This window comes from Notothenia rossii (genome assembly GCF_949606895.1).
Source record: "Notothenia rossii genome assembly, chromosome: 11".
In the NCBI taxonomy this organism is placed as follows: domain Eukaryota; kingdom Metazoa; phylum Chordata; class Actinopteri; order Perciformes; family Nototheniidae; genus Notothenia; species Notothenia rossii.
In genome coordinates, this window is record NC_136910.1 from 3,919,096 (window position 1) to 3,989,978 (window position 70,883).

The window sequence follows — 70,883 nt, forward strand, 5'->3', positions numbered from 1 at the left end:
GTACTTATGTAGAAACAGAGTACAACCAATGAGTGACTTGATTAATACAAATGCAATGGGGCACCGTTGACATCTCTTGAGCATGTAATGGAGGAACCCATGAGAGAAATTTAAAATAAACGAAGTGAAACGGTGTCCTCAGAGAGCAAATCAAGTTACGGCATGTTATTTAAGAAAATGGCAAATATTCAAGGTAATGGGTATTTCTTTCAAACCCAGACTAGTTTAGAGCTATATTTGTTAGCTACATAGTTTTATTCCACCTTTATTTACTGTCTTTCGAGATGACAAACCTGATAAATGCATTAGTTAGCGGTTAGCTTGTTAGCTGCTATTAACTGTATAGAAAGCATTACTCTTCTGTAGAGCAGTCGATAGGCTACTTCAAGGAGGGGCAAAACGGCAAGTAAACAACGCTAACTATCTTCATTTTGGATTCTCTGGCTCTCTGTTGGCTTAAAGATCAACACAATGAAGACAGCTTGCTATTTTGAATCCAATTATTGCAGAAGTGGAATCAATGATGAAGACTAAGGCTCATGAAGAGACATTTTGGAGCTGGTTTGCAATCCTTAGCAGCCCAAAAACGGTCCGAAAGCCAACGACGGAAGCATTGTCCGACACATCCCGATGTTTTCATGAAGCAAATTAAACTACACTTGAGATATTCTGTTGAACCCCTATAGTTTACTCGTTAGCTCGTCAGTCACAAATGTACGCTGGGTATGTGTGGGCAGGCCTCAAGGGTTAAGGTACTATGTATTCCTATATTCGCTGATACAAATAAAACAGCTAACTATCTTCATTTTGGATTCTCGGGCTCTCTGTTCGCTTAAAGATCAACACAACGAATCCAATTATTGCAGCAGTGGAATCAATGATGAAGACTAAGGCTCATTAAGAGACATTTTGGAGCTCTGGGTGCAATTCTTGGCGGCCCAAAAACATCGGTGTCCTTCTCCAGATTTCAACGGGAATTAATAGATTTTGCCGCTAATTTCCACTGGGTATAATGCTAGTGTGTGAGCAGGCCTCAAGGGTTAAGATCAGGCCTGGAATTTCGTCATTTTAGGGGCAAGGCCACTTGGCCTTTTGAGTTGTCAATTTTTTAAGGGCACAAAGGCCAAAAGCCAGGGCACCAAGGCCATAAATTAAAACAATGATTTAACATACGATATGAAGTGACTACGATTGTATATGCATTTACAATACTTTTATATATATCTATTAAGCATTCAATGGACACCAAATTGCAATTAAACAAATTCTTTATTAAAACTACAAAGGATTCTTATAGCACAGACATGTTTTGGCTCACTGTGAGACTGTGGTAGTGGGCCTACGTCAAGGTGCGTCCTTATTCTGAGTCACTTGAAGATGATGACGAGTCAGGGAGATTTGGACTTTTGGGGTTCCTTTGACCATAGGGATGAATATTGGGTCTCCTTTTGTTGATGCCAGCTGCCCACCATCTTGCCACAGCTTCATCACTTTGATATTCAGCAGGAGCACAACCCTGGCCAGTGGGGGTAACGTAATTTTTTTGTGGACAGTTCAGGCATGCCACAAGACATGTGAATGGGTATTTTGATCGCGTTTTGAAAATTGGGCGATATAAACGAGCAGCAAACTTTGAACTTCCGTCTGCGATCGCCGGTGGTCAAATAAGTCTGCACAGAGTTCTTTGACAGCTAACAACACAGCGCTAACTGCCTAGCACTAGATAATAATAAAAAAAGAACAACTGCAACATAACTTATCCAAGTAGTAACAAAAACACTTCAAAATATTATAATTATGCATTACCATACGAGCAAGAAATAGTCATGTTATCCATAAAATTACACTTAAAGCTGGACAAATGAAAAACTTAACGGCAAACAGGATCATCACAAAACCTTACCTCACCTCAGCCTTTTCTTGAGCGGAGAATCAGCTAGCTAGGTCCTAGACCGTCCTACGCACACGGACGCGTGAGGGGGTGGGCGGAGATAGGTCCTAGACTGATGTCAACTGTCATCATAGACCGTCCGAGCGGTGCATTCCAGGCTCAAATCAAGCGCACCGCTGATTTTTTTTTCCTCCTTCAAAATATGCTGGTGTTGAAGCCGTGTCAGAAAAGAGGCGGACTGCTAAACCACAAAACTTAGTCAGAGAGGGCATCAGGGCCACTGTGGCCTTATGGCAGATATCATTTTTAAGGGCACAAGGCCAAAGTGGCCCTCGTGAAATTCCTGCCCTGGTTAAGATAATTGTGTGTATTCCAATAAAAACAGAACAAATGCTCGGCTAACTTCACTTTAAACAAACAATAATAATTATAACAAAGAGAAGCAAAATAAAAAAACGTTCAAGGTATATAAAGAATACATTCTCAAATAGTTTCTGTCATGTTCAAAAGGGGCAAGAAGAAGCTTAAAAACGTTTCTGGTCCAACCCAGTCTAGCGTTGTTTATGAAAATAAAACTTTAGGTCATCGGCCTTTTTATGCAGGTTGTTCTTTTTTACGAAAGCACAATGAAATGGAAAGGGTGTGCGAAGCTCAGAGGGGAGTATAAAACATCTTACTTCACAACGAAAGATCAATCGGCTATACGTAAAAAAATTGGTGTTTAAAAAACCAAAAAGAAAGTGGTATTAAAGCAAGCCAACTGTACCTGACGGAGACAGATGTGAGTTCTGTCTGCTCTCCGGAAACAGAAGACAGATCTGTAATAACAGCAGATGGACCCGGCTTTCCGTTTCCCTGTCATTTCTTTGCAATATAATTAAAATATGTCTTTTTTTCACACTAGAGTAGAAAATATGATGTGTGCCGGTGACAAGAAAAGTGCTTCCTTTAGCGTAGAATTCACTCATAAAAACGTGCGTGATCATTCAGGTTTAAGACAGTTATTGAAAGAAACAGTCATATGCAATGGTGATTATGGTGTTTACGAGAAGGCCTCCATTCAGTTGTGGAAAAATATTTCGGTTTTCTTTTAACATAAATCAGAAGGGAATGTGTCTGTGTTTATTCTCCTTTTAAATGTGTGTACTTGTTCTCCCCTCCCAGCAGAATACATGGTTATTTTGTTGTCAACGCTTTCGCTTTAACTTTAACAGGAAGCTGACGGTTAAAAGAAATAGCATACCAACTTTTTTTTGTGTACACCATGGCTTAGTAGTTAACTCTTAATACCTTAACTTGTCCAAAAGCTTTGAAATTGCATCGCATATTCTAGTTTTTCCTATATGACCAAAATGATTTTTTTTGGTGTTTAATTAGTTTGAAATACATTTTGAATACATTTGTAGGTGGTAAGAATAACAATAATTAAGTTCATAAATAGTTGATTGGCCTATAGGGAGGGGCTTAACAAATATAAACCTCTGACCACAAGTGATTTTGGGGATACTCTGATGGTGGCTGCAGAGCAGGGAGGTACCAGTTTACATTTCTTAGAGCTATATATTAATGTTTGTCTATTTTGGACTGGTCGTCCTTTTTGGCTGTAAATAAAAGCACTTATATTTTGTGTGACTCTAACCATCTTATTAATTCCTTAATTATTGCATTGACACTTTTTGTAACAGGGACACCTTACGATAAAATACAATCCAGTGTATGGGCACACAACACAACTTCCAACAGAGCTGGTCCTAACAAAATAAGTGGCCCATTAGTTGAAAGGCCATGACGAAGGATTGCATAATGTCATGGTTTCCATTCACTGCATGTTCTCGTATACATCTGAGTGGCCATCTGCAGCACGAGGCAGTGATCAGGCCATGATGCCCTGTAATTGAACTGTCCGGGGAGTGTTGTGGATGGTGTGTGTGTGTGTGTGTGTGTGTGTGTGTGTGTATGTGTGTGTGTGTGTGTGTGTGTGTGTGTGTGTGTGTGTGTGTGTGTGTTTGTGTGTGTGTTTGTGTCATGCTGTAATTGAGGTATCTATAGCAGACTGCAGGGATGTTCAGTGATTACTGTGTCAGACAAAGCTGCTCGCACATGGTATGGTCCGGCATTTATTAACTTCTCCAACACAAACGTAACACACACACACACACACACACACACACACACACACACACACACACACACACACACACACACACACACACACACACACACACACACACACACACACACACACACACAGTGATGCGACAGAGACAGATTGAGATAAAGAACCAGATTAGAGATCCCATTTTCTCTTCAGTCGGTCATCACTGATTGGTCTGAAGGGTAACAAATGCTCTCTTCTCGCTCCTGACTCACGCTATGGATACAAGAGAAGATTAACCTGCACCAAAACACCAGAGAGCAGGCAGGAAATCCTCGAGATCACCAAGATATCAGACAGTGATAGACACAGAGATGAAAGACACACAGCCGGGCTGTCCGTCACCACTTCCTTCCTTTCTCATTTCTCCTGAGGGATAGTAACTTGTTTCTACAAGTTGATCATCAAGCAAGAAAAACAAACTTAAATGTACGCCTCGCCTTTCAGTTAAGATCAATGTCTGTGTAGATTTGTATGAATCCCATGAATAATTTGTTGTGTAAAACGAACTCTATTCACTCAGAGACTATTTTGAATGAGTACTGATAGAGTGCTTTGTCACATGCGACGACCATCAGCTGAAGCACAGTATCTGCAAAACATTATTTGTATGGTTTCATGTGGAGGGCTACATGAGGTACAGGAAGCCAGTAAGAAATTAAGTATGTGGACTCATATAAGGTCCAAATGTATTCAAACGTTTGTCCATAAACCTGATTCTTATAAGCTGAAGCCAAGAGAGTCGTGGTATTTTATAATGTATAACCTATTTATTGTTAAATCATGCCCTAACACAAGTGTTCTTAATGCACAAGAGAAACAAGGTGTTCAGATCAACAAACTCAAATATAGTATAAAACAGAATAACATACTCATGATACCTAGAATTCAGTTTACTCTAAATACAGTAAAAGCACTTAGTTATAATGAAGTACACAAATGACATCACCCATCTCTTCAGAGAGCTAAAGGTGAGCTGTGCAGCAACACATTTCAATATGTGTCAATACTAAGAGCTGCTATTGAGCTGCTGTGATGGAATATGCAAGGAGAATAAAAACATAGCATGTGGTCCAGCTGGAGTCTCCTCTGCCTCCTGATCCCTGCCTCTGTCCCTCTTTCTGACACTTCCTCTTTATTCCTCACATACATTTCTTCTTCTTCACTAATGTCTTCCTCCTGCTCTGACCCTCCTGGTGTCTTCATCTCTCTTTTCCTTTTCCTCTATCTGTTCGTCCTGATCACTTCTCAGATATGTCTTTTTGTTGTTGTTGACTCACTCCAGCTACTCTGGCCTGCAAGAGTCTACTTGTGAAAAGCACTGGTACAAATGCTTGTATAACTTTACACGTTAGGGCCATGTAGCTAATAAGCAGGGCCGTCCCTCCCTACAGGCCGATCATGCAGACCGCGTGGGGCCTCATCTTGAGGGGGGGGGGGGGGGGGGGGGGGGGGGGCGTCAACTGAGCCGAAAATGCGGCGCGATTATGCGGTGCAATTAGTGTGGCGCGGCTCCACTAGCATGAGGGAGGGGACAGGCTGAGGGATGATGAACACTGTGCTTTGTTTCAGGAGGGAACTCAGTTATTCAATCAGGAGAGACGGTGTTGATGTAAGAATACATATTTATTGCCAGGAATACACAAATGAATGTAATAGAGTTTTGGCGATTAGGCCCCGTTGTGCAGGAGTATCATTCGGGAGGGGAGAACCGATCCGATGAAACCCCCCGGGGTCTAGACACTGGTGTTGGTGAATGGATAGTTGGGTCGGTCTAAAGGGGAGTGGCTTAGCTTGACCCTGGTGGTGGTGAATGGATAGTTGGGGTCGGTCTGAAGGGGAGGGGCTTAGCTTGACCCTGGTGGTGCTGAATGGATAGTTGGGGTCGGTCTGAAGGGGAGGGGCTTAGCTTGACCCTGGTGGTGCTGAATGGATGGTTGGGGTCGGTCTGAAGGGGTGGGGCTTAGCTTGACCCTGGTGGTGGTGAATGGATAGTTGGGTCGGTCTGAAGGGGAGGGGCTTAGCTTGACCCTGGTGGTGGTGAATGGATAGTTGGGTTCGGTCTGAAGGGGAGGGGCTTAGCTTGACCCTGGATTCAGAGGGACAGGAGGTGAAAAAGGGGTGGAGGAGGGTTGCGTCGAGTCACCTGAAATGACAGCTGACAGAGGGGGGAGAGCAGACTTAAAAGGTTTAGCGGAGCGCTGTGATAGGTTCTTGGGTATAGAGCGAAGTGATTGGTTAAGCTGGGGAGTAACGCCCCGATCACTTATAGAGAGGAGAGAGAGTAGTAACATGGAAATAGTAAATGAATGAATAAAGACGGTCTTCCTGGTTGAACTTGCGCTGAGCTCCATTTAGTCTCAGATCACTTCCACATGTTCTCCATCAGCTTCGTATGGCACCTTGGACATAACACAAGAACAACATCCTGTTTTGTTTTTGAAAGACAAACCTTTATTAGTGATCCAAACATTTCATTTAATCACACATCCCATCAGTAAAGTCTGTTCAATGATTTCATGACCAGTTTCACTTTCACAACACCATGAATGTGTTTCATCTCAGCTATTTCAAACAGAACCAGACATGATCTCCTTATTGATTATTATCATGATAAGTTATAGTACCCACTTTATATTTGGATAACAACAACAACAACAACAATTAGTCTGCAAAACAATAACATTTTATTTCCCAAGCAAAGACTCTAAGCTATTTACAGGAGAATAATAAATGATGTTCTTATTGATTATGATCATGACAGGAAGTAATATCATTTTAAATAAACATGTGATGATGAAATAAGTGTGATAACCATCTGGGAACTCATTTGTTAGTTAACATTGAATCTGTCAAAAATAATACATGTGATTATAAATGTCTCTATTGTTTTAGAAAGTGGAATACAATGTGTAGAATAAAAGAAGCTCTGCTGCTTTCTCTCTGAATTATATTATTACAAGAGAAACAACAACAAGAATCAAAAGAAATATCCAACACAGATTTAGAGCAAAGTTTACAAATCAGTTCAGGTGAACAAGGATCCTCCTGAGCAGCCTCCATGGCTAACCAGACACAGGAAGTCCAACATCTACAGAATAACTCATGAGGAGATGTTGAAGCCCCGCCCATAATGTTTGATTGACAGCTGATCTCTGCACAGTGAAGACATGGACAATCAGCTCTGATGGACACACGGTGAGTTTAAGAAGTAGAAGAGTTCCTCCAAGGACTTCAGGCTATTTGAGTTTACAAAACTCAGCAGTGTCTCCATTATAATAAAGATAAACTCCAGCATGCAGCGGCTGAGTGAACGTGGTCTGGACTCTGTGGAGGAGAGTCATGGTTTCAGAGACGCTGTAGAAGGACAGAACACCTGCTCTGTGATCCAGGTACACTCCTACTCTGGAGGACTGAGGACCTGAGACGGGAGTGCTGATACTGTTGTAAAAAAATGAATAACTGTTTTGGTCACAAACTAAGGACCAAGATTTGTCATTGTGTCCAAATAAACTTTCCCCCCCTGCTCTGCTGATATTCTTGTATGAGACTGCTACACGAACTGCTCCCCCTCTCCACTCCACCTCCCAGTAACAACGTCCAGTCAGACTCTCTCTACTCAGGACCTGAGACCAATTAGTGAATCTGTCTGGGTGACGAGAATAAGACTGTTGTTGTTTCATGCGTGTTGCTTTTCTGCTCCCCTCAGATAATACCACCCGTGTCTCTGCTGTGTTTGGATCCAGAGTGATCTCCTGTGAATATGTTAAGAACCCAGCTCTGGTGGTGGGCTCTGCTGCTGACAGTAAAACATCCACTTCAGTCGATGAGACGTTTGTCCATTCCTCTCTCAGGACGTCCTGTAGTTTGTCTCTGACTGCTGACAGGGCCGCCGTCACGTCCTCAAAGTATCTCAGAGGACGGATGTTGATGCTGGAGGAGTGTGTAGCTTCACTGAGGGCTGGCAGTGAGGAGGGGTAGCTGAGCAGAAAGTGGTTGTGGTCCTCTGTGAGAGACAGCAGCTTCAGCTCAGCGTCTCTCCTCTTCAGCTCAGAGATCTCCTGCTCCAGCTTCTCCTGGAGCTCTCTGACTCCACTCACTTCTCTCTCCTGCTGGGATCTGAGCTGCTGCTTCACATCAGAGCTTCTTCTCTCCATGAGACGGATCAGCTCAGTGAACATCTTCTCACTGTCCTCCACTGCTTTCTCAGCAGAGCCATTGACGGCCTCCACCTCCTGCTGAAGCAGCTTCACCTCCTTCTCTCCGTCCTGGATTCTCTGCTGGATGTTTAGTCGACTCCCCTCCAGCTCTCTCTGCCTCTCAGTCCTCTCTGCTGCAGCAGACACCGTGTCGTGGCCTTTGTGTTCGTCCACAGAGCAGAGATAACAGATACTCAGCTGATCAGTGCGGCAGAACATCTTCATCACCTCGTCGTGACGAGAGCAGATGTTCTCCTGGAGCTTCTTGGAGGGCTCCACCAGCTTGTGTTTCTTAAAGGCAGGTGATTCATAATGAGGCTGGAGGTGTTGGTCACAGTAAGAGGCCAGACACACGAGGCAGGACTTACAGGCTCTCAGCTTCCTCCCAGTACAGAAATCACAGGCCACATCTCCAGCTCCAGCATAGCAGAGATCAGCAGGAGCAGCTTGGAGTCCAGTCTTCTTCAGCTCCTCCACTAAAGATGCTAACATGGTGCTTTTCAGCAGGACAGGCCTCGGTGTGAAGCTCTGCCTGCACTGAGGGCAGCTGTGGATTAGCTCTCCATCCCAGTGGTGTTTAATACAGTCCATGCAGTAGCTGTGTCCACAGGGAATAGTCACCGGATCCTTCAGTAGATCCAGACAGATGGAACAAGAGAAGGTTTCCCGGTCCAGCTGAACTCCTTTCTGCGCCATTTCACCTCTCAGTAGCAGCGAGTGTGTGAGTTTCACTTCCTGAGAACTGAGACTATGTGAGAGGTTATCTGAACAGCATGTGTGTGTGGGCGGTGAATGTGGCCTATCAGCTCTCGTACTTTACCCACATGTTGGTTACACCCCTCCTGCTCAGTGTAGATCTGAAGGGGAGGGGCCAGGAAGTACAGAGTGGAGCTGGCTGTGTCTCAGAGCAGGAAGAAGAGGGAGGGCTCATCAAACTCTGACTCATTCCAGGAGAAGGAGCGGCGCTCAGACTCTGACCTACACAGAGCCTCGGTTACAACCTGCTCCTCATTTGAAAAGAGCTTTTAGTTGTAAAATAAGTTGGTAAACTTACAAAATCTGAAGGGGGTTAAATACTTGTTTCCTCCAGTGTAAATGTGCAGCCTCAATGTCCTGAGATAGCTGATTGATTTAATAGTTGGATGTACAGTAAGTCGTTTTTTACTGTGAGTACTAGTAGTGGTATTGTGTGTGTGTGTGTGTGTGTGTGTGTGTGTGTGTGTGTGTGTGTGTGTGTGTGTGTGTGTGTGTGTGTGTGTGTGTGTGTGTGTGTGGGGGGGGGCTTTTATATCGAAAAAATCCTTATCCTGTGATGATTTGTGGTTGACACCTTCTTTTAAATATGTTCAGACAGATGTGTCTCAATGGAGAAGAAGAAACCACAGATTCCTTAGAGTCCATCGTGAGGTGAGTTCCTCAGAGGAGTCCCCCCCCCGATGTGTCCCCTTCCCAGGACGCCCCCCCCCCCTCCCCCACAGGACCCCATCACAGAGACGCCCCTACCTAACGTGAACCAGGAGACTGAACCTCCTTCTTCACTCCCTTCCTCACCTCCTCCCCTCCACATCTCCTTCCCTCCTTTCCTATCATACCTCATTCACACCAACGGTGTTTCAGGGCCGGTTCGGAGCTGGAGCTTGAAAAGCGGTCTGGTTATTTTGTACTTTATAATTCTATCATCTTTATTCTCCATTTCATTGTCTTTTTGAATGACTTTTTTTATTGTTTTTAATCTATTTTATTTTCACATCTTTATCAATTGCTTGTCAAACCCTTTGAAGTGTATCAGAGGAGCTCTAAAAGGAGCTATATCATGGTTTTGAATGTGATAATTGGTCTATCGTTATTTTTACTTTACTTCCTTTATTCTACCTATCTCTATTATTAAGATTTAATCATTTATTTAATCATAATTTTTAATTCTCTGTATTTTCACTTAAATGTTGTTTATTATGACTTTTATTAGTTTTATTTTCCACATTTTACCACTTGTTATCATCCTCGTGTTTGTCAATTGGTCATCAAACACAGATTAATAAAGTTTTTTTGTCATATCATCAGTTTTATTTTCTATTTCCCTATAATGTTCGTTGATCATTATCCAATCCAATCCACTTTATTTCTATAGCACATTTAAAAAAACAGAGTTGAACAGTGCTGTACATCAACAACTGTATAAAAACATAGCACAAATACATACAAAACAGACAGGACATGAAACAAATGTAAAACACGAGACAATGAAAGCCGATCAGAAGCCACAGACTGAGAAACTCTCCTACATGACGTAAAAACAATACAAGACACTAGTAAGATAAAAACCCACATTTAACAGCACAAGTGTCTCCTGGTCTGAACATGAGAGGGAAAAGAAGTGGGTTTTTAAACGACACTTAAAAACAGGCAGAGTTGGAGCAAGTCTAACCTGGAGGGGCAATTCGTTCCATAACTTTGGAGCTGCAACAGCAAAGGCTCTGTCTCCTCGCTGCTTCAACCTCGATTTACTGTAGGGATGACCAGAAGGAGTCTGTCCAACCCAGTCTCATAAAAAAACGTGTAATAACTACGTTGGTCCACAACTTGGGACGTAGTATTTCTACAAAAACGCCTCTGAAATGGTAAGATCCCTACTTTTTTTTTCACCATTCATTCCAATGGCTGGCGTCTAAGTCACGTGATCTTCAAATTTCTCCTTGCAGAAAAAAATAAATATGGCCGACATTCGTTTTATTCTCGGTTGAAAATGCCTATTTTAAAGTTAGTTTGGCCATTAAAATGCGTTTTGATGTCATTTGATGCGAGAAATATGAGTTGTTATTTCAAATTATGTGTGCAGTGGATGTACATGATCTTTAGTTTGCTAGTTATTAAGAAGATTACTTCAGGAAATTGTGTCGAAACAACGTTTTCATTGTTACCAAGGTGGTTGCTAGGGAAGCTGCTATCGATATTATTTCTGTTATGTTGTGTAACTGTTTAATGGTGTTATCTTTATTGCTACCCCCTTCCCCGTCAATGTATAGTGTTGGTCCACAGCGCAAACGTATTAGTCTAACAAAATCTGCATCTAAAATTGTGGCATAGATACGTTATTTATGTCAAAAAAAGTGAAACAAAGATTATCCAACGATTTACAGACCACTCTTTTCCCCATGTAAGTCAATGGGAAAAAGTGTTTCCGGGCCTGGCAACCAAACGGAAGTGTAGTACCGCCGTTTGGCCACTACGAATATTTTCATCTGAGTCCGGCGCACTTCCTGGGGGCTTGGTCCACCCCCACTCAAAATACCTTCCCGCGGCTCTGCATGCCTACAGCTGAATGCGGCGATTACCATCTTGTTCAGCAAAACGCCACACAAACTTATTTGTGGGGCTTAGATTGACCCTGGTGGTGGTGAATGGATAGTTGTGTTCGGTCTTAAGGGGAGGGGCTTAGCTTGACCCTGGTGGTGGTGAATGGATAGTTGGGTTCGGTCTTAAGGGGAGGGGCTTAGCTTGACCCTGGTGGTGGTGAATGGATAGTTGGGTTCGGTCTTAAGGGGAGGGGCTTAGCTTGATCCTGGATTCAGAGGGACCGGAGGTGAAAAAGGGGTTGCGTCGAGTCACCTGAAATGACAGCTGACAGAGGGGGGAGAGCAGACTTAAAAGGTTTAGCGGAGCGCTGTGATAGGCTCTTGGGTATAGAGCGAAGTGATTGGTTAAGCTGGGGAGTGACGCCCCGATCACTTATTGAGAGGAGAGAGAGTAGTAACATGGAAATAGTAAATGAATGAATAAAGCCGGTCTTCCTGGTTGAACTTGCGCTGAGCTTCATTTAGTCTCAGATCACTTCCGCATGTTCTCCATCAGCTTCGTATGGCACCTTGGACATAACACAAGAACAACATCCTGGTTTGTTTTTGAAAGACAAACCTTTATTAATGATCCAAACATTTCATTTAATCACACATCCCATCAGTAAAGTCTGTTCAATGATTTCATGATCAGTTTCACTTTCTCCACACCATGAATGTGTTTCATCTCAGCTATTTCAAACAGAACCAGACATGATCTCCTTATTGATTATTATCATGATAAGTTATAGTACCCACTTTATATTTGGATAACAACAACAACAACAATTAGTCTGCAAAACAATAACATTTTATTTCCCAAGCAAAGACTCTAAGCTATTTACAGGAGAATAATAAATGATGTACTTATTGATTATGATCATGACAGTAAGTAATATCATTTTAAATAAACATGTGATGATGAAATAAGTGTGATAACCATCTGGGAACTCATTTGTTAGTTAACATTGAATCTGTCAAAATAATACATGTGATTATAAATGTCTCTATTGTTTTAGAAAGTGGAATACAATGTGTAGAATAAAAGAAGCTCTGCTGCTTTCTCTCTGAATTATATTATTACAAGAGAAACAACAACAAGAATCAAAAGAAATATCCAACACAGATTTAGAGCAAAGTTTACAAATCAGTTCAGGTGAACAAGGATCCTCCTGAGCAGCCTCCATGGCTAACCAGACTCAGGAAGTCCAACATCTACAGAATAACTCATGAGGAGATGTTGAAGCCCCGCCCATAATGTTTGATTGACAGCTGATCTCTGTGCAGTGAAGACATGGACAATCAGCTCTGATGGACACACGGTGAGTTTAAGAAGTAGAAGAGTTCCTCCAAGGACTTCAGGCTATTTGAGTTTACAAACCTCAGCAGTGTCTCCATTATTATAATAAAGAAAAACTCCAGCATGTAGCGGCTGAGTGAACGTGGTCTGGACTCTGTGGAGGAGAGTCATGGTTTCAGAGACGCTGTAGAAGGACAGAACACCTGCTCTGTGATCCAGGTACACTCCTACTCTGGAGGACTGAGGACCTGAGACGGGAGTGCTGATTCTGTTGTAAAGAAATGAATAACTGTTTTGGTCACAAACTAAGGACCAAGATTTGTCATTGTTTCCAAATAAACTTCCCCCCCCTGCTGTCCTGCTGATATTCTTGTATGAGACTGCTACACGAACTCCTCCCCCTCTCCACTCCACCTCCCAGTAACAACGTCCAGTCAGACTCTCTCTACTCAGGACCTGAGGATAACATGCAGTGAATCTGTCTGGATGACTAGAATAAGACTGTGGTTGTTTCATGTATGTTGCTTTTCTGCTCCCCTCAGATAATACCAGCTGTGTGTTTGCTGTGTTTGGATCCAGAGTGATCTCCTGTGAATATGTTAAGAAGCCAGCTCTGGTGGTGGGCTCTGCTGCTGACAGTAAAACATCCACTTCAGTCGATGAGACGTTTGTCCATTCCTCTCTCAGGACGTCCTGTAGTTTGTCTCTGACTGCTGACAGGGCCGCCGTCACGTCCTCAAAGTATCTCAGAGGACGGATGTTGATGCTGGAGGAGTGTGTAGCTTCACTGAGGGCTGACAGTGAGGAGGGGTAGCTGAGCAGAAAGTGGTTGTGGTCCTCTGTGTGAGACAGCAGCTTCAGCTCAGCGTCTCTCCTCTTCAGCTCAGAGATCTCCTGCTCCAGCTTCTCCTGGAGCTCTCTGACTCCACTCACTTCTCTCTTCTGCTGGGATCTGAGCTGCTGCTTCACATCAGAGCTTCTTTTCTCCATGAGACGGATCAGCTCAGTGAACATCTTCTCACTGCCCTCCACTGCTTTCTCAGCAGAGCCATTGACGGCCTCCACCTCCTGCTGAAGCAGCTTCACCTCCTTCTCTCCGTCCTGGATTCTCTGCTGGATGTTTAGTCGACTCCCCTCCAGCTCTCTCTGCCTCTCAGTCCTCTCTGCTGCAGCAGACACCGTGTCGTGGCCTTTGTGTTCGTCCACAGAGCAGAGATAACAGATACTCTGCTGATCAGTGCGGCAGAACATCTTCATCACCTCGTCGTGACGAGAGCAGATGTTCTCCTGGAGCTTCTTGGAGGGCTCCACCAGCTTGTGTTTCTTAAAGGCAGGTGATTCATAATGAGGCTGGAGGTGTTGGTCACAGTAAGAGGCCACACACTGCAGACAGGACTTACAGGCTCTCAGTTTCCTCCCAGTACAGACATCACAGGTCACATCTCCAGCTCCAGCATAGCAGAGATCAGCAGGAGCAGCTTGGAGTCCAGTCTTCTTCAGCTCCTCCACTAAAGATGCTAACATGGTGCTCTTCAGCAGGACAGGCCTCGGTGTGAAGCTCTGCCTGCACTGAGGGCAGCTGTGGATTAGCTCTCCATCCCAGTGCTGTGTAATACAGTCCATGCAGTAGCTGTGTCCACAGGGAATAGTCACCGGATCCTTCAGTAGATCCAGACAGATGGAACAAGAGAAGGTTTCCCGGTCCAGCTGAACTCCTTTCTGCGCCATTTCACCTCTCAGTAGCAGTGAGTGTGTGAGTTTCACTTCCTGAGAACTGAAACTAGTGAGACTGGTTATCTGAACAGCATGTGTGTGTGGGCGGTGAATGTGGCCTATCAGCTCTCGTTCTTTACCCACATGTTGGTTACACCCCTCCTCCTCAGATCTGAAGGGGAGGAACCAGGAAGTACAGAGTGGAGCTGGCTGTGTCTCAGAGCAGGAAGAAGAGGGAGGGCTCATCAAAGTCTGACTCATTCCAGGAGAAGGAGCAGCACTCAGACTCTGACCTACACAGAGCCTCGGTTACAACCTGCTCTTCATTTGAAAAGAGCTTTTAGTTGTAAAATAAGTTGGTAAACTTACAAAATCTGAAGGGGGTTAAATACGTGTTTCCTCCACTGTAAATGTACAGCCTCAATGTCCTGAAATAGCTGATTGATTTAATAGTTGGATTTACATTAAGTCGTTTTTTACTGTAAGTACTAGTAGTGGTATTGTGTGTGTGTGTGTGTGTGTGTGTGTGTGTGTGTGTGTGTGTGTGTGTGTGTGTGTGTGTGTGTGTGTGTGTGTGTTTGTGTGTGTGTGTGTGGGGGGGCTTTTATATAGAAAAAATCCTTATCCTGTGATGATTTGTGGTTGACACCTTCTTTTAAATATGTTCAGACAGATGTGTCTCAATGGAGAAGAAGAAACCACAGATTCCTTAGAGTCCATCGTGAGGTGAGTTCCTCAGAGGAGTCCCCCCCCCCCCCGATGTGTCCCCTTCCCAGGACGCCCCCCCCCCCCCCCCCCCCCCCCACAGGACCCCATCACAGAGACGCCCCTACCTAACGTGATCCAGGAGACTGAACCTCCTTCCTCACCTCCTCCCCTCCACATCTCCTTCCCTCCTTTCCTATCATACCTCATTCACACCAACGGTGTTTCAGGGCCGGTTCGGAGCTGGAGCTTGAAAAGCGGTCTGGTTATTTTGTACTTTATAATTCTATCATCTTTATTCTCCATTTCATTGTCTTTTTGAATGACTTTTTTTATTGTTTTTAATCTATTTTATTTTCACATTTTTATCAAGTGCTTGTCAAACCCTTTGAAGTGTATCAGAGGAGCTCTAAAAGGTGCTATATCATTGTTTTAAATGTGATAATTGGTCTTAATTGTATCGTTATTTTTACTTTACTTCCTTTATTCTACCTATTTCTATTATTAAGATTTAATCATTTATTTAATCATAATTTTTAATTCTCTGTATTTTCACTTAAATGTTGTTTATTATGACTTTTATTAGTTTTATTTTCCACATTTTACCACTTGTTAACATCCTCGTGTTTGTCAATTGGGCCCAGGAGTTCAAAACTTTTAATCTCAATCAGATCCGATCAGATTTTGAAATCCCATTTTTTGTGATCCAGGATCAGACAAGTCGGCCAAATTTTGTCCCTGGAGTTCAAAGCAATTCAGGATAGGATCACCCTGATCCAGATTACGATTTTTCAAAATGACTAGATCCTGAATATCAGTGCTTTAATCCTACCGATCGCCATCTAGTGGACATGAAAAATAATAATAGGAAGACAAGAGACCACATTGCAGAGACATCTATAATGTCCAATTATATTTTTTTATTTGAAAGGTGATGACAGATGATGGACTTTTTTTTTGTTGAAGATATTTTTACTTTAATCTAAATTACATTTTTGATTGACAATCTTTGCTGTTACACTTTTATGAGCATCAACATTTATGTCATCAACATTTGGTTGAAAAACAAATAGGCCACCACAAACGTTAGCAAAAATGGGAAAAATAAAATTGATTTCCCATGAAGGTTAAAAGTGTGTATTATTTCAGTTAACAAACGTTGCCATCTTATTTAAATTGAAACATATTTTAAAATAAATTGTACAGTACATTTTGCTCTGGTAATCCACTGGAAATCCACCCCTCTGGTGGGATCAGGGTAATCCAGTTTTTTGGGATCAAACTGATCCCAATCCTGTGTTGTCGGTTTGAACTACCCATTTTGAAGATTTGATCCAGATTAAAGCTTGGATTCGATTTCCTGATCTGATCGGATATCAAAGTGATCCTAATCCTGTTTTTTGGTTTTGAACTCCCCAAAATCCAAATCTGATCTGATAGGGATTAAACATTTTGAACTCCTGGGCCCTGGTCATCAAACACAGATTAATAAAGTTTTTTTGTCATATCATCAGTTTTATTTTCTATTTCCCTATAATTTTCGTTGATCATTATCCAATCCAATCCACTTTATTTCTATAGCACATTTAAAAACAACAGTGTTGAACAAAGTGATGTACATCAACAACTGTATAAAAACATAGCATAAATACATAAAAAACAGACAGGACATGAAACAAATGTAAAACACGAGACAATGAAAGCCGATCAGAAGCCACAGACTGAGAAACTCTCCTACATGACGTAAAAACAATACAAGACACTAGTAAGATAAAAACCCACATTTAACAGCACAAGTGTCTCCTGGTCTGAACATGAGAGGGAAAAGAAGTGGGTTTTTAAACGACACTTAAAAACAGGCAGAGTTGGAGCAAGTCTAACCTGGAGGGGCAATTCGTTCCGTAACTTTGGAGCTGCAACAGCAAAGGCTCTGTCTCCTCGCTGCTTCAACCTCGATTTACTGTAGGGATGACCAGAAGGAGTCTGTCCAACCCGGTCTCATAAAAAAACGTGTAATAACTACGTTGGTCCACAACTTGGGACGTAGTATTTCTACAAAAACGCCTCTGAAATGGTAAGATCCCTACGGTTTTTTTTCACCATTCATTCCAATGGCTGGCGTCTAAGTCACGTGATCTTCAAATTTGTCCTTGCAGAAAAAAAAAACATGGCCGACATTCGTTTTAGTCTCTGTGGAAAAGGCCTATTTTAAAGTTAGTTTGGCCATTAAAATGCGTTTTGATGTCATTTGATGCGAGAAATATGAGTTGTTATTTCAGATTATGTGTGCAGTGGATGCACATGATCTTTAGTTTGCTAGTTATTACGAAGATTACTTCAGGAAATTGTGTCTATACAACATTTTCATTGTTACCAAGGTGGTTGCTAGGGACGCTGCTATCGATATTATTTCTGTTATGTTGTGTAACTGTTTAATGGTGTTATCTTTATTGCTACCCTCTTCCCCGTCAATGTATAGTGTTGGTCCACAGCGCAAACGTATTAGTCTAACAAAATCTGCATCTAAAATTGTGGCATAGATACGTTATTTATGTCAAAAAAAAGTGAAAAAAAAAATTATCCAACGATTTACAGACCACTCTTTCCCCATGTAAGTCAATGGGAAAAAGTGTTTCCGGGCCTGGCAACCAAACGGAAGTGTAGTACCGCCGTTTGGCCACTACGAATATTTTCATCTGAGTCCGGCGCACTTCCTGGGGGCTTGGTCCACCCCCACTCAAAAAATACCTTCCCGCGGCTCTGCATGCCTACAGCTGAATGCGGCGATTACCATCTTGTTCAGCAAAACGCCACACAAACTTATTTGTGGGGCTTAGCTTGACCCTGGTGGTGGTGAATGGATAGTTGGGTTCGGTCTTAAGGGGAGGGGCTTAGCTTGACCCTGGTGGTGGTGAATGGATAGTTGGGTTCGGTCTTAAGGGGAGGGGCTTAGCTTGATCCTGGATTCAGAGGGACAGGAGGTGAAAAAGGGGTTGCGTCGAGTCACCTGAAATGACAGCTGACAGAGGGGGGAGAGCAGACTTAAAAGGTTTAGCGGAACGCTGTGATAGGCTCTTGGGTATAGAGCGAAGTGATTGGTTAAGCTGGGGAGTGACGCCCCGATCACTTATTGAGAGGAGAGAGAGTAGTAACATGGAAATAGTAAATGAATGAATAAAGCCGGTCTTCCTGGTTGAACTTGCGCTGAGCTCCATTTAGTCTCAGATCACTTCCACATGTTCTCCATCAGCTTCGTATGGCACCTTGGACATAACACAAGAACAACATCCTGTTTTTTTTTTTAAAGACAAACCTTTATTAATGATCCAAACATTTCATTTAATCACACATCCCATCAGTAAAGTCTGTTCAATGATTTCATGATCAGTTTCACTTTCTCCACACCATGAATGTGTTTCATCTCAGCTATTTCAAACAGAACCAGACATGATCTCCTTATTGATTATTATCATGATAAGTTATAGCACCCACTTTCTATTTGGATAACAACAACAACAACAACAACAATTAGTCTGCAAAACAATAACATTTTATTTCCCAAGCAAAGACTCTAAGCTATTTACAGGAGAATAATAAATGATGTTCTTATTGATTATGATCATGACAGTAAGTAATACCATTTTAAATAAACATGTGATGATGAAATAAGTGTGATAACCATCTGGGAACTCATTTGTTAGTTAACATTGAATCTGTCAAAAATAATACATGTGATTATAAATGTCTCTATTGTTTTAGAAAGTGGAATACAATGTGTAGAATAAAAAAAGCTCTGCTGCTTTCTCTCTGAATTATATTATTACAAGAGAAACAACAACAAGAATCAAAAGAAATATCCAACACAGATTTAGAGCAAAGTTTACAAATCAGTTCAGGTGAACAAGGATCCTCCTGAGCAGCCTCCATGGCTAACCAGACACAGGAAGTCCAACATCTACAGAATAACTCATGAGGAGATGTTGAAGCCCCGCCCATAATGTTTGATTGACAGCTGATCCCTGCTTAGTGAAGACATGGACAATCAGCTCTGATGGACACACGGTGAGTTTAAGAAGTAGAAGAGTTCCTCCAAGGACTTCAGGCTATTTGAGTTTACAAAACTCAGCAGTGACTCCATTATAATAAAGATAAACTCCAGCATGTAGCGGCTGAGTGAATTTGGTCTGGACTCTGTGGAGGAGGGTCAGGGTTTCAGAGACGCTGTAGAAGGACAGAACACCTGCTCTGTGATCCAGGTACACTCCTACTCTGGAGGACAGAGGACCTGAGACGGGAGTGCTGATACCGATGTGACGAAATGAATAACCTTTTTGGTCACACTCTAAGGACCAAGATTTGTCATTGTGTCCAAATAAACTTTCCCTCCCTGCTCTGCTGATATTCTTGTATGCGACTGCTACACGAACTCCTCCCCCTCTCCACTCCACCTCCCAGTAACAACGTCCAGTCAGACTCTCTCTACTCAGGACCTGAAACCATCCAGTGAATCTGTCTGGGTGACTAGAATAAGACTGTTCTTGTCCCATGAATGTTACTTTTCTGCTCCCCTCAGATAATAACAGATGTGTGTGTGCTGTGTTTGGATCCAGAGTGATCTCCTGTGAATATGTTAAGAACCCAGCTCTGGTGGTGGGCTCTGCTGCTGAGAGTAAAACATCCACTTCAGTCGATGAGACGTTTGTCCATTCCTCTCTCAGGACGTCCTGTAGTTTGTCTCTGACTGCTGACAGGGCCGCCGTCACGTCCTCAAAGTATCTCAGAGGACGGATGTTGATGCTGGAGGAGTGTGTAGCTTCACTGGGGGCTGGCAGTGAGGAGGGGTAGCTGAGCAGAAAGTGGTTGTGGTCCTCTGTGAGAGACAGCAGCTTCAGCTCAGCGTCTCTCCTCTTCAGCTCAGAGATCTCCTGCTCCAGCTTCTCCTGGAGCTCTCTGACTCCACTCACTTCTCTCTCCTGCTGGGATCTGAGCTGCTGCTTCACATCAGAGCTTCTTTTCTCCATGAGACGGATCAGCTCAGTGAACATCTTCTCACTGTCCTCCACTGCTTTCTCAGCAGAGCCATTGACGGCCTCCACCTCCTGCTGAAGCAGCTTCATCTCCTTCTCTCCGTCCTGGATTCTCTGCTGGATGTTTAGTCGACTCCCCTCCAGCTCTCTCTGCCTCTCAGTCCTCTCTGCTGCAGCAGACACCGTGTCGTGTCCTTTGTGTTCGTCCACAGAGCAGATATAACAGATACTCAGCTGATCAGTGCGGCAGAACAGCTTCATCACCTCGTCGTGACGAGAGCAGATGTTCTCCTGGAGCTTCTTGGAGGGCTCCACCAGCTTGTGTTTCTTTAATGGAGCTGCGTCATAGTGAGGCTGGAGGTGTTGGTCACAGTAAGAGGCCACACACTGCAGACAGGACTTACAGGCTCTCAGTTTCCTCCCAGTACAGACATCACAGGCCACATCTCCAGCTCCAGCATAGCAGTGATCAGCAGGAGCAGCTTGGAGTCCAGTCTTCTTCAGCTCCTCCACTAAAGCTGCTAACATGGTGTTCTTCAGCAGGACAGGCCTCGGTGTGAAGCTCTGCCTGCACTGAGGGCAGCTGTGGATTAGCTCTCCATCCCAGTGCTGTGTAATACAGTCCATGCAGTAGCTGTGTCCACAGGGAATAGTCACCGGATCCTTCAGTAGATCCAGACAGATGGAACAAGAGAAGGTTTCCCGGTCCAGCTGAACTCCTTTCTGCGCCATTTCACCTCTCAGTAGCAGTGAGTGTGTGAGTTTCACTTCCTGAGAACTGAAACTAGTGAGACTGGTTATCTGAACAGCATGTGTGTGTGAGCAGTGAATGTGGCCTATCAGCTCTCGTACTTTACCCACATGTTGGTTACACCCCTCCTCCTCAGATCTGAGGGGGAGGAACCAGGAAGTACAGAGTGGAGCTGGCTGTGTCTCAGAGCAGGAAGAAGAGGGAGGGCTCATCAAACTCTGACTCATTCCAGGAGAAGGAGCAGCACTCAGACTCTGACCTACACAGAGCCTCGGTTACAACCTGCTCTTCATTTGAAAAGAGCTTTTAGTTGTAAAATAAGTTGGTAAACTTACAAAATCTGAAGGGGTTTAAATACGTGTTCCCTCCAGTGTAAATGTACAGCCTCAATGTCCTGAAATAGCTGATTGATTTAATAGTTGGATGTACAGTAAGTCGTTTTTTACTGTGAGTACTAGTAGTGGTATTGTGTGTGTGTGTGTGTGTGTGTGTGTGTGTGTGTGTGTGTGTGTGTGTGTGTGTGTGTGTGTGTGTGTGTGTGTGTGTGGGGGGGGGGGGGCTTTTATATAGAAAAAATCCTTATCCTGTGATGATTTGTGGTTGACACCTTCTTTTAAATATGTTCAGACAGATGTGTCTCAATGGAGAAGAAGAAACCACAGATTCCTTAGAGTCCATCGTGAGGTGAGTTCCTCAGAGGAGTCCCCCCCCCCGATGTGTCCCCTTCCCAGGACGCCCCCCCCCCCCCCTCCCCCACAGGACCCCATCACAGAGACGCCCCTACCTAACGTGATCCAGGAGACTGAACCTCCTTCCTCACTCCCTTCCTCACCTCCTCCCCTCCACATCTCCTTCCCTCCTTTCCTATCATACCTCATTCACACCAACGGTGTTTCAGGGCCGGTTCGGAGCTGGAGCTTGAAAAGCGGTCTGGTTATTTTGTACTTTATAATTCTATCATCTTTATTCTCCATTTCATTGTCTTTTTGAATGACTTTTTTTATTGTTTTTAATCTATTTTATTTTCACATCTTTATCAAGTGCTTGTCAAACCCTTTGAAGTGTATCAGAGGAGCTCTAAAAGGTGCTATATCATTGTTTTGAATGTGATAATTGGTCTTAATTGTATCGTTATTTTTACTTTACTTCCTTTATTCTACCTATTTCTATTATTAAGATTTAATCATTTATTTAATCATAATTTTTAATTCTCTGTATTTTCACTTAAATGTTGTTTATTATGACTTTTATTAGTTTTATTTTCCACATTTTACCACTTGTTAACATCCTCGTGTTTGTCAATTGGTCATCAAAAACAGATTAATAAAGTTTTTTTGTCATATCATCAGTTTTATTTTCTATTTCCCTATTCTTTTCGTTGATCATTATCCAATCCACTTTATTTCTATAGCACATTTAAAAAAAACAGAGTTGAACAGTGATGTACATCAACAACTGTATAAAAACATAGCACAAATTCATAAAAAAACAGACAGGACATGAAACAAATGTAAAACACGAGACAATGAAAGCCGATCAGAAGCCACAGACTGAGAAACTCTCCTACATGACGTAAAAACAATACAAGACACTAGTAAGATAAAAACCCACATTTAACAGCACAAGTGTCTCCTGGTCTGAACATGAGAGGGAAAAGAAGTGGGTTTTTAAACGACACTTAAAAACAGGCAGAGTTGGAGCAAGTCTAACCTGGAGGGGCAATTCGTTCCATAACTTTGGAGCTGCAACAGCAAAGGCTCTGTCTCCTCGCTGCTTCAACCTCGATTTACTGTAGGGATGACCAGAAGGAGTCTGTCCAACCCAGTCTCATAAAAAAACGTGTAATAACTACGTTGGTCCACAACTTGGGACGTAGTATTTCTACAAAAACGCCTCTGAAATGGTAAGATCCCTACGTTTTTTTTCACCATTCATTCCAATGGCTGGCGTCTAAGTCACGTGATCTTCAAATTTGTCCTTGCAGAAAAAAAAAACATGGCCGACATTCGTTTTATTCTCGGTGTAAAATGCCTATTTTAAAGTTAGTTTGGCCATTAAAATGCGTTTTGATGTCATTTGATGGGAGAAATATGAGTTGTTATTTCAGATTATGTGTGCAGTGGATGCACATGATCTATAGTTTGCTAGTTATTAAGAAGATTACTTCAGGAAATTGTGTTTATACAACTTTTTCATTGTTACCAAGGTGGTTGCTAGGGACGCTGCTATCGATATTATTTCTGTTATGTTGTGTAACTGTTTAATGGTGTTATCTTTATTGCTACCCCCTTCCCCGTCAATGTATAGTGTTGGTCCACAGCGCAAACGTATTAGTCTAACAAAATCTGCATCTAAAATTCTGGCATAGATACGTTATTTATGTAAAAAAAAAGTTTAAAAAAAAATGATCCAACGATTTACAGACCACTCTTTCCCCATGTAAGTCAATGGGAAAAAGTGTTTCCGGGCCTGGCAACCAAACGGAAGTGTAGTACCGCCGTTTGGCCACTACGAATATTTTCACCTGAGTCCGGCGCACTTCCTGGGGGCTTGGTCCACCCCCACTCAAAATACCTTCCCGCGGCTCTGCATGCCTACAGCTGAATGCGGCGATTACCATCTTGTTCAGCAAAACGCCACACAAACTTATTTGTGGGGATTAGCTTGACCCTGGTGGTGGTGAATGTATAGTTGGGTTCGGTCTGAAGGGGAGGGGCTTAGCTTGACCCTGGTGGTGGTGAATGGATAGTTGGGTTCGGTCTTAAGGGGAGGGGCTTAGCTTGATCCTGGATTCAGAGGGACAGGAGGTGAAAAAGGGGTTGCGTCGAGTCACCTGAAATGACAGCTGACAGAGGGGAGAGAGCAGACTTAAAAGGTTTAGCGGAGCGCTGTGATAGGCTCTTGGGTATAGAGCGAAGTGATTGGTTAAGCTGGGGAGTGACGCCCCGATCACTTATAGAGAGGAGAGAGAGTAGTAACATGGAAATAGTAAATGAATGAATAAAGACGGTCTTCCTGGTTGAACTTGAGCTGAGCTCCATTTAGTCTCAGATCACTTCCGCATGTTCTCCATCAGCTTCGTATGGCACCTTGGACATAACACAAGAACAACATCCTGTTTTGTTTTTGAAAGACAAACCTTTATTAATGATCCAAACATTTCATTTAATCACACATCCCATCAGTAAAGTCTGTTCAATGATTTCATGATCAGTTTCACTTTCACAACACCATGAATGTGTTTCATCTCAGCTATTTCAAACAGAACCAGACATGATCTACTTATTGATTATTATCATGATAAGTTATAGTACCCACTTTCTATTTGGATAACAACAACAACAACAACAATTAGTCTGCAAAACAATAACATTTGATTTCCCAAGCAAAGACTCTAAGCTATTTACAGGAGAATAATAAATGATGTACTTATTGATTATGATCATGACAGGAAGTAATATCATTTTAAATAAACATGTGATGATGAAATAAGTGTGATAACCATCTGGGAACTCATTTGTTAGTTAACATTGAATCTGTCAAAAATAATACATGTGATTATAAATGTCTCTATTGTTTTAGAAAGTGGAATACAATGTGTAGAATAAAAGAAGCTCTGCTGCTTTCTCTCTGAATTATATTATTACAAGAGAAACAACAACATGAATCAAAAGAAATATCGAACACAGATTTAGAGCAAAGTTTACAAATCAGTTCAGGTGAACAAGGATCCTCCTGAGCAGCCTCCATGGCTAACCAGACACAGGAAGTCCAACATCTACAGAATAACTCATGAGGAGATGTTGAAGCCCCGCCCATAATGTTTGATTGACAGCTGATCTCTGCAGTGAAGACATGGACAATCAGCTCTGATGGACACACGGTGAGTTTAAGAAGTAGAAGAGTTCCTCCAAGGACTTCAGGCTATTTGAGTTTACAAAACTCAGCAGTGTCTCCATGAATAAAATAAAGACAAACTCCAGCATGTAGCGGCTGAGTGAACGTGGTCTGGACTCTGTGGAGGAGAGTCATGGTTTCAGAGACGCTGTAGAAAGACAGAACACCTGCTCTGTGATCCAGGTACACTCCTACTCTGGAGGACTGAGGACCTGAGACGGGAGTGCTGATACTGTTGTAACGAAATGAATAACCTTTTTGGTCACAAACTAAGGACCAAGATTTGTCATTGTTTCCAAATAAACTTCCCCCCCCTGCTCTGCTGATATTCTTGTATGCGACTGCTACATAAACTCCTCTCCCTCTCCACTCCATCTCCCAGTAACAACGTCCAGTCAGACTCTCTCTACTCAGGACCTGAGGATATAAAGTGAATCTGTCTGGGTGACTGGAATGAGACTGTCGTTGTCCCAGGTATGTTGCTTTTCTGCTCCCCTCAGATAATACCAGCCGTGTCTCTGCTGTGTTTGGATCCAGAGTGATCTCCTGTGAATATGTTAAGAACCCAGCTCTGGTGGTGGGCTCTGCTGCTGACAGTAAAACATCCACTTCAGTCGATGAGACGTGTGTCCATTCCTCTCTCAGGACGTCCTGTAGTTTGTCTCTGACTGCTGACAGGGCCTCCGTCACGTCCTCAAAGTATCTCAGAGGACGGATGTTGATGCTGGAGGAGTGTGTAGCTTCACTGAGGGCTGGCAGTGAGGAGGGGTAGCTGAGCAGAAAGTGGTTGTGGTCCTCTGTGAGAGACAGCAGCTTCAGCTCAGCGTCTCTCCTCTTCAGCTCAGAGATCTCCTGCTCCAGCTTCTCCTGGAGCTCTCTGACTCCACTCACTTCTCTCTCCTGCTGGGATCTGAGCTGCTGCTTCACATCAGAGCTTCTTTTCTCCATGAGACGGATCAGCTCAGTGAACATCTTCTCACTGTCCTCCACTGCTTTCTCAGCAGAGCCATTGACGGCCTCCACCTCCTGCTGAAGAAGCTTCACCTCCTTCTCTCCGTCCTGGATTCTCTGCTGGATGTTTAGTCGACTCCCCTCCAGCTCTCTCTGCCTCTCAGTCCTCTCTGCTGCAGCAGACACCGTGTCGTGGCCTTTGTGTTCTTCCACAGAGCAGAGATAACAGATACTCAGCTGATCAGTGCGGCAGAACATCTTCATCACCTCGTCGTGACGAGAGCAGATGTTCTCCTGGAGCTTCTTGGAGGGCTCCACCAGCTTGTGTTTCTTAAAGACAGGTGATTCATAATGAGGCTGGAGGTGTTGGTCACAGTAAGAGGCCAGACACAGGAGGCAGGACTTACAGGCTCTCAGCTTCCTCCCAGTACAGACATCACAGGCCACATCTCCAGCTCCAGCATAGCAGAGATCAGCAGGAGCAGCTTGGAGTCCAGTCTTCTTCAGCTCCTCCACTAAAGATGCTAACATGGTGCTTTTCAGCAGAACAGGCCTCGGTGTGAAGCTCTGCCTGCACTGAGGGCAGCTGTGGATTAGCTCTCCATCCAAGTGCTGTTTAATACAGTCCATGCAGTAGCTGTGTCCACAGGGAATAGTGACCGGATCCTTCAGTAGATCCAGACAGATGGAACAAGAAAAGGTTTCCCGGTCCAGCTGAACTCCTTTCTGCGCCATTTCACCTCTCAGTAGCAGCGAGTGGTTGAGTTTCACTTCCTGAGAACTGAAACTAGTGTGATTGGTTATCTGAACAGGATTTGTGTGTGAGCAGTGAATGTGGCCTATCAGCTCTTGGACTTTACCCACATGTTGGTTACACCCCTCCTCCTCAGATCTGTAGGGGAGGAACCAGGAAGTACAGAGTGGAGCTGGCTGTATCTCAGAGCAGAAAGAAGAGGGAGGGCTCATCAAACTCTGACTCATTCCAGGAGAAGGAGCAGCACTCAGACTCTGAACTACACAGAGCCTCGGTTACAACCTCCTCTTCATTTGAAAAGAGCTTTTAGTTGTAAAATAAGTTGGTAAACTTACAAAATCTGAAGGGGGTTAAATACTTGTTTCCTCCAGTGTAAATGTACAGCCTCAATGTCCTGAGATAGCTGATTGATTTAATAGTTGGATGTACAGTAAGTCGTTTTTTACTGTAAGTACTAGTAGTGGTATTGTGTGTGTGTGTGTGTGTGTGTGTGTGTGTGTGTGTGTGTGTGTGTGTGTGTGTGTGTGTGTGTGTGTGTGTGTGTGGGGGGGGGGGCTTTTATATAGAAAAAAATCCTTATCCTGTGATGATTTGCTGGTTGACACCTTCTTTTAAATATGTTCAGACAGATGTGTCTCAATGGCAGAAGAAGAAACCACAGATTCCTTAGAGTCCATCGTGAGGTGAGTTCCTCAGAGGAGCCCCCCCCCCCCCCCCCCCCCGATGTGTCCCCTTCCCAGGACCCCACCCCCCCCCCCTCCCCCACAGGACCCCATCACAGAGACGCCCCTACCTAACGTGATCCAGGAGACTGAACCTCCTTCCTCACTCCCTTCCTCACCTCCTCCCCTTCACATCTCCTTCCCTCCTTTCCTATCATACCTCATTCACACCAACGGTGTTTCAGGGCCGGTTCGGAGCTGGAGCTTGAAAAGCAGTCTGGTTATTTTGTACTTTATAATTCTATCATCTTTATTCTCCATTTCATTGTCTTTTTTGAATGACTTTTTTTATTGTTTTTAATCTATTTTATTTTCAAATTTTCTATCAATTGCTTGTCAAACCCTTTGAAGTGTATCAGAGGAGCTCTAAAAGGTGCTATATCATTGTTTTGAATGTGATAATTGGTCTATCGTTATTTTTACTTTACTTCCTTTATTCTACCTATTTCTATTATTAAGATTTAATCATTTATTTAATCATAATTTTTAATTCTCTGTATTTTCACTTAAATGTTGTTTATTATGACTTTTATTAGTTTTATTTTCCACATTTTACCACTTGTTAACATCCTCGTGTTTGTCAATTGGTCATCCAAAACAGATTAATAAAGTTTTTTTTGTCATATCATCAGTTTTATTTTCTATTTCCCTATAATTTTCGTTGATCATTATCCATCCAATCCACTTTTTTTCTATAGCACATTTAAAAACAACAGAGTTGAACAGTGCTGTACATCAACAACTGTATAAAAACATAGCACAAATACATAAAAAACAGACAGGACATGAAACAAATGTAAAACACGAGACAATGAAAGCCGATCAGAAGCCACAGACTGAGAAACTCTCCTACATGACGTAAAAACAATACAAGACACTAGTAAGATAAAAACCCACATTTAACAGCACAAGTGTCTCCTGGTCTGAACATGAGAGGGAAAAAGAAGTGGGTTTTTAAACGACATTTAAAAACAGGCAGAGTTGGAGCAAGTCTAACCTGGAGGGGCAATTCGTTCCATAACTTTGGAGCTGCAACAGCAAAGGCTCTGTCTCCTCGCTGCTTCAACCTCGATTTACTGTAGGATGACCAGAAGGAGTCTGTCCAACCCAGTCTCATAAAAAAACGTGTAATAACTACGTTGGTCCACAACTTGGGACGTAGTATTTCTACAAAAACGCCTCTGAAATTGTAAGATCCCTACGTTTTTTTTCACCATTCATTCCAATGGCTGGCGTCTAAGTCACGTGATCTTCAAATTTCTCCTTGCAGAAAAAAATAAACATGGCCGACATTCGTTTTATTCTCGGTGGAAAATGCCTATTTTAAGGTTAGTTTAGTTTGGCCATTAAAATGCGTTTTGATGTCATTTGATGCGAGAAATATGAGTTGTTATTTCAAATTATGTGTGCAGTGGATGTACATGATCTATAGTTTGCTAGTTATTAAGAAGATTACTTCAGGAAATTGTGTCGAAACAACGTTTTCATTGTTACCAAGGTGGTTGCTAGGGACGCTGCTATCGATATTATTTCTGTTATGTTGTGTAACTGTTTAATGGTGTTATCTTTATTGCTACCCTCCCTTCCCCCGTCAATGTATAGTGTTTGGTTCACAGCGCAAACGTATTAGTCTGACAAAATCTGCATCTAAAATTCTGGCATAGATACGTTATTTATGTAAAAAAAAAGTTTAAAAAAAAATGATCCAACGATTTACAGAACACTCTTTCCCCATGTAAGTCAATGGGAAAAAGTGTTTCCGGGACTGGCAACCAAACGGAAGTGTAGTACCGCCGTTTGGCCACTACGAATATTTTCATCTGAGTCCGGCGCACTTCCTGGGGGCTTGGTCCACCCCCACTCAAAATACCTTCCGCGGCTCTGCATGCCTACAGCTGAATGCGGCGATTACCATCTTGTTCAGCAAAACGCAACACAAACTTATTTGTGGGGCTTAGCTTGACCCTGGTGGTGGTGAATGTATAGTTGGGTTCGGTCTGAAGGGGAGGGGCTTAGCTTGACCCTGGTGGTGGTGAATGTATAGTTGGGTTCGGTCTGAAGGGGAGGGGCTTAGCTTGACCCTGGTGGTGGTGAATGGATAGTTGGGTTCGGTCTTAAGGGGAGGGGCTTAGCTTGATCCTGGATTCAGAGGGACCGGAGGTGAAAAAGGGGTTGCGTCGAGTCACCTGAAATGACAGCTGACAGAGGGGGGAGAGCAGACTTAAAAGGTTTAGCGGAGCGCTGTGATAGGCTCTTGGGTATAGAGCGAAGTGATTGGTTAAGCTGGGGAGTAACGCCCCGATCACTTATAGAGAGGAGAGAGAGTAGTAACATGGAAATAGTAAATGAATGAATAAAGACGGTCTTCCTGGTTGAACTTGCGCTGAGCTTCATTTAGTCTCAGATCACTTCCACATGTTCTCCATCAGCTTCGTATGGCCCCTTGGACATAACACAAGAACAACATCCTGTTTTGTTTTTGAAAGACAAACCTTTATTAATGATCCAAACATTTCATTTAATCACACATCCCATCAGTAAAGTCTGTTCAATGATTTCATGACCAGTTTCACTTTCTCCACACCATGAATGTGTTTCATCTCAGCTATTTCAAACAGAATCAGACATGATCTCCTTATTGATTATTATCATGATAAGTTATAGTACCCACTTTATATTTGGATAACAACAACAACAACAATTAGTCTGCAAAACAATAACATTTTATTTCCCAAGCAAAGACTCTAAGCTATTTACAGGAGAATAATAAATGATGTACTTATTGATTATGATCATGACAGTAAGTAATATCATTTTAAATAAACATGTGATGATGAAATAAGTGTGATAACCATCTGGGAACTCATGTGTTAGTTAACATTGAATCTGTCAAAAATAATACATGTGATTATAAATGTCTCTATTGTTTTAGAAAGTGGAATACAATGTGTAGAATAAAAGAAGCTCTGCTGCTTTCTCTCTGAATTATATTATTACAAGAGAAACAACAACAAGAATCAAAAGAAATATCCAACACAGATTTAGAGCAAAGTTTACAAATCAGTTCAGGTGAACAAGGATCCTCCTGAGCAGCCTCCATGGCTAACCAGACACAGGAAGTCCAACATCTACAGAATAACTCATGAGGAGATGTTGAAGCCCCGCCCATAATGTTTGATTGACAGCTGATCTCTGCACAGTGAAGACATGGACAATCAGCTCTGATGGACACACGGTGAGTTTAAGAAGTAGAAGAGTTCCTCCAAGGACTTCAGGCTATTTGAGTTTACAAAACTCAGCAGTGTCTCCATGATTATAATAAAGAAAAACTCCAGCATGTAGCGGCTGAGTGAACGTGGTCTGGACTCTGTGGAGGAGAGTCATGGTTTCAGAGACGCTGTAGAAGGACAGAACACCTGCTCTGTGATCCAGGTACACTCCTACTCTGGAGGACTGAGGACCTGAGACGGGAGTGCTGATACTGTTGTAAAAAAATGAATAACTGTTTTGGTCACAAACTAAGGACCAAGATTTGTCATTGTGTCCAAATAAACTTTCCCCCCCTGCTCTGCTGATATTCTTGTATGAGACTGCTACACGAACTGCTCCCCCTCTCCACTCCACCTCCCAGTAACAACGTCCAGTCAGACTCTCTCTACTCAGGACCTGAGACCAATCAGTGAATCTGTCTGGGTGACGAGAATAAGACTGTTGTTGTTTCATGCGTGTTGCTTTTCTGCTCCCCTCAGATAATACCACCCGTGTCTCTGCTGTGTTTGGATCCAGAGTGATCTCCTGTGAATATGTTAAGAACCCAGCTCTGGTGGTGGGCTCTGCTGCTGACAGTAAAACATCCACTTCAGTCGATGAGACGTTTGTCCATTCCTCTCTCAGGACGTCCTGTAGTTTGTCTCTGACTGCTGACAGGGCCTCCGTCACGTCCTCAAAGTATCTCAGAGGACGGATGTTGATGCTGGAGGAGTGTGTAGCTTCACTGAGGGCTGGCAGTGAGGAGGGGTAGCTGAGCAGAAAGTGGTTGTGGTCCTCTGTGAGAGACAGCAGCTTCAGCTCAGCGTCTCTCCTCTTCAGCTCAGAGATCTCCTGCTCCAGCTTCTCCTGGAGCTCTCTGACTCCACTCACTTCTCTCTCCTGCTGGGATCTGAGCTGCTGCTTCACATCAGAGCTTCTATTCTCCATGAGACGGATCAGCTCAGTGAACATCTTCTCACTGTCCTCCACTGCTTTCTCAGCAGAGCCATTGACGGCCTCCACCTCCTGCTGAAGCAGCTTCACCTCCTTCTCTCCGTCCTGGATTCTCTGCTGGATGTTTAGTCGACTCCCCTCCAGCTCTCTCTGCCTCTCAGTCCTCTCTGCTGCAGCAGACACCGTGTCGTGGCCTTTGTGTTCGTCCACAGAGCAGAGATAACAGATACTCAGCTGATCAGTGCGGCAGAACATCTTCATCACCTCGTCGTGACGAGAGCAGATGTTCTCCTGGAGCTTCTTGGAGGGCTCCACCAGCTTGTGTTTCTTAAAGGCAGGTGATTCATAATGAGGCTGGAGGTGTTGGTCACAGTAAGAGGCCAGACACACGAGGCAGGACTTACAGGCTCTCAGCTTCCTCCCAGTACAGAAATCACAGGCCACATCTCCAGCTCCAGCATAGCAGAGATCAGCAGGAGCAGCTTGGAGTCCAGTCTTCTTCAGCTCCTCCACTAAAGATGCTAACATGGTGCTTTTCAGCAGGACAGGCCTCGGTGTGAAGCTCTGCCTGCACTGAGGGCAGCTGTGGATTAGCTCTCCATCCCAGTGGTGTTTAATACAGTCCATGCAGTAGCTGTGTCCACAGGGAATAGTCACCGGATCCTTCAGTAGATCCAGACAGATGGAACAAGAGAAAGTTTCCCGGTCCAGCTGAACTCCTTTCTGCGCCATTTCACCTCTCAGTAGCAGCGAGTGTGTGAGTTTCACTTCCTGAGAACTGAGACTATGTGAGAGGTTATCTGAACAGCATGTGTGTGTGGGCGGTGAATGTGGCCTATCAGCTCTCGTACTTTACCCACATGTTGGTTACACCCCTCCTGCTAAGTGTAGATCTGAAGGGGAGGGGCCAGGAAGTACAGAGTGGAGCTGGCTGTGTCTCAGAGCAGGAAGAAGAGGGAGGGCTCATCAAAGTCTGACTCATTCCAGGAGAAGGAGCAGCACTCAGACTCTGACCTACACAGAGCCTCGGTTACAACCTGCTCCTCATTTGAAAAGAGCTTTTAGTTGTAAAATAAGTTGGTAAACTTACAAAATCTGAAGGGGGTTAAATACGTGTTTCCTCCAGTGTAAATGTACAGCCTCAATGTCCTGAGATAGCTGATTGATTTAATAGTTGGATGTACAGTAATTCGTTTTTTACTGTGAGTACTAGTAGTAGTATTGTGTGTGTGTGTGTGTGTGTGTGTGTGTGTGTGTGTGTGTGTGTGTGTGTGTGTGTGTGTGTGTATGTGTGTGGGGGGGGGGGGGCTTTTATATTGAAAAAATCCTTATCCTGTGATGATTTGTGGTTGACACCTTCTTTTAAATATGTTCAGACAGATGTGTCTCAATGGAGAAGAAGAAACCACAGATTCCTTAGAGTCCATCGTGAGGTGAGTTCCTCAGAGGAGTCCCCCCCCAATGTGTCCCCTTCCCAGGACGCCCCCCCCCCCCCCCCTCCCCCACAGGACCCCATCACAGAGACGCCCCTACCTAACGTGATCCAGGAGACTGAACCTCCTTCCTCACTCCCTTCCTCACCTCCTCCCCTTCACATCTCCTTCCCTCCTTTCCTATCATACCTCATTCACACCAACGGTGTTTCAGGGCCGGTTCGGAGCTGGAGCTTGAAAAGCGGTCTGGTTATTTTGTACTTTATAATTCTATCATCTTTATTCTCCATTTCATTGTCTTTTTGAATGACTTTTTTTATTGTTTTTAATCTATTTTATTTTCAAATTTTTATCAATTGCTTGTCAAACCCTTTGAAGTGTATCAGAGGAGCTCTAAAAGGTGCTATATCATTGTTTTGAATGTGATAATTGGTCTATCGTTATTTTTACTTTACTTCCTTTATTCTACCTATTTCTATTATTAAGATTTAATCATTTATTTAATCATAATTTTTAATTCTCTGTATTTTCACTTAAATGTTGTTTATTATGACTTTTATTAGTTTTATTTTCCACATTTTACCACTTGTTAACATCCTCGTGTTTGTCAATTGGTCATCAAACACAGATTAATAAAGTTTTTTTGTCATATCATCAGTTTTATTTTCTATTTCCCTATAATTTTCGTTGATCATTATCCAATCCAATCCACTTTATTTCTATAGCACATTTAAAAACAACAGAGTTGAACAGTGCTGTACATCAACAACTGTATAAAAACATAGCACAAATACATAAAAAACAGACAGGACATGAAACAAATGTAAAACACGAGACAATGAAAGCCGATCAGAAGCCACAGACTGAGAAACTCTCCTACATGACGTAAAAACAATACAAGACACTAGTAAGATAAAAACCCACATTTAACAGCACAAGTGTCTCCTGGTCTGAACATGAGAGGGAAAAGAAGTGGGTTTTTAAACGACACTTAAAAACAGGCAGAGTTGGAGCAAGTCTAACCTGGAGGGGCAATTCGTTCCATAACTTTGGAGCTGCAACAGCAAAGGCTCTGTCTCCTCGCTGCTTCAACCTCGATTTACTGTAGGGATGACCAGAAGGAGTCTGTCCAACCCAGTCTCATAAAAAAACGTGTAATAACTACGTTGGTCCACAACTTGGGACGTAGTATTTCTACAAAAACGCCTCTGAAATGGTAAGATCCCTACGTTTTTTTTTCACCATTCATTCCAATGGCTGGCATCTAAGTCACGTGATCTTCAAATTTGTCCTTGCAGAAAAAAAAAACATGGCCGACATTCGTTTTATTCTCTGTGGAAAATGCCTATTTTAAAGTTAGTTTGGCAATTAAAATGCGTTTTGATGTCATTTGATGCGAGAAATATGAGTTGTTATTGCAGATTATGTGTGCAGTGGATGCACATGATCTTTAGTTTGCTAGTTATTATGAAGATTACTTCAGGAAATTGTGTCTATACAACGTTTTCATTGTTACCAAGGTGGTTGCTAGGGACGCTGCTATCGATATTATTTCTGTTATGTTGTGTAACTGTTTAATGGTGTTATCTTTATTGCTACCCTCTTCCCCGTCAATGTATAGTGTTGGTCCACAGCGCAAACGTATTAGTCTAACAAAATCTGCATCTAAAATTGTGGCATAGATACGTTATTTATGTCAAAAAAAAGTGAAAAAAAAAATTATCCAACGATATACAGACCACTCTTTTCCCATGTAAGTCAATGGGAAAAAGTGTTTCCGGGCCTGGCAACCAAACGGAAGTGTAGTACCGCCGTTTGGCCACTACGAATATTTTCATCTGAGTCCGGCGCACTTCCTGGGTGCTTGGTCCACCCCCACTCAAAATACCTTCCCGCGGCTCTGCATGCCTACAGCTGAATGCAGCGATTACCATCTTGTTCAGCAAAACGCCACACAAACTTATTTGTGGGGCTTAGCTTGACCCTGGTGGTGGTGAATGGATAGTTGGGTTCGGTCTTAAGGGGAGGGGCTTAGCTTGACCCTGGTGGTGGTGAATGGATAGTTGGGATCGGTCTTAAGGGGAGGGGCTTAGCTTGATCCTGGATTCAGAGGGACAGGAGGTGAAAAAGGGGTTGCGTCGAGTCACCTGAAATGACAGCTGACAGAGGGGGGAGAGCAGACTTAAAAGGTTTAGCGGAGCGCTGTGATAGGCTCTTGGGTATAGAGCGAAGTGATTGGTTAAGCTGGGGAGTGACGCCCCGATCACTTATTGAGAGGAGAGAGAGTAGTAACATGGAAATAGTAAATGAATGAATAAAGACGGTCTTCCTGGTTAAACTTGCGCTGAGCTTCATTTAGTCTCAGATCACTTCCACATGTTCTCCATCAGCTTCGTATGGCACCTTGGACATAACACAAGAACAACATCCTGTTTTGTTTTTGAAAGACAAACCTTTATTAGTGATCCAAACATTTCATTTAATCACACATCCCATCAGTAAAGTCTGTTCAATGATTTCATGATCAGTTTCACTTTATCCACACCATGAATGTGTTTCATCTCAGCTATTTCAAACAGAATCAGACATGATCTCCTTATTGATTATTATCATGATAAGTTATAGTACCCACTTTATATTTGGATAACAACAACAACAACAATTAGTCTGCAAAACAATAACATTTTATTTCCCAAGCAAAGACTCTAAGCTATTTACAGGAGAATAATAAATGATGTACTTATTGATTATGATCATGACAGTAAGTAATATCATTTTAAATAAACATGTGATGATGAAATAAGTGTGATAACCATCTGGGAACTCATTTGTTAGTTAACATTGAATCTGTCAAAAATAATACATGTGATTATAAATGTCTCTATTGTTTTAGAAAGTGGAATACAATGTGTAGAATAAAAGAAGCTCTGCTGCTTTCTCTCTGAATTATATTATTACAAGAGAAACAACAACATGAATCAAAAGAAATATCCAACACAGATTTAGAGCAAAGTTTACAAATCAGTTCAGGTGAACAAGGATCCTCCTGAGCAGCCTCCATGGCTAACCAGACACAGGAAGTCCAACATCTACAGAATAACTCATGAGGAGATGTTGAAGCCCCGCCCATCATGTTTGATTGACAGCTGATCTCTGCAGTGAAGACATGGACAATCAGCTCTGATGGACACACGGTGAGTTTAAGAAGTAGAAGAGTTCCTCCAAGGACTTCAGGCTATTTGAGTTTACAAAACTCAGCAGTGAGTCCATTATTATAATAAAGAAAAACTCCACCATGTAGCGGCTGAGTGAACGTGGTCTGGACTCTGTGGAGGAGAGTCATGGTTTCAGAGACGCTGTAGAAGGACAGAATACCTGCTCTGTGATCCAGGTACACTCCTACTCTGGAGGACGGAGGACCTGAGACGGGAGTGCTGATACTGTTGTAAAGAAATGAATAAGTGTTTTGGAGACAAACTAAGGACCAAGATTTGTCATTGTTTCCAAATACACTTTCCCCCCCTGCTCTGCTGATATTCTTGTATGCGACTGCTACACTAACTCCTCCCCCTCTCCACTCCACCTCCCAGTAACAACGTCCAGTCAGACCCTCTCTACTCAGGACCTGAGGATATTCAGTGAATCTGTCTGGGTGACTAGAATAAGACTGTTGTTGTTTCATGCGTGTTGCTTTTCTGCTCCCCTCAGATAATACCAGCCGTGTGTTTGCTGTGTTTGGATCCAGAGTGATCTCCTGTGAATATGTTAAGAACCCAGCTCTGGTGGTGGGCTCTGCTGCTGGCAGTAAAACATCCACTTCAGTCGATGAGACGTTTGTCCATTCCTCTCTCAGGACGTCCTGTAGTTTGTCTCTGACTGCTGACAGGGCCTCCGTCACGTCCTCAAAGTATCTCAGAGGACGGATGTTGATGCTGGAGGAGTGTGTAGCTTCACTGAGGGCTGGCAGTGAGGAGGGGTAGCTGAGCAGAAAGTGGTTGTGGTCCTCTGTGAGAGACAGCAGCTTCAGCTCAGCGTCTCTCCTCTTCAGCTCAGAGATCTCCTGCTCCAGCTTCTCCTGGAGCTCTCTGACTCGACTCACTTCTCTCTCCTGCTGGGATCTGAGCTGCTGCTTCACATCAGAGCTTCTTTTCTCCATGAGACGGATCAGCTCAGTGAACATCTTCTCACTGTCCTCCACTGCTTTATCAGCAGAGCCATTGACGGCCTCCACCTCCTGCTGAAGCAGCTTCACCTCCTTCTCTCCGTCCTGGATTCTCTGCTGGATGTTTAGTCGACTCCCCTCCAGCTCTCTCTGCCTCTCAGTCCTCTCTGCTGCAGCAGACACCGTGTCGTGGCCTTTGTGTTCGTCCACAGAGCAGAGATAACAGATACTCAGCTGATCAGTGCGGCAGAACATCTTCATCACCTCGTCGTGACGAGAGCATATGTTCTCCTGGAGCTTCTTGGAGGGCTCCACCAGCTTGTGTTTCTTTAATGGAGCTACGTCATAGTGAGGCTGGAGGTGTTGGTCACAGTAAGAGGCCACACACTGCAGACAGGACTTACAGGCTCTCAGTTTCCTCCCAGTACAGAAATCACAGCCCACATCTCCAGCTCCAGCATAGCAGTGATCAGCAGGAGCAGCTTGGAGTCCAGTCTTCTTCAGCTCCTCCACTAAAGATGCTAACATGGTGCTTTTCAGCAGGACAGGCCTCGGTGTGAAGCTCTGCCTGCACTGAGGGCAGCTGTGGATTAGCTCTCCATCCCAGTGGTGTTTAATACAGTCCATGCAGTAGCTGTGTCCACAGGGAATAGTCACCGGATCCTTCAGTAGATCCAGACAGATGGAACAAGAGAAGGTTTCCCGGTCCAGCTGAACTCCTTTCTGCGTCATTTCACCTCTCAGTAGCAGGGAGTGTGTGAGTTTCACTTCCTGAGAACTGAAACTATGTGAGAGGTTATCTGAACAGCATGTGTGTGTGAGCAGTGAATGTGGCCTATCAGCTCTCGTACTTTACCCACATGTTGGTTACACCCCTCCTCCTCAGATCTGAAGGGGAGGGGCCAGGAAGTACAGAGTGGAGCTGGCTGTATCTCAGAGCAGGAAGAAGAGGGAGGGCTCATCAAAGTCTGACTCATTCCAGGAGAAGGAGCGGCGCTCAGACTCTGACCTACACAGAGCCTCGGTTACAACCTCCTCCTCATTTGAAAAGAGCTTTTAGTTGTAAAATAAGTTGGTAAACTTACAAAATCTGAAGGGGGTTAAATACGTGTTTCCTCCAGTGTAAATCTATAGCCTCAATGTCCTGAGATAGCTGATTGATTTAATAGTTGGATGTACAGTAAGTCGTTTTTTACTGTAAGTACTAGTAGTGGTATTGTGTGTGTGTGTGTGTGTGTGTGTGTGTGTGTGTGTGTGTGTGTGTGTGTGGGTGTGTGTGTGTGTGTGTGTGTGTGTGTTTGTGTGTGTGTGTGTGTGTGGGGGGGCTTTTATATAGAAAAAATCCTTATCCTGTGATGATCTGTGGTTGACACCTTCTTTTAAATATGTTCAGACAGATGTGTCTCAATGGAGAAGAAGAAACCACAGATTCCTTAGAGTCCATCGTGAGGTGAGTTCCTCAGAGGAGTCCCCCCCCCCCCGATGTGTCCCCTTCCCAGGACGCCCCCCCCCCCCCTCCCACAGGACCCAATCACAGAGACGCCCCTACCTAACGTGATCCAGGAGACTGAACCTCCTTCCTCACTCCCTTCCTCACCTCCTCCCCTCCACATCTCCTTCCCTCCTTTCCTATCATACCTCATTCACACCAACGGTGTTTCAGGGCCGGTTCGGAGCTGGAGCTTGAAAAGCGGTCTGGTTATTTTGTACTTTATAATTCTATCATCTTTATTCTCCATTTCATTGTCTTTTTGAATGACTTTTTTAATTGTTTTTAATCTATTTTATTTTCACATCTTTATCAAGTGCTTGTCAAACCCTTTGAAGTGTATCAGAGGAGCTCTAAAAGGTGCTATATCATTGTTTTAATTGTGATAATTGGTCTTAATTGTATAGTTATTTTTACTTTACTTCCTTTATTCTACCTATTTCTATTATTAAGATTTCATCATTTATTTAATCATAATTTTTAATTCTCTGTATTTTCACTTAAATGTTGTTTATTATGACTTTTATTAGTTTTATTTTCCACATTTTACCACTTGTTAACATCCTCGTGTTTGTCAATTGGGCCCAGGAGTTCAAAACTTTTAATCTCAATCAGATCCGATCAGATTTTGAAATCCCATTTTTTGTGATCCAGGATCAGACAAGTCGGCCAAATTTTGTCCCTGGAGTTCAAAGCAATTCAGGATAGGATCAGCCTGTTCCAGATTACGATTTTTCAAAATGACTAGATCCTGAATATCAGTGCTTTAATCCTACCGATCGCCATCTAGTGGACATGAAAAATAATAATAGGAAGACAAGAGACCACATTGCAGAGACATCTATAATGTCCAATTATATTTTTTTATTTGAAAGGTGATGACAGATGATGGACTTTTTTTTTGTTGAAGATATTTTTACTTTAATCTAAATTACATTTTTGATTGACAATCTTTGCTGTTACACTTTTATGAGCATCAACATTTATGTCATCAACATTTGGTTGAAAAACAAATAGGCCACCACAAACGTGACCAAAAAATGGGAAAAATAAAATTGATTTCCCATGAAGGTTAAAAGTGTGTATTATTTCAGTTAAAAAACGTTGCCATCTTATTTAAATTGAAACATATTTTAAAATAAATTGTACAGTACATTTTGCTCTGGTAATCCACTGGAAATCCACCCCTCTGGTGGGATCAGGGTAATCCAGTTTGTTGGGATCAAACTGATCCCAATCCTGTGTTGTCGGTTTGAACTACCCATTTTGAAGATTTGATCCAGATTAAAGCTTGGATTTGATTTCCTGATCTGATCGGATATCAAAGTGATCCTAATCCTGTTTTTTGGTTTTGAACTCCCCAAAATCCAAATCTGATCTGATAGGGATTAAACATTTTGAACTCCTGGGCCCTGGTCATCAAACACAGATTAATAAAGTTTTTTTGTCATATCATCAGTTTTATTTTCTATTTCCCTATACTTTTCGTTGATCATTATCCAATCCAATCCACTTTATTTCTATAGCACATTTAAAAACAACAGAGTTGAACAGTGCTGTACATCAACAACTGTATAAAAACATAGCACAAATACATAAAAAAACAGACAGGACATGAAACAAATGTAAAACACGAGACAATGAAACCAGACCAGAAGACACAGACTGAGAAACTCTCCTACATGACGTAAAAACAATACAAGACACTAGTAAGATAAAAACCCACATTTAACAGCACAAGTGTCTCCTGGTCTGAACATGAGAGGGAAAAGAAGTGGGTTTTTAAACGACATTTAAAAACAGGCAGAGTTGGAGCAAGTCTAACCTGGAGGGGCAATTCGTTCCATAACTTTGGAGCTGCAACAGCAAAGGCTCTGTCTCCTCGCTGCTTCAACCTCGATTTACTGTAGGGATGACCAGAAGGAGTCTGTCCAACCCAGTCTCATAAAAAAACGTATAATAACTACGTTGGTCCACAACTTGGGACGTAGTATTTCTACAAAAACGCCTCTGAAATGGTAAGATCCCTACGTTTTTTTCCACCATTCATTCCAATGGCTGGCGTCTAAGTCACGTGATTTTCAAATTTCTCCTTGCAGAACAAAAAACATTCGTTTTATTCTCGTTTTATTCTCTGTGGAAAATGCCTAATTTAAAGTTAGTTTGGCAATTAAAATGCGTTTTGATGTCATTTGATGCGAGAAATATGAGTTGTTATTTCAGATTATGTGTGCAGTGGATGCACATGATCTTTAGTTTGCTAGTTATTACGAAGATTACTTCAGGAAATTGTGTCTATACAACGCTTTCATTGTAACCAAGGTGGTTGCTAGGGACGCTGCTATCGATATTATTTCTGTTATGTTGTGTAACTGTTTAATGGTGTTATCTTTATTGCTACCCTCTTCCCCGTCAATTTATAGTGTTGGTCCACAGCGCAAACGTATTAGTCTAACAAAATCTGCATCTAAAATTCTGGCATAGATACGTTATTTATGTCAAAAAAAAGTAAAAAAAGAAACGATCCAACGATTTACAGACCACTCTTTCCCCCATGTAAGTCAATGGGAAAAAGTGTTTCCGGGCCTGGCAACCAAACGGAAGTGTAGTACCGCCGTTTGGCCACTCCGAATATTTTCATCTGAGTCCGGCGCACTTCCTGGGGGCTTGGTCCACCCCCACTCAAAATACCTTCCCGCGGCTCTGCATGCCTACAGCTGAATGCAGCGATTACCATCTTGTTCAGCAAAACACCACACAAACTTATTTGTGGGGCTTAGCTTGACCCTGGTGTTGGTGAATGGATAGTTGGGTTCGGTCTTAAGGGGAGGGGCTTAGCTTGACCCTGGTGGTGGTGAATGGATAGTTGGGTTCGGTCTTAAGGGGAGGGGCTTAGCTTGATCCTGGATTCAGAGGGACCGGAGGTGAAAAAGGGGTTGCGTCGAGTCACCTGAAATGACAGCTGACAGAGGGGGGAGAGCAGACTTAAAAGGTTTAGCGGAGCGCTGTGATAGGCTCTTGGGTATAGAGCGAAGTGATTGGTTAAGCTGGGGAGTGACGCCCCGATCACTTATTGAGAGGAGAGAGAGTAGTAACATGGAAATAGTAAATGAATGAATAAAGACGGTCTTCCTGGTTGAACTTGCGCTGAGCTTCATTTAGTCTCAGATCACTTCCACATGTTCTCCATCAGCTTCGTATGGCACCTTGGACATAACACAAGAACAACATCCTGTTTTGTTTTTGAAAGACAAACCTTTATTAGTGATCCAAACATTTCATTTAATCACACATCCCATCAGTAAAGTCTGTTCAATGATTTCATGACCAGTTTCACTTTCTCCACACCATGAATGTGTTTCATCTCAGCTATTTCAAACAGAATCAGACATGATCTCCTTATTGATTATTATCATGATAAGTTATAGTACCCACTTTATATTTGGATAACAACAACAACAACAATTAGTCTGCAAAACAATAACATTTTATTTCCCAAGCAAAGACTCTAAGCTATTTACAGGAGAATAATAAATGATGTACTTATTGATTATGATCATGACAGCAAGTAATATCATTTTAAATAAACATGTGATGATGAAATAAGTGATATAACCATCTGGGAACTCATTTGTTAGTTAACATTGAATCTGTCAAAATAATACATGTGATTATAAATGTCTCTATTGTTTTAGAAAGTGGAATAAAATGTGTAGAATAAAAGAAGCTCTGCTGCTTTCTCTCTGAATTATATTATTACAAGAGAAACAACAACAAGAATCAAAAGAAATATCCAACACAGATTTAGAGCAAAGTTTACAAATCAGTTCAGGAGAACAAGGATCCTCCTGAGCAGCCTCCATGGCTAACCAGACACAGGAAGTCCAACATCTACAGAACAACTCATGAGGAGATGTTGAAGCCCCGCCCATAATGTTTGATTGACAGCTGATCTCTGCAGCGAAGACATGGACAATCAGCTCTGATGGACACACGGTGAGTTTAAGAAGTAGAAGAGTTCCTCCAAGGACTTCAGGCTATTTGAGTTTACAAAACTCAGCAGTGTCTCCATGATTATAATAAAGAAAAACTCCAGCATGCAGCGGCTGAGTGAACGTGGTCTGGACTCTGTGGAGGAGAGTCATGGTTTCAGAGACGCTGTAGAAGGACAGAACACCTGCTCTGTGATCCAGGTACACTCCTACTCTGGAGGACTGAGGACCTGAGACGGGAGTGCTGATACTGTTGTAAAAAAATGAATAACTGTTTTGGTCACAAACTAAGGACCAAGATTTGTCATTGTGTCCAAATAAACTTTCCCCCCCTGCTCTGCTGATATTCTTGTATGAGACTGCTACACGAACTGCTCCCCCTCTCCACTCCACCTCCCAGTAACAACGTCCAGTCAGACTCTCTCTACTCAGGACCTGAGACCAATCAGTGAATCTGTCTGGGTGACGAGAATAAGACTGTTGTTGTTTCATGCGTGTTGCTTTTCTGCTCCCCTCAGATAATACCACCCGTGTCTCTGCTGTGTTTGGATCCAGAGTGATCTCCTGTGAATATGTTAAGAACCCAGCTCTGGTGGTGGGCTCTGCTGCTGACAGTAAAACATCCACTTCAGTCGATGAGACGTTTGTCCATTCCTCTCTCAGGACGTCCTGTAGTTTGTCTCTGACTGCTGACAGGGCCTCCGTCACGTCCTCAAAGTATCTCAGAGGACGGATGTTGATGCTGGAGGAGTGTGTAGCTTCACTGAGGGCTGGCAGTGAGGAGGGGTAGCTGAGCAGAAAGTGGTTGTGGTCCTCTGTGAGAGACAGCAGCTTCAGCTCAGCGTCTCTCCTCTTCAGCTCAGAGATCTCCTGCTCCAGCTTCTCCTGGAGCTCTCTGACTCCACTCACTTCTCTCTCCTGCTGGGATCTGAGCTGCTGCTTCACATCAGAGCTTCTATTCTCCATGAGACGGATCAGCTCAGTGAACATCTTCTCACTGTCCTCCACTGCTTTCTCAGCAGAGCCATTGACGGCCTCCACCTCCTGCTGAAGCAGCTTCACCTCCTTCTCTCCGTCCTGGATTCTCTGCTGGATGTTTAGTCGACTCCCCTCCAGCTCTCTCTGCCTCTCAGTCCTCTCTGCTGCAGCAGACACCGTGTCGTGGCCTTTGTGTTCGTCCACAGAGCAGAGATAACAGATACTCAGCTGATCAGTGCGGCAGAACATCTTCATCACCTCGTCGTGACGAGAGCAGATGTTCTCCTGGAGCTTCTTGGAGGGCTCCACCAGCTTGTGTTTCTTAAAGGCAGGTGATTCATAATGAGGCTGGAGGTGTTGGTCACAGTAAGAGGCCAGACACACGAGGCAGGACTTACAGGCTCTCAGCTTCCTCCCAGTACAGAAATCACAGGCCACATCTCCAGCTCCAGCATAGCAGAGATCAGCAGGAGCAGCTTGGAGTCCAGTCTTCTTCAGCTCCTCCACTAAAGATGCTAACATGGTGCTTTTCAGCAGGACAGGCCTCGGTGTGAAGCTCTGCCTGCACTGAGGGCAGCTGTGGATTAGCTCTCCATCCCAGTGGTGTTTAATACAGTCCATGCAGTAGCTGTGTCCACAGGGAATAGTCACCGGATCCTTCAGTAGATCCAGACAGATGGAACAAGAGAAAGTTTCCCGGTCCAGCTGAACTCCTTTCTGCGCCATTTCACCTCTCAGTAGCAGCGAGTGTGTGAGTTTCACTTCCTGAGAACTGAGACTATGTGAGAGGTTATCTGAACAGCATGTGTGTGTGGGCGGTGAATGTGGCCTATCAGCTCTCGTACTTTACCCACATGTTGGTTACACCCCTCCTGCTAAGTGTAGATCTGAAGGGGAGGGGCCAGGAAGTACAGAGTGGAGCTGGCTGTGTCTCAGAGCAGGAAGAAGAGGGAGGGCTCATCAAAGTCTGACTCATTCCAGGAGAAGGAGCGGCGCTCAGACTCTGACCTACACAGAGCCTCGGTTACAACCTGCTCCTCATTTGAAAAGAGCTTTTAGTTGTAAAATAAGTTGGTAAACTTACAAAATCTGAAGGGGGTTAAATACGTGTTTCCTCCAGTGTAAATGTACAGCCTCAATGTCCTGCATAGCTGATTGATTTAATAGTTGGATTTACAGTAAGTCGTTTTTTACTGTGAGTACTAGTAGTGGTATTGTGTGTGTGTGTGTGTGTGTGTGTGTGTGTGTGTGTGTGTGTGTGTGTGTGTGTGTGTGTGTGTGTGTGTGTGTGTGTGGGGGGGGGCTTTTATATCGAAAAAATCCTTATCCTGTGATGATTTGTGGTTGACACCTTCTTTTAAATATGTTCAGACAGATGTGTCTCAATGGAGAAGAAGAAACCACAGATTCCTTAGAGTCCATCGTGAGGTGAGTTCCTCAGAGGAGTCCCCCCCCCCGATGTGTCCCCTTCCCAGGACGCCCCCCCCCCCCTCCCCCACAGGACCCCATCACAGAGACGCCCCTACCTAACGTGATCCAGGAGACTGAACCTCCTTCCTCACTCCCTTCCTCACCTCCTCCCCTCCACATCTCCTTCCCTCCTTTCCTATCATACCTCATTCATACCAACGGTGTTTCAGGGCCGGTTCGGAGCTGGAGCTTGAAAAGCGGTCTGGTTATTTTGTACTTTATAATTCTATCATCTTTATTCTCCATTTCATTGTCTTTTTGAATGACTTTTTTTTATTGTTTTTAATCTATTTTATTTTCACATCTTTATCAAGTGCTTGTCAAACCCTTTGAAGTGTATCAGAGGAGCTCTAAAAGGTGCTATATCATGGTTTTGAATGTGATAATTGGTCTTAATTGTATCGTTATTTTTACTTTACTTCCTTTATTCTACCTATTTCTATTATTAAGATTTAATCATTTATTTAATCATAATTTTTAATTCTCTGTATTTTCACTTAAATGTTGTTTATTATGACTTTTATTCGTTTTATTTTCCACATTTTACCACTTGTTAACATCCTCGTGTTTGTCAATTGGTCATCAAAAACAGATTAATAAAGTTTTTTTGTCATATCATCAGTTTTATTTTCTATTTCCCTATAATTTTCGTTGATCATTATCCAATCCAATCCACTTTATTTCTATAGCACATTTAAAACAACAGAGTTGAACAGTGCTGTACATCAACAACTGTATAAAAACATAGCATAAATACATAAAAAACAGACAGGACATGAAACAAATGTAAAACACGAGACAATGAAAGCCGATCAGAAGCCACAGACTGAGAAACTCTCCTACATGACGTAAAAACAATACAAGACACTAGTAAGATAAAAACCCACATTTAACAGCACAAGTGTCTCCTGGTCTGAACATGAGAGGGAAAAGAAGTGGGTTTTTAAACGACACTTAAAAGCAGGCAGAGTTGGAGCAAGTCTAACCTGGAGGGGCAATTCGTTCCATAACTTTGGAGCTGCAACAGCAAAGGCTCTGTCTCCTCGCTGCTTCAACCTCGATTTACTGTAGGGATGACCAGAAGGAGTCTGTCCAACCCAGTCTCATAAAAAAACGTGTAAAAACTACGTTGGTCCACAACTTGGGACGTAGTATTTCTACAAAAACGCCTCTGAAATGGTAAGATCCCTACGTTTTTTTTCACCATTCATTCCAATGGCTGGCGTGTAAGTCACGTGATCTTCAAATTTCTCCTTGCAGAAAAAAATAAATATGGCCGACATTCATTTTATTCTCGGTTGAAAATGCCTATTTTAAAGTTAGTTTGGCCATTAAAATGCGTTTTGATGTCATTTGATGCGAGAAATATGAGTTGTTATTTCAGATTATGTGTGCAGTGGATGCACATGATCTTTAGTTTGCTAGTTATTAAGAAGATTACTTCAGGAAATTGTGTTTATACAACTTTTTCATTGTTACCAAGGTGGTTGCTAGGGACGCTGCTATCGATATTATTTCTGTTATGTTGTGTAACTGTTTAATGGTGTTATCTTTATTGCTACCCCCTTCCCCGTCAATGTATAGTGTTGGTCCACAGCGCAAACGTATTAGTCTAACAAAATCTGCATCTAAAATTGTGGCATAGATACGTTATTTATGTCAAAAAAAAGTAAAAAAAAAAATTATCCAACGATTTACAGACCACTCTTTCCCCATGTAAGTCAATGGGAAAAAGTGTTTCCGGGCCTGGCAACCAAACGGAAGTGTAGTACCGCCGTTTGGCCACTACGAATATTTTCATCTGAGTCCGGCGCACTTCCTTGGGGCTTGGTCCACCCCCACTCAAAATACCTTCCCGCGGCTCTGCATGCCTACAGCTGAATGCGGCGATTACCATCTTGTTCAGCAAAACGCCACACAAACTTATTTGTGGGGCTTTGCTTGACCCTGGTGGTGGTGAATGGATAGTTGTGTTCGGTCTTAAGGGGAGGGGCTTAGCTTGACCCTGGTGGTGGTGAATGGATAGTTGGGTTAGGTCTTAAGGGGAGGGGCTTAGCTTGATCCTGGATTCAGAGGGACAGGAGGTGAAAAAGGGGTTGCGTCGAGTCACCTGAAATGACAGCTGATAGAGGGGGGAGAGCAGACTTAAAAGGTTTAGCGGAGCGCTGTGATAGGCTCTTGGGTATAGAGCGAAGTGATTGGTTAAGCTGGGGAGTGACGCCCCGATCACTTATAGAGAGGAGAGAGAGTAGTAACATGGAAATAGTAAATGAATGAATAAAGACGGTCTTCCTGGTTGAACTTGCGCTGAGCTTCATTTAGTCTCAGATCACTTCCACATGTTCTCCATCAGCTTCGTATGGCACCTTGGACATAACACAAGAACAACATCCTGTTTTGTTTTTGAAAGACAAACCTTTATTAATGATCCAAACATTTCATTTAATCACACATCCCATCAGTAAAGTCTGTTCAATGATTTCATGATCAGTTTCACTTTCTCCACACCATGAATGTGTTTCATCTCAGCTATTTCAAACAGAATCAGACATGATCTACTTATTGATTATTATCATGATAAGTTATAGTACCCACTTTATATTTGGATAACAACAACAACAACAACAATTAGTCTGCAAAACAATAACATTTTATTTCCCAAGCAAATACTCTAAGCTATTTACAGGAGAATAATAAATGATGTTCTTATTGATTATGATCATGACAGTAAGTAATATCATTTTAAATAAACATGTGATGATGAAATAAGTGTGATAACCATCTGGGAACTCATTTGTTAGTTAACATTGAATCTGTCAAAATAATACATGTGATTATAAATGTCTCTATTGTTTTAGAAAGTGGAATACAATGTGTAGAATAAAAGAAGCTCTGCTGCTTTCTCTCTGAATTATATTATTACAAGAGAAACAACAACATGAATCAAAAGAAATATCCAACACATATTTAGAGCAAAGTTTACAAATCAGTTCAGGTGAACAAGGATCCTCCTGAGCAGCCTCCATGGCTAACCAGACACAGGAAGTCCAACATCTACAGAATAACTCATGAGGAGATGTTGAAGCCCCGCCCATAATGTTTGATTGACAGCTGATCTCTGCACAGTGAAGACATGGACAATCAGCTCTGATGGACACACGGTGAGTTTAAGAAGTAGAAGAGTTCCTCCAAGGACTTCAGGCTATTTGAGTTTACAAAACTCAGCAGTGTCTCCATGATCATTATAATAAAGACAAACTCCAGCATGTAGCGGCTGATTGAACGTGGTCTGGACTCTGTGGAGGAGAGTCATGGTTTCAGAGACGCTGTAGAAGGACAGAATACCTGCTCTGTGATCCAGGTACACTCCTACTCTGGAGGACGGAGGACCTGAGACGGGAGTGAGGATACTGTTGTAACGAAATGAATAACTGTTTTGGTCACAAAATAAGGACCAAGATTTGTCATTGCTTCCAAATAAACTTTCCCCCACTGCTCTGCTGATATTCTTGTATGAGACTGCTACATAAACTCCTCTCCCTCTCCACTCCACCTCCCAGTAACAACGTCCAGTCAGACTCTCTCTACTCAGGACCTGAGGACATAAAGTGAATCTGTCTGGATGACGAGAATAAGACTGTAGTTTCATGCGTGTTGCTTTTCTGCTCCCCTCAGATAATAACAGATGTGTGTGTGCTGTGTTTGGATCCAGAGTGATCTCCTGTGAATATGTTAAGAACCCAGCTCTGGTGGTGGGCTCTGCTGCTGAGAGTAAAACATCCACTTCAGTCGATGAGACGTTTGTCCATTCCTCTCTCAGGACGTCCTGTAGTTTGTCTCTGACTGCTGACAGGGCCGCCGTCACGTCCTCAAAGTATCTCAGAGGACGGATGTTGATGCTGGAGGAGTGTGTAGCTTCACTGAGGGCTGGCAGTGAGGAGGGGTAGCTGAGCAGAAACTGGTTGTGGTCCTCTGTGTGAGACAGCAGCTTCAGCTCAGCGTCTCTCCTCTTCAGCTCAGAGATCTCCTGCTCCAGCTTCTCCTGGAGCTCTCTGACTCCACTCACTTCTCTCTCCTGCTGGGATCTGAGCTGCTGCTTCACATCAGAGCTTCTTTTCTCCATGAGACGGATCAGCTCAGTGAACATCTTCTCACTGGCCTCCACTGCTTTCTCAGCAGAGCCATTGACGGCCTCCACCTCCTGCTGAAGCAGCTTCACCTCCTTCTCTCCGTCCTGGATTCTCTGCTGGATGTTTAGTCGACTCCCCTCCAGCTCTCTCTGCCTCTCAGTCCTCTCTGCTGCAGCAGACACCGTGTCGTGGCCTTTGTGTTCGTCCACAGAGCAGATATAACAGATACTCAGCTGATCAGTGCGGCAGAACAGCTTCATCACCTCGTCGTGACGAGAGCAGATGTTCTCCTGGAGCTTCTTGGAGGGCTCCACCAGCTTGTGTTTCTTAAAGGCAGGTGATTCATAATGAGGCTGGAGGTGTTGGTCACAGTAAGAGGCCACACACTGCAGACAGGACTTACAGGCTCTCAGTTTCCTCCCAGTACAGACATCACAGGTCACATCTCCAGCTCCAGCATAGCAGAGATCAGCAGGAGCAGCTTGGAGTCCAGTCTTCTTCAGCTCCTCCACTAAAGATGCTAACATGGTGCTTTTCAGCAGGACAGGCCTCGGTGTGAAGCTCTGGCTGCACTGAGGGCAGCTGTGGATTAGCTCTCCATCCCAGTGGTGTTTAATACAGTCCATGCAGTAGCTGTGTCCACAGGGAATAGTCACCGGATCCTTCAGTAGATCCAGACAGATGGAACAAGAGAAAGTTTCCCGGTCCAGCTGAACTCCTTTCTGCGCCATTTCACCTCTCAGTAGCAGTGAGTGTGTGAGTTTCACTTCCTGAGAACTGAGACTATGTGAGAGGTTATCTGAACAGGATGTGTGTGGGCGGTGAATGTGGCCTATCAGCTCTCGTACTTTACCCACATGTTGGTTACACCCCTCCTCCTCAGTGTAGATCTGAAGGGGAGGGGCCAGGAAGTACAGAGTGGAGCTGGCTGTATCTCAGAGCAGGAAGAAGAGGGAGGGCTCATCAAACTCTGACTCATTCCAGGAGAAGGAGCGGCGCTCAGACTCTGACCTACACAGAGCCTCGGTTACAACCTCCTCCTCATTTGAAAAGAGCTTTTAGTTGTAAAATAAGTTGGTAAACTTACAAAATCTGAAGGGGGTTAAATACGTGTTTCCTCCAGTGTAAATGTACAGCCTCAATGTCCTGAAATAGCTGATTGATTTAATAGTTGGATGTACAGTAAGTCGTTTTTTACTGTAAGTACTAGTAGTGGTATTGTGTGTGTGTGTGTGTGTGTGTGTGTGTGTGTGTGTGTGTGTGTGTGTGTGTGTGTGTGTGTGTGTGTGTGTGGGGGGGGCTTTTATATAGAAAAAATCCTTATCCTGTGATGATTTGTGGTTGACACCTTCTTTTAAATATGTTCAGACAGATGTGTCTCAATGGAGAAGAAGAAACCACAGATTCCTTAGAGTCCATCGTGAGGTGAGTTCCTCAGAGGAGTCCCCCCCCCCGATGTGTCCCCTTCCCAGGACGCCCCCCCCCCCCCCCCCCCCCGACAGGACCCCATCACAGAGACGCCCCTACCTAACGTGATCCAGGAGACTGAACCTCCTTCCTCACTCCCTTCCTCACCTCCTCCCCTCCACATCTCCTTCCCTCCTTTCCTATCATACCTCATTCACACCAACGTTGTTTCAGGGCCGGTTCGGAGCTGGAGCTTGAAAAGCGGTCTGGTTATTTTGTACTTTATAATTCTATCATCTTTATTCTCCATTTCATTGTCTTTTTGAATGACTTTTTTTTATTGTTTTTAATCTATTTTATTTTCACATCTTTATCAAGTGCTTGTCAAACCCTTTGAAGTGTATCAGAGGAGCTCTAAAAGGTGCTATATCATTGTTTTGAATGTGATAATTGGTCTTAATTGTATCGTTATTTTTACTTTACTTCCTTTATTCTACCTATTTCTATTATTAAGATTTCATCATTTATTTAATCATAATTTTTAATTCTCTGTATTTTCACTTAAAAGTTGTTTATTATGACTTTTATTAGTTTTATTTTCCACATTTTACCACTTGTTATCATCCTCGTGTTTGTCAATTGGTCATCAAAAACAGATTAATAAAGTTTTTTTGTCATATCATCAGTTTTATTTTCTATTTCCCTATACTTTTCGTTGATCATTATCCAATCCAATCCACTTTATTTCTATAGCACATTTAAAAACAACAGAGTTGAACAGTGCTGTACATCAACAACTGTATAAAAACATAGCATAAATACATAAAAAACAGACAGGACATGAAACAAATGTAAAACACGAGACAATGAAAGCCGATCAGAAGCCACAGACTGAGAAACTCTCTTACATGACGTAAAAACAATACAAAACTCTAGTAAGATAAAAACCCACATTTAACAGCACAAGTGTCTCCTGGTCTGAACATGAGAGGGAAAAGAAGTGGGTTTTTAAACGACATTTAAAAGCAGGCAGAGTTGGAGCAAGTCTAACCTGGAGGGGCAATTCGTTCCATAACTTTGGAGCTGCAACAGCAAAGGCTCTGTCTCCTCGCTGCTTCAACCTCGATTTACTGTAGGGATGACCAGAAGGAGTCTGTCCAACCCGGTCTCATAAAAAAACGTGTAATAACTACGTTGGTCCACAACTTGGGACGTAGTATTTCTACAAAAACGCCTCTGAAATGGTAAGATCCCTACGTTTTTTTTCACCATTCATTCCAATGGCTGGCGTCTATGTCACGTGATCTTCAAATTTCTCCTTGCAGAACAAAAAAACATGGCCGACATTCGTTTTATTCTCGGTGGAAAATGCCTATTTTAAAGTTAGTTTGGCAATTAAAATGCGTTTTGATGTCATTTGATGCGAGAAATATGAGTTGTTTTTTCAAATTATGTGTGCAGTGGATGCACATGATCTTTAGTTTGCTAGTTATTAAGAAGATTACTTCAGGAAATTGTGTCGAAACAACGTTTTCATTGTTACCAAGGTGGTTGCTAGGGAAGCTGCTATCGATATTATTTCTGTTATGTTGTGTAACTGTTTAATGGTGTTATCTTTATTGCTACCCCCTTCCCCGTCAATGTATAGTGTTGGTCCACAGCGCAAACGTATTAGTCTAACAAAATCTGCATCTAAAATTGTGGCATAGATACGTTATTTATGTCAAAAAAAAGTAAAAAAAAAAATGATCCAACGATTTACAGACCACTCTTTCCCCATGTAAGTCAATGGGAAAAAGTGTTTCCGGGCCTGGCAACCAAACGGAAGTGTAGTACCGCCGTTTGGCCACTACGAATATTTTCATCTGAGTCCGGCGCACTTCCTGGGGCTTGGTCCACCCCCACTCAAAATACCTTCCCGCGGCTCTGCATGCCTACAGCTGAATGCGGCGATTACCATCTTGTTCAGCAAAACGCCACACAAACTTATTTGTGCGGCTTAGCTTGACCCTGGTGGTGGTGAATGGATAGTTGGGTTCGGTCTGAAGGGGAGGGGCTTAGCTTGACCCTGGTGGTGGTGAATGGATAGTTGGGTTCGGTCTTAAGGGGAGGGGCTTAGCTTGACCCTGGTGGTGGTGAATGGATAGTTGGGTTAGGTCTTAAGGGGAGGGGCTTAGCTTGATCCTGGATTCAGAGGGACAGGAGGTGAAAAAGGGGTTGCGTCGAGTCACCTGAAATGACAGCTGACAGAGGGGGGAGAGCAGACTTAAAAGGTTTAGCGGAGCGCTGTGATAGGCTCTTGGGTATAGAGCGAAGTAATTGGTTAAGCTGGGGAGTGACGCACCGATCACTTATAGAGAGGAGAGAGAGTAGTAACATGGAAATAGTAAAAGAATGAAAAAGACGGTCTTCCTGGTTGAACTTGCGCTGAGCTCCATTTAGTCTCAGATCACTTCCACATGTTCTCCATCAGCTTCGTATGGCACCTTGGACATAACACAAGAACAACATCCTGTTTTGTTTTTGAAAGACAAACCTTTATTAGTGATCCAAACATTTCATTTAATCACACATCCCATCAGTAAAGTCTGTTCAATGATTTCATGACCAGTTTCACTTTCTCCACACCATGAATGTGTTTCATCTCAGCTATTTCAAACAGAACCAGACATGATCTACTTATTGATTATTATCATGATAAGTTATAGTACCCACTTTATATTTGGATAACAACAACAACAACAATTAGTCTGCAAAACAATAACATTTTATTTCCCAAGCAAAGACTCTAAGCTATTTACAGGAGAATAATAAATGATGTACTTATTGATTATGATCATGACAGTAAGTAATATCATTTTAAATAAACATGTGATGATGAAATAAGTGTGATAACCATCTGGGAACTCATTTGTTAGTTAACATTGAATCTGTCAAAAATAATACATGTGATTATAAATGTCTCTATTGTTTTAGAAAGTGGAATACAATGTGTAGAATAAAAGAAGCTCTGCTGCTTTCTCTCTGAATTATATTATTACAAGAGAAACAACAACATGAATCAAAAGAAATATCCAACACATATTTAGAGCAAAGTTTACAAATCAGTTCAGGTGAACAAGGATCCTCCTGAGCAGCCTCCATGGCTAACCAGACACAGGAAGTCCAACATCTACAGAATAACTCATGAGGAGATGTTGAAGCCCCGCCCATAATGTTTGATTGACAGCTGATCTCTGCACAGTGAAGACATGGACAATCAGCTCTGATGGACACACGGTGAGTTTAAGAAGTAGAAGAGTTCCTCCAAGGACTTCAGGCTATTTGAGTTTACAAACCTCAGCAGTGTCTCCATGATTATAATAAAGAAAAACTCCAGCATGCAGCGGCTGAGTGAACGTGGTCTGGACTCTGTGGAGGAGAGTCATGGTTTCAGAGACGCTGTAGAAGGACAGAACACCTGCTCTGTGATCCAGGTACACTCCTACTCTGGAGGACAGAGGACCTGAGACGGGAGTGCTGATTCTGTTGTAAAGAAATGAATAAGCGTTTTGGAGACAAACTAAGGACCAAGATTTGTCATTGTTTCCAAATACACTTTCCCTCCCTGCTGCTCTGCTGATATTCTTGTATGCGACTGCTACACGAACTGCTCCCCCTCTCCACTCCACCTCCCAGTAACAACGTCCAGTCAGACTCTCTCTACTCAGGACCTGAGGCCATACAGTGAATCTGTCTGGGTGACTGGAATAAGACTGTAGTTTCATGCGTGTTGCTTTTCTGCTCCCCTCAGATAATACCAGCAGTGTCCCTGCTGTGTTTGGATCCAGAGTGATCTCCTGTGAATATGTTAAGAACCCAGCTCTGGTGGTGGGCTCTGCTGCTGACAGTAAAACATCCACTTCAGTCGGTGAGACGTTTGTCCATTCCTCTCTCAGGACGTCCTGTAGTTTGTCTCTGACTGCTGACAGGGCCTCCGTCACGTCCTCAAAGTATCTCAGAGGGCGGATGTTGATGCTGGAGGAGTGTGTAGCTTCACTGAGGGCTGGCAGTGAGGAGGGGTAGCTGAGCAGAAACTGGTTGTGGTCCTCTGTGTGAGACAGCAGCTTCAGCTCAGCGTCTCTCCTCTTCAGCTCAGAGATCTCCTGCTCCAGCTTCTCCTGGAGCTCTCTGACTCCACTCACTTCTCTCTCCTGCTGGGATCTGAGCTGCTGCTTCACATCAGAGCTTCTTCTCTCCATGAGATGGATCAGCTCAGTGAACATCTTCTCACTGTCCTCCACTGCTTTATCAGCAGAGCCATTGACGGCCTCCACCTCCTGCTGAAGCAGCTTCACCTCCTTCTCTCCGTCCTGGATTCTCTGCTGGATGTTTAGTCGACTCCCCTCCAGCTCTCTCTGCCTCTCAGTCCTCTCTGCTGCAGCAGACACCGTGTCGTGGCCTTTGTGTTCGTCCACAGAGCAGAGAGAACAGATACTCTGCTGATCAGTGCGGCAGAACAGCTTCATCACCTCGTCGTGACGAGAGCAGATGTTCTCCTGGAGCTTCTTGGAGGGCTCCACCAGCTTGTGTTTCTTAAAGGCAGGTGATTCATAATGAGGCTGGAGGTGTTGGTCACAGTAAGAGGCCACACACTGCAGACAGGACTTACAGGCTCTCAGCTTCCTCCCAGTGCAGAAATCACAGGCCACATCTCCAGCTCCAGCATAGCAGTGATCAGCAGGAGCAGCTTGGAGTCCAGTCTTCTTCAGCTCCTCCACTAAAGATGCTAACATGGTGCTTTTCAGCAGGGCAGGCCTCGGTGTGAAGCTCTGCCTGCACTGAGGGCAGCTGTGGATTAGCTCTCCATCCCAGTGGTGTGTAATACAGTCCATGCAGTAGCTGTGTCCACAGGGAATAGTCACCGGATCCTTCAGTAGATCCAGACAGATGGAACAAGAGAAGGTTTCCCGGTCCAGCTGAACTCCTTTCTGCGCCATTTCACCTCTCAGTAGCAGCGAGTGTGTGAGTTTCACTTCCTGAGAACTGAAACTGGTGACTGGTTATCTGAACAGCATGTGTGTGTGCAGTGAATGTGGCCTATCAGCTCTCGTACTTTACCCACATGTTGGTTACACCCCTCCTCCTCAGATCTGAAGGGGAGGAACCAGGAAGTACAGAGTGGAGCTGGCTGTGTCTCAGAGCAGGAAGAAGAGGGAGGGCTCATCAAACTCTCACTCATTCCAGGAGAAGGAGCGGCGCTCAGACTCTGATCTACACAGAGCCTCGGTTACAACCTCCTCCTCATTTGAAAAGAGCTTTTAGTTGTAAAATAAGTTGGTAAACTTACAAAATCTGAAGGGGGTTAAATACGTGTTTCCTCCAGTGTAAATGTACAGCCTCAATGTCCTGAAATAGCTGATTGATTTAATAGTTGGATGTACAGTAAGTCGTTTTTTACTGTAAGTACTAGTAGTGGTATTGTGTGTGTGTGTGTGTGTGTGTGTGTGTGTGTGTGTGTGTGTGTGTGTGTGTGTGGGTGTGTGTGTGTGTGTGTGTGTGTGTGTGTGTGTTTGTGTGTGTGTGTGTGTGGGGGGGCTTTTATATAGAAAAAATCCTTATCCTGTGATGATCTGTGGTTGACACCTTCTTTTAAATATGTTCAGACAGATGTGTCTCAATGGAGAAGAAGAAACCACAGATTCCTTAGAGTCCATCGTGAGGTGAGTTCCTCAGAGGAGTCCCCCCCCCGAGGTGTCCCCTTCCCATGACGCCCCCTCCCCTCCACGGGACCCCATCACAGAGACGCCCCTACCTAACGTGATCCAGGAGACTGAACCCCCTTCTTCACTCCCTTCCTCACCTCCTCCCCTCCACATCTCCTTCCCTCCTTTCCTATCATACCTCATTCACACCAACGTTGTTTCAGGGCCGGTTCGGAGCTGGAGCTTGAAAAGCGGTCTGGTTATTTTGTACTTTATAATTCTATCATCTTTATTCTCCATTTCATTGTCTTTTTGAATGACTTTTTTTTATTGTTTTTAATCTATTTTATTTTCACATCTTTATCAAGTGCTTGTCAAACCCTTTGAAGTGTATCAGAGGAGCTCTAAAAGGTGCTATATCATTGTTTTAAATGTGATAATTGGTCTTAATTGTATCGTTATTTTTACTTTACTTCCTTTATTCTACCTATTTCTATTATTAAGATTTAATCATTTATTTAATCATAATTTTTAATTCTCTGTATTTTCACTTAAATGTTGTTTATTATGACTTTTATTAGTTTTATTTTCCACATTTTATCACTTGTTAACATCCTCGTGTTTTTCAATTGGTCATCAAACACAGATTAATAAAGTTTTTTTGTCATATCATCAGTTTTATTTTCTATTTCCCTATACTTTTCGTTGATCATTATCCAATCCAATCCACTTTATTTCTATAGCACATTTAAAAACAACAGAGTTGAACAGTGATGTACATCAACAACTGTATAAAAACATAGCATAAATACATAAAAAACAGACAGGACATGAAACAAATGTAAAACACGAGACAATGAAAGCCGATCAGAAGCCACAGACTGAGAAACTCTCCTACATGACGTAAAAACAATACAAGACACTAGTAAGATAAAAACCCACATTTAACAGCACAAGTGTCTCCTGGTCTGAACATGAGAGGGAAAAGAAGTGGGTTTTTAAACGACACTTAAAAACAGGCAGAGTTGGAGCAAGTCTAACCTGGAGGGGCAATTCGTTCCATAACTTTGGAGCTGCAACAGCAAAGGCTCTGTCTCCTCGCTGCTTCAACCTCGATTTACTGTAGGGATGACCAGAAGGAGTCTTTCCAACCCAGTCTCATAAAAAAACGTGTAATAACTACGTTGGTCCACAACTTGGGACGTAGTATTTCTACAAAAACGCCTCTGAAATGGTAAGATCCCTACGTTTTGTTTCACCATTCATTCCAATGGCTGGCGTCTAAGTCACGTGATCTTCAAATTTCTCCCTGCAGAAAAAAAAAACATGGCCGACATTCGTTTTAGTCTCTGTGGAAAATGCCTATTTTAAAGTTAGTTTGGCCGTTAAAATGCGTTTTGATGTCATTTGATGCGAGAAATATGAGTTGTTATTTCAGATTATGTGTGCAGTGGATGCACATGATCTTTAGTTTGCTAGTTATTATGAAGATTACTTCAGGAAATTGTGTCTATACAACGTTTTCATTGTTACCAAGGTGGTTGCTAGGGACGCTGCTATCGATATTATTTCTGTTATGTTGTGTAACTGTTTAATGGTGTTATCTTTATTGCTACCCTCTTCCCCGTCAATGTATAGTGTTGGTCCACAGCGCAAACGTATTAGTCTAACAAAATCTGCATCTAAAATTGTGGCATAGATACGTTATTTATGTCAAAAAAAAGTGAAAAAAAGTGTTTCCGGGCCTGGCAACCAAACGGAAGTGTAGTACCGCCGTTTGGCCACTACGAATATTTTCATCTGAGTCCGGCGCACTTCCTTGGGGCTTGGTCCACCCCCACTCAAAATACCTTCCCGCGGCTCTGCATGCCTACAGCTGAATGCGGCGATTACCACCTTGTTCAGCAAAACACCACACAAACTTATTAAGATCAACAGCTCTAGTGTGTTTTGATTCAAAGCTGAGTACAGCCAAACTTGAGTCTCTTCTCTGTCATTGTAGACCGCAAATACCTCATTCCTTCCGTCTACTTGGGTCCGAATGCTTCTCGTTTTGCGCCGTCTCGTTCAAATGAAATCGCCACCAATCATATTTCCACGCTCACGCCAGGGGAGGGGTTACAAAACGCGCGTCTTGTGCTGCATTCACTTGCTCTCGGACATTCGAGACTTTCTCTCATAAATGTCCGATGAGCCACAACTTTTCTTTCAAAACAACGATTCCAGCTGGGGTGGCAAGGCTATTGTTTAGGGTGGCTGTTGCTACCCAGGTAGATCCGCCCCTGTGCACAGAGTACACTCAGTACCTTCCTGTAGTACTGCAGAGAGCAGAGTACTTCATTTGCTTCTATAAGCCACTCGAGATGCATTTTAAACAGACTTTTCCTGCGCGTTTCTTCCTTCGAGTGATTAGTTGTACTCATGTTTTGATGATGCGTGATTGATCAATAAAGACGTCTTCACAGCGGGGAACGTTCTCACAACTTTGGCTAACGTTACCTACAGGTTCTAATAATGTTTTAACTTAAACGTTTTCATCTGATGTTCAAAGAACCTTTTGAGGATGTTTATTATTTCAAATAATGTTCCTATATGGTTTAAGGTTAACTAACGGAAAATGTTTTCAGGAGGCTATTCTTTTTTATAAATGTTCCTGTGGTAACATCCACACATTCATCTGGCCGCTGAATTGAATATCAGCCAGACAATTGTCATTGCAGAACATCATTATTTCACAGTGAAGTTGACCTTTTGGATATAAAATGTCATCACTTCAGCATCTGTGTGACATTTGACCAGCGAAATCAGATCAGTCTGATGCTGTAGTCCAAGTTGTTGTTGGTGGCGAATTCGAAGAAGTTCCATCAAGGCGTTCCTTTGGGAAGAATGGGATGAACAATCAATTCAATTTGAACTGTATTGTAATATTATATTTTAACTGTACTGTGTATTATTTTATTGACCTTTACTTAAATCATGTTTTCTAATTCTTTGTGTGATAGAGATTATGCAATGTTTGAAGGACTGCAGATGGAAATGAGCTATTAGCTAAAATCGGGCATAATTCATCTCCTCTCTTTTCTGAGATGAATGTGCATGGTCCTTGTTGAAATAAATACATAATGATAACAACCCGAGATCATTTCCCCTCCAGCATATGAGCCGATGTCAGAGGAGCAGATATTTAAAGATAAATCTAGTCATTATTTGTAACCACCCAACCTTGTCGCCACAGGCCTTTTCACAGAGGACATTTTGACATATCACACGGGAAAAGCAGAGGTGTCACCTGACATACCGGTACGATTAAATTCAACAGCTCCCCTGATAGTGTTCTCAGCAACAACACCTTTGCTTTTCCCACGTCAAAATGTGGGCTGTAGAAAAGGATCATTCACTACGTAACACTGGGTTTCTCTTGGCACTCTGTGACAGTTTCTCAAGGTGAGAAGAACCTCTCGAACTCGAAAAAGGACTTTATAAAAAAAGGAATTTTCTTTTCTGTTACTTTAGATGAAAATAAGGAGCCCCTCCCCACGCCCCTCTGAGAGAGATTTGGTTAAAAAGAAGTCAATGGTGCTCTAGGAGGAGATTCAGGTGATAAGGGTGGGGGGGGGGGGGGGGGGGTTACCTTGGTTGCTGATTGGCTAATGGTTACACAAGATAAAACATGGTTATGACATCATAAAGTGGCCAAAATCTGATCAGCTCATTTTCAGACAGGTTTTTATAGAAATGGATCAAAAAGAGAGAGAATCTTTGTTCCTGAAACTTTCAGAGTCTCTTTCCACAGAGGGGACACATGTTGATGTAGAAGAGACATGAAGAAGAGGGGACACATGTTGATGTAGAAGAGACATGGAGAAGAGGGGACACATGTTGATGTAGAAGAGACATGGAGAAGAGGGGACACATGTTGATGTAGAAGAGACATGGAGAAGAGGGGACACATGTTGATGTAGAAGAGACATGAAGAAGAGGGGACACATGTTGATGTAGAAGAGACATGAAGAAGAGGGGACACATGTAGATGTAGAAGAGACATGAGGAAGAGGGACACATGTTGATGTAGAAGAGACATGAAGAAGAGGAAACACATGTTGATGTAGAAGAGACATGAGGAAGAGGGGACACATGTTGATGTAGAAGAGACATGAAGAAGAGGGGACACATGTTGATGTAGAAGAGACATGAAGAAGAGGGGACAAATGTTGATGTAGAAGAGACATGAGGAAGAGGGGACACATGTTGATGTAGAAGAGACATGAGGAAGAGGGGACACATGTTGATGTAGAAGAGACATGAAGAAGAGGGGACACATGTTGATGTAGAAGAGACATGGAGAAGAGGGGACACATGTTGATGTAGAAGAGACGTGGAGAAGAGGGGACACATGTTGATGTAGAAGAGACATGAAGAAGAGGGGACACATGTTGATGTAGAAGAGACATGAAGAAGAGGGGACACATGTTGATGTAGAAGAGACATGAAGAAGAGGGGACACATGTTGATGTAGAAGAGACATGAAGAAGAGGGGACACATGTTGATGTAGAAGAGACATGGAGAAGAGGGGACACATGTTGATGTAGAAGAGACATGAAGAAGAGGGGACACATGTTGATGTAGAAGAGACATGAAGAAGAGGGGACACATGTTGATGTAGAAGAGACATGGAGAAGAGGGGACACATGTTGGTGTAGAAGAGACATGAAGAAGAGGGGACACATGTTGATGAAGAAGAGACATGAGGAAGAGGGACACATGTTGATGTAGAAGAGACATGAGGAAGAGGGACACATGTTGATGTAGAAGAGACATGAAGAAGAGGGGACACATGTTGATGTAGAAGAGACATGAGGAAGAGGGACACATGTTGATGTAGAAGAGACATGAAGAAGAGGGGACACATGTTGATGTAGAAGAGACATGAAGAAGAGGGGACACATGTTGATGTAGAAGAGACATGAGGAAGAGGGACACATGTTGATGTAGAAGAGACATGAAGAAGAGGGGACACATGTTGATGTAGAAGAGACATGAAGAAGAGGGGACACATGTTGATGTAGAAGAGACATGAAGAAGAGGGGACACATGTTGATGTAGAAGAGACATGAAGAAGAGGGGACACATGTTGATGTAGAAGAGACATGAAGAAGAGGGGACACATGTTGATGTAGAAGAGACATGGAGAAGAGGGGACACATGTTGATGTAGAAGAGACATGAGGAAGAGGGGACACATGTTGATGTAGAAGAGACAGGAAGAAGAGGGGACACATGTTGACGTAGAAGAGACATGGAGAAGAGGGGACACATGTTGATGTAGAAGAGACATGAGGAAGAGGGGACACATGTTGATGTAGAAGAGACAGGAAGAAGAGGGGACACATGTTGATGTAGAAGAGACATGAAGAAGAGGGACACATGTTGATGTAGAAGAGACATGAAAAACCACCAGACTCAGGGACAGTTTTATCCCACAGGCAATAAGACTATTAAACACCTGAGCTCTGTTAAGTGTCTCGATAAACATTAATCTGTTTGTCATCCTGCAATTAACTTATTTATCAAAATAGTTTCACCGTAATAAACCGTATTTAATTTAATTTTACTGTACAATATTACATTTAACATTATGTTCTTGTACATATCATATTCTATTTATGCGTATATAGAGTTCTTGCACTATTTTTTAATGTTTTTTTATTACTGTACATGTTGCAACCTTTGAATCTTTTAAACGTGTCTAAGCCTCTTTGCGTGGTAGCGTTTGTCTTATTTGTATTTGTGAATGCACCTTATCTTGTAATTTAGGTCAACGTTGATGGGCTGTTAGCATAGGTAATGTGTGACCAATCAAATTGTAAACATGATTTTTCATATTGTACTCTCAAGTTTATAATCAATAACCAAATACACAGATCACACAAGAACAAGATAAGTACAAGTGTATTCTGTTGTCTTTTCAAAACTGTCCGTTGCTAATACCATGGCCATTAACACTTACAAAATCTAATCTGCATGCAAGTACATCATCCGTATTTGAGAGTGTTTGAGGCAATTTAACGATTGGTTGAAATCTTTTTTGATTTCATTATTAAATTGTAGAAGAAGTTAGTTCTGATCTTCGCCAAGGAATTCATGATTTAAGACTGTTTCTGAGTGGATTAGTCCATCTATTAAACAGCAGGATTACAGAAAAACCACAAGCCCGATCATCACGAAACTTGGTGGTCGGGTGTTCGTTGGTTAAAGTAAGAACTCATTCAAATAAGAAGTGGATCCCAATCACGAGACAGATACACACTCATTTTCATTCACCTCAAGAAATGGCTTTGGTGGTCGTCTCGCCAAGGGCCCTTCTCGTTTGAATTGTTTTTTCCAGACATCTCGCAGTTCAGTTATGAGTTAATAATTATAATTATCTGAACTGTCCTGCCGACCCTTCACAGCCTCCAACATTACAGCAAACCAAGAGTGCATTCCTTTAAACTAATTATGCGACTTTCTTTCCTCTAGCCTGTGACCGGGAATTCAATCAAGGTCTCGAAAATATTCCAATCCATCAAGTGCGTCGTGGAGGACAAAGAGCAAGGACGAATATATCATGGAGATTTTTTTTATCAGAAGGCAACATCTCTTTGATTGGAGTCTCGAATCTGAGGAAAAGCGCAGGCTGGGGTAGAAACAGAATTACTATAATGGTAATATTGCAACACTGAAGATTAGAAAACTATCTGAGGAGGTGGGAAATCAAGTATTCAAATATTTGCCCTTTACAGAAGCACAGTGCTGGTTATTTTAAAGTGGACCTATCATGCTATATTTGAATAACATAGTGTAGGGCCATACCTATATAAGGCATATTTATACTTTTAATTTTTCAAAATACCAAACAGATCATGCATTTTAGCCATTCCTCATTTCGCTCAGTTTAACACTGTCTTTGCATCATGGGCTGATTCTGTGAGAACAGCACCACCTACAGGCCCTGGCATATGTACTACAGCGTCTCCAGCGCTTTCCAACGGCAATGTCCGTGGCTGTCTCCTCCTGATTGGTGGAGTTGGCCCAATAGCCGTAGCGCCATTTCTGTGACGTCATAGAAGTGTTCAAATCTGGATCAGTCTGTGTCAGATCCGTTGCAGCCCCTTTTTAAGAGATTTGGGTATGGAGGAAAATAGAGAGGGTTGTGTTTTCTGACACTTCGTGAGTTCCCTGGAACACCGGGGACACATATTCATGTAGAAAAGACGTACACAAGTGCATTTTGCATGATAGCTCACCTTTAAGTCTTATGGTGGTTCCTTTCACCTCTATTCTTCAAAGAGCATTGTAGACTTTACTTAGGGTTAGCTTAAATTGTTGGCTTGTCTGCTAACATCACCGCTCCTGCACATCTGTCTTCATCTTCCCACTTAGTTAAACCTATTTTACTTCAATCAGGAGAGACGGTTTTGATGTAAGAATACATATTTATTGCAGAGATACGCGAGGGAGGGGCTTAGCTTGACCCTGGTGGTGGTGAATGGATAGTTGGGTCGGTCTGAAGGGGAGTGGCTTAGCTTGACACTGGTGGTGGTGAATAGATGGTTGGGGTCGGTCTGAAGGGGAGTGGCTTAGCTTGACCCTGGTGGTGGTGAATGGATAGTTGGGTCGGTCTGAAGGGGAGGGGCTTAGCTTGACCCTGGTGGTGGTGAATGGAAAGTTGGGTTCGGTCTGAAGGGGAGGGGCTTAGCTTGACCCTGGTGGTGGTGAATGGATAGTTGGGTTCGGTCTGAAGGGGAGTGGCTTAGCTTGATCCTGGTGGTGGTGAATGGATAGTTGGGTTCGGTCTGAAGGGGAGGGGCTTAGCTTGACCCTGATGGTGGTGAATGGATAGTTGGAGTTGGTCTGAAGGGGAGTGGCTTAGCTTGACCCTGGTGGTGGTGAATGGATAGTTGGGTTCGGTCTGAAGGGGAGGGGCTTAGCTTGACCCTGGTGGTGATGAATGGATAGTTGGGTTCGGTCTGAAGGGGAGGGGCTTAGCTTGACCCTGGATTCAGAGGGACAGGAGGTGAAAAGGGGTGGAGGAGGGTTGAGTCACCTGAAAGGACAGCTGTCAGAGGGAAGAGAGCAGACTTAAAAGGTTTGGCACAGCGCTGTGATAGGCTCTTGGGAATAGAGCAAAGTGATTGGTTAAGCTGGAGAGCGACGCCCCCGATCACTTATTGAGAGGAGAGAGAGTAGTAACATGGGAATAGTAAATGAAGAGTAAAGACGGTCTTCCTGGTTGAACTTGAGCTGAACGCTGAGCTTCATATGTCTACAGCAAGTTATAAAATCTTGTGTGTATGTTCTTCTCCAATCCAATCCAACTTTATTTATAAAGCACTTTAAAACCTCCAGACCAGTGGTGCTATACAGAGAGATACTTTCTATATAAAATCACACAGCTCACAAAACATAAAAATAAGTATAAAATCACATAAAAGGTACGAACACAAAACAAACCAGAATAAACGTAACAATTACCAAATCAAAATAAAAGCAGCCATATAGTAAAAACAATAGACCACTGAAAGCAAATAAAAGCAACAATCTACTTGGTTTCGAATGCTAAGGAGAAGAGGTGGGTTTTAAGCGGGATTTATCAGAATCAATATACTTGATTAATCCCAAGGGGCAATTCGGTTTTTTCACAGCTGCACCATATTAGAATAACAAAATAAGTATTACTTTAAACACAAGAAGTTGAAGTAAAGTCATTGGAGCAACTGGCAAACAGCGTCATAGGCGCATGAAGGAGGTAGGACATCCATGTTGATACGTACGTTTTAACAATATACATGCAAATATGTGTTGATAAGAAGTAACCATTCCATGCATGTACTCCTAGTTGCATGCTTAAAGCACTCTGGGAAATGTAGTAGCAGAAGGAGGAAGCAAGAGGGGAAAGCAGGAAGAGGGAAAAGTAATTTACAACAGCTTATCAGGAAGTGCTCCGGACTCGAAGACATCGATCAGTGGGAGAGGATCTGAGATGTGAAAATTGCTTTGCACTCCAATAAAATGGAGTCCTGTGGAGTTACTGACCAAACAACTTGGTCAGTTCACACGGTGGATGAGGCGATATATGGTCAGCTCCTATCTGCACAGATGCATATGTAGATATAAGTGTCACGAAGTGTAAGGGAAGTACTCACTATGCTGAATGAGTTTGAGCACCCTTTAATAGGTTTTTTTTCTTTACATTTGTATTGTACAATACTATGTCTTTTTATGCTGCTGCAACACAACGTTTCCCAAATTGGGATCAATAAAGTACTTATCTTATCTAATGAGACCTTGCAGAAGTAATTTAACTTCTATATGTTTTATCATTGAACTTCAGCACTTCTTGCAGCATTATGTGAAATACAATGTCTATTTTAAACTAATTTTTCCATCTCTCATGAATTGTTTTGTGCTCGATTTATTTTGTTCTCAATCATTATGTGTTATTGCCTATACAAAGCACTTTTCAATTGTGTTTGAAAGATGCTTTATATAAAAAAAGCTAACCATAATCCGTAAGTTTCAGATTTGAAGACAGTCAGAACTAAAAGGGCACTCTGAGAGGCAAGGCAGTTTCATAAGTGAGAAATATCAACCAATCAATCAATCAATCAATCAATCAATCAATCAATCAATCAATCTTTATTTATATAGCCCAATATCACAAATGTTACATTTGTCTCAGTGGACTTTACAGTTTGTACAGAATATCAGTATGACAATACGACACCCTCTGTCCTTAGACCCTCTGTCCTTAGACCCTCTGTCCTCAGACCCTCTGTCCTTAGACCCTCACATCGTACAAGGAAACACTTCCAGAGAAACCCACAGTTTAAAGGGGAACATTGGAGAAACCTCAGGGAGAGCAACAGAGGAGGGATCCCTCTCCCAGGACGGACAGACGTGCAATAGATGCCGTGTGGAAATCAAAGAGATAATACATTTTACAGCGTGGTTAGACCAAATGTTTGGAAATGCATGTGTCTATAATAAGAACAATCCTGTGGGAGCAATCAGGGAAGTAGTATGATGAGAGTCAGACAGGTTCAGCCACGACTCGAAGTCCAGGACTCAGATCAGGACTCAGGTTCAGCCACGACTCAGGATCCCAGCGTAGATAGAAACCAAAAAGAAATATGCCATTTATCTGACTGGGATAGTTGTTCTTTAGCCCAACGTCACCCTTCTACAACTTCCATGAAAACCAGACCATTAGTTCCCCCCCCCCCCCCATGGCTCTTTCAAACACCACAGCAGCACCACTTTGCTCTGAAGCCCATTATTTCCAATGGCTTTCAATGCCATTACAGCAAAAAAAAAACACGCAGGAGTTTGCTTTTAAAATGCAATGCAGCACTTACCTCTCATAGCAGTGGTGTGGAAGTTCACAAGCAGCTAAAGTGAAAGTACTCGAGGGAGCAGAAGGTTAGAAGGTGGTGAGGGAAAGACGTGTTGCTCACAGATCAGAACTGCGACTTCACTCCATGATAATTAGCAACCTTCACACCGGGAGCCTCCGAGAATCAAAGCAGAAGGAATTCACGATCGGCTAATTAACCGAAATTGGTAACGTGATGATTTGTACATGATGCTGCAAGTAACCTCAGATGAAAATATGACAAAAGGGCAACGGTAATAGCGAGAGAGGAGGAGAGGGGGAAGCAGCAATCAGCTCTGAACGTGATATTTAAAGATGATTAGAGCTACCGAAGCTTCACCCCAGAGGTCTGCTCGAACACAGATGGAAATATCACGTGTCAGTAGCGGAGTTATTTACAGTATGTAAACCACTTGAATAAACAGATGAGATATCCCCCTCACTGTGCCAAACACTGCTATTAGACAGGTGTTTTTTACCATCTGTTACCATCGACTGTATACTATCAATAGTCAAAAGTCAAAGTCAGCTTTATTGTCAAATATTGTAGGCCTACATGTGTTATAGGCCTACATCCAGAAATCTCGAGATATCGTTTCCCACATTCCCACTGTAGGAGCCGCATTTAAGTTTATTTTGTTTTGATTTATTTGGAACCTTTATTAATGCATTTTTCTGTTTCAATGAGAAGTGTGCTTTGCTCAGGTGAAGGGGGCGGGGCTAAGGCTTTAAGTTGGAGGTGCGGTGTGTGACGGTAGAGCAGCAGGCAGCGGCAATACCGTCATTGACACGCAGACGCAACCGTATGCTTAGTAGAAGACGGATTATTAGGATCTGCTGTTTAAGTTTATGTTAAATGTTGTTTTCGTATTTTGTTTATGTTTTATTGGAAATAAACCTTGAAAAGCAACCGAAACGTCCAGTGGATTGTGTACTGCGAGTCTGACACTGCTTCCGAGGCCCAAGCTCTACATGTGGCCAAGAACAAACACTTTTGAGGTGAAGGTTACAAGACAAACCTGTTGGGATTTTGGCCACTACACCCACAGTGTGACATGTATACATAAAACAAAACGGGCCTAGATAAACGGGGTATACAATTTAAACTGTTAATAATATATCTAAAGTGCAGTTTCAGTGCAGTAGGGCTAGCAGCGGAGATAGCATTTTGTTTTACCTGTGTTTTTCAGGAGCATATGATTTTGGGCGTTTACTTGCAGGAAAGGCATCGGACATCCATTATAATTTCCTTTTTAGCTAACTAATGAGTAAACATTTACTGTTTTTTTTTTATTGAGATAAGAATATCGCTATCAATACCATGTGTGTTGGTTAAGTGTTTAGCTTAGCTTAGCATTAAGAGTGGACATATGGGCAAAAGTAAAAAAAAAAAAAAAGAGCTTTTGTTGAAATGCTGTAAATCCACAGAGCAATCAATACATGAAATTATCCAAGTTATTTATTTTTATTAATCTGGTATTTTCGGCTGCTGCATGACTTGAATTAGTCTTCCTACATTCCTGTTTTACCTGAGTGCAGTCAACATCTGAGTCTTTTTATATCTGCTTGTTCTACAGCTGTGAGTAATAACAAAAGCCATTTCCTGCGAGATACTTTCACTGGAAAACAAAAGCTAAAAATTGGGCTGACTATACTGATGAGAACGGTAAGAATTGAACACTTTAATAGCGAAATTACCTGGTTGGAAAAAGCAAAACGATTACCTGAAATCCGAAAAAATCCTGAGAGGAACTGAACCACCGGATGATTCACTGTTGGCTTGTCTCTACGAGCAACACCTTTTTGAAATACTATTAGTCATCATGTCATCTATTATGAATATTGTTACGCCCAGGTCTAGGGGAACCCATAGGCGCAGTACAAAATGCACTCTCCCCCACTCCCAAGAACACCGACACTGAGTCAGAGACATTTATTTACCAAAAATGATATAAAAATAGGAGTAATACAAAAAAAAAAAAAAGAAACAAACCTTAGAACTCAAAATCTTACCTAACCGAGAAAATAAATATACAGGCTTCTTACCTACACTAACTTAAAAAGGAGAAAACGATCAATCCAAAAAGGGAAGAGAAAACAAAAAGGTTTTGTACTCCTGAGAACATACATCTGTCTTTTAAAGACAGGTGAGATATAAATGGCCCGCTGCCAGAGGAGAAGGACAACGACATCAAGGTGTGAACACAGCACCATAGAACATAATCTCAGAATAAGCGCCGCGTTGGGAGTAGGAGAAGTTGAGTCAGTGAGAGCGGCCGAGGAACTGCACGGCTGCCGCTAAATATCCTCCCGTCTCCCCAGGTGGACCAATCGGTCTGTCGAGGGCAGCCAATCAGCTACCGGGCACCAAACAACATAACTTCCCCGGGTCGTAACAATATACACATCTTGATATCGGATGTATGGATGCTCTAATTGCATACTGAATTGATTGAGGATTTAATAACGTCAGGGTTAGGGTTAGAGGTTTCTCTACAAACCACCAGAAGTCAATTTAAATGACCATTCCTTTATTAAGGTTTGATGTGAAAATCAATCTGAGAATCCTTCACTCGGTATAATGTCCTATGTCTATCTACAGAAATGTGAAAATTGTGGGGTGTCATTTAACAAATTACACTTTTACACATTGCCCTTTTTACACATTTATCTCTCCCCCAGCATCTCAACCAACCCTTTGCTTTCTGCATCAGCCCCGGTTATTTTTAGCTCGGTCCAGGGGGAGTATAGGAGATGGAGGGAGAATGACACAATCCCTAATAAACGGGTGGATGGGAGGAGGAGGAAGAAGATGAAGAGGAGAAAGCGTGGGCGCATTCACGATGGGTGCTCATTTCAATAATCATAGAAACAGCTGCGTTCACAAAGGTGCCACGACGGCGATGAGCCAGATGCTTTGGTTGGAAATCAATAGAGGTCCTCACGGCTGAGAGTTTTTGGGTGATAGGCGTGACTAATAAGTAGAGCACACTAATTAGAAGTTATGTGGGACATGCTAATTTGACGGGACGATGACAACAAAAGCGAGAGATGATTTGTTGCTGCATGAAAGGATTTGATGCCGTAACGCTAAACAATCGTATTTAAATTCTTCGGCTTCATGAATATTGTAATCTCACTCTCTCTGAGAATAGAATTTATCACAATTTACCTAAAGTCTAGACTGACATTTAGGATGAAATAATGGATGCAAATGCTTTTTAAGATCCTCTGACTATTCTTCTTGTGCCTTAAGGGATTCAACTTGTGGTTTTGAGTGATATTTTGTCCGCATTCATGCTTTAAGTTGAATTTAAATGACTTTGGTGATCCAATGCAACTCATTCTATGATGTTCACATAACTGCAAAACTAAGGATAGGCCCATCACCCCCATCTGTACTTTATGTTAATTGGTAATTAGCACATTGCTTTGCGTGCTAAATTCAAATGGGGGAAAAGGAAACATTAAATTGGCATGTTTGCTTTGTCACTGTTAGCACATTAGCATGTTGTGTTTAGTATTTAGCTAGCAGTTCAGACACACTCACTGATGTATAAAGAGAAAGCAGATGCAGCGTCTGAGGCGGAGAGCCGTCGTACCGGGTAGTTTATTTAGCTCAAATTTAAATATATGCCTATATAAAAATGGTTCTTTCCAAATGTAAATCAAAACGGTTTTTTTGGCCCATTGATTCCTAGAATGGAAGTTGTAGTACCTCCGTTTGGCCACTACGAAAACGGCTGGCGCTGTTCCTGGGGTCTGGGCCTACTAGCATATCTCAACACTCAATATATAAAGATGTTCATTACATTACATGTCATTTGTTAGATGCTTTTATCCAAAGCGACTTGCATACATTCAGTACTGTGGACAATCCCCACAGGAGCAATTTGGGGTGAAGTGTCTCAGGGACACAACGACGTGCTGACTGCAGTGGGAACTTGCTATCCCCTGTTTCGAAGTCCAGCACACTAAGTCCACCCCACCACCATATCCAACCTTTAAATTAGCATTGTCTCATTATAATGCTTTCAAACCTTCATTTCTAATTTACCTTTCATTGATTCTACATGATACTAAAGTATTGAAGGAGGCCGCGTCATTAAGCTTACTTTAAAAAG

General features: G+C 42.8%; 6 protein-coding genes across 6 annotated transcripts; all 6 read right to left on the reverse strand.

Moving 5' to 3' along the window:
- Nucleotides 1–6,477: 6,477 nt before the first annotated feature.
- Nucleotides 6,478–14,656, reverse strand: LOC307024378 (uncharacterized protein). Its single transcript, XM_079658443.1, has 2 exons — nucleotides 12,942–14,656; nucleotides 6,478–9,059 (listed from the first exon to the last, which is right to left on the reverse strand). Exons 1-2 carry the CDS (start codon nucleotides 14,603–14,605, stop codon nucleotides 7,286–7,288), a joined length of 3,438 nt encoding a protein of 1,145 aa, XP_079514569.1. The 5' UTR covers nucleotides 14,606–14,656; the 3' UTR covers nucleotides 6,478–7,285.
- A 4,167-nt stretch (nucleotides 14,657–18,823) lies between these two features.
- LOC307024379 (uncharacterized protein) lies at nucleotides 18,824–32,360 on the reverse strand. Its single transcript, XM_079658444.1, has 3 exons — nucleotides 30,675–32,360; nucleotides 21,180–21,249; nucleotides 18,824–21,093 (listed from the first exon to the last, which is right to left on the reverse strand). Exons 1-3 carry the CDS (start codon nucleotides 32,330–32,332, stop codon nucleotides 19,399–19,401), a joined length of 3,423 nt encoding a protein of 1,140 aa, XP_079514570.1. The 5' UTR covers nucleotides 32,333–32,360; the 3' UTR covers nucleotides 18,824–19,398.
- On the reverse strand, nucleotides 24,233–26,656 carry LOC307023899 (tripartite motif-containing protein 16-like; the record flags this gene model as incomplete). Its single annotated transcript, XM_079657563.1, has 1 exon — nucleotides 24,233–26,656. The coding sequence occupies one exon, from the start codon at nucleotides 26,654–26,656 to the stop codon at nucleotides 24,998–25,000; it is 1,659 nt and encodes a 552-aa protein (XP_079513689.1). The 3' UTR covers nucleotides 24,233–24,997.
- Nucleotides 32,361–35,465: 3,105 nt separating the features above from the next.
- On the reverse strand, nucleotides 35,466–44,408 carry LOC307024380 (uncharacterized protein). Its single transcript, XM_079658445.1, has 3 exons — nucleotides 42,723–44,408; nucleotides 38,052–38,121; nucleotides 35,466–37,966 (listed from the first exon to the last, which is right to left on the reverse strand). The coding sequence occupies exons 1-3, from the start codon at nucleotides 44,378–44,380 to the stop codon at nucleotides 36,269–36,271; spliced, it is 3,426 nt and encodes a 1,141-aa protein (XP_079514571.1). The 5' UTR covers nucleotides 44,381–44,408; the 3' UTR covers nucleotides 35,466–36,268.
- Nucleotides 44,409–47,496: 3,088 nt separating this feature from the next.
- Nucleotides 47,497–50,000, reverse strand: LOC307024424 (tripartite motif-containing protein 16-like). The gene has a single exon (XM_079658497.1). It carries the CDS (start codon nucleotides 49,983–49,985, stop codon nucleotides 48,327–48,329), a length of 1,659 nt encoding a protein of 552 aa, XP_079514623.1. The 5' UTR covers nucleotides 49,986–50,000; the 3' UTR covers nucleotides 47,497–48,326.
- A 3,176-nt stretch (nucleotides 50,001–53,176) lies between these two features.
- On the reverse strand, nucleotides 53,177–55,687 carry LOC307024423 (tripartite motif-containing protein 16-like). The gene has a single exon (XM_079658496.1). The coding sequence runs from the start codon at nucleotides 55,638–55,640 to the stop codon at nucleotides 53,982–53,984; it is 1,659 nt and encodes a 552-aa protein (XP_079514622.1). The 5' UTR covers nucleotides 55,641–55,687; the 3' UTR covers nucleotides 53,177–53,981.
- Nucleotides 55,688–70,883: the final 15,196 nt, after the last annotated feature.

Coding starts and splice junctions, on each gene's coding strand:
- LOC307024379 (XM_079658444.1), bottom strand. CDS start 32,332: ATGGCGCAGAAAGGAGTTCAGCTGGACCGGGAAACTTTCTCTTGTTCC. Junction 21,250..30,674: donor GAGTTTTGTAAACTCAAATA/GCCTGAAGTCCT, acceptor TCTGAGACACAG/CCAGCTCCACTCTGTACTTC. Junction 21,094..21,179: donor GGGGTGTAACCAACATGTGG/GTAAAGTACGAG, acceptor TTCAGTTCTCAG/GAAGTGAAACTCACACACTC.
- LOC307024380 (XM_079658445.1), bottom strand. CDS start 44,380: ATGGCGCAGAAAGGAGTTCAGCTGGACCGGGAAACTTTCTCTTGTTCC. Junction 38,122..42,722: donor GAGTTTTGTAAACTCAAATA/GCCTGAAGTCCT, acceptor TCTGAGATACAG/CCAGCTCCACTCTGTACTTC. Junction 37,967..38,051: donor GGGGTGTAACCAACATGTGG/GTAAAGTACGAG, acceptor TTCAGTTCTCAG/GAAGTGAAACTCACACACTC.
- LOC307024423 (XM_079658496.1), bottom strand. CDS start 55,640: ATGGCGCAGAAAGGAGTTCAGCTGGACCGGGAAACCTTCTCTTGTTCC.
- LOC307024378 (XM_079658443.1), bottom strand. CDS start 14,605: ATGGCGCAGAAAGGAGTTCAGCTGGACCGGGAAACCTTCTCTTGTTCC. Junction 9,060..12,941: donor GAGGTTTGTAAACTCAAATA/GCCTGAAGTCCT, acceptor ATGTGGGTAAAG/TACGAGAGCTGATAGGCCAC.
- LOC307024424 (XM_079658497.1), bottom strand. CDS start 49,985: ATGGCGCAGAAAGGAGTTCAGCTGGACCGGGAAACTTTCTCTTGTTCC.